General features: G+C 43.6%; 2 protein-coding genes and 1 non-coding gene across 5 annotated transcripts; 2 read left to right on the top strand and 1 right to left on the bottom strand.

Annotated features, from left to right (window-relative positions):
• Window positions 1-8,120: 8,120 nt before the first annotated feature.
• LOC115179036 (U7 small nuclear RNA) lies at window positions 8,121-8,173 on the bottom strand. Its single transcript, XR_003872803.1, has one exon. It is a non-coding gene; the product is annotated as a U7 small nuclear RNA (small nuclear RNA).
• A 13,808-nt stretch (window positions 8,174-21,981) lies between these two features.
• LOC115178168 (sphingosine 1-phosphate receptor 1) lies at window positions 21,982-27,467 on the top strand. Its single transcript, XM_029739221.1, has 3 exons — window positions 21,982-22,065; window positions 23,659-24,294; window positions 24,463-27,467. The coding sequence occupies exons 2-3, from the start codon at window positions 23,988-23,990 to the stop codon at window positions 25,389-25,391; spliced, it is 1,236 nt and encodes a 411-aa protein (XP_029595081.1). The 5' UTR covers window positions 21,982-22,065; window positions 23,659-23,987; the 3' UTR covers window positions 25,392-27,467.
• Window positions 27,468-42,466: 14,999 nt separating this feature from the next.
• Window positions 42,467-64,239, top strand: LOC115178771 (kelch-like ECH-associated protein 1). Of its 3 annotated transcripts, none has more exons than XM_029740077.1 (9): window positions 42,467-42,665; window positions 50,478-51,924; window positions 54,283-54,384; window positions 55,385-55,630; window positions 57,164-57,460; window positions 58,153-58,532; window positions 60,389-60,594; window positions 60,880-61,056; window positions 62,031-64,239. In XM_029740077.1, exons 2-9 carry the CDS (start codon window positions 51,718-51,720, stop codon window positions 62,306-62,308), a joined length of 1,893 nt encoding a protein of 630 aa, XP_029595937.1. In that variant the 5' UTR covers window positions 42,467-42,665; window positions 50,478-51,717; the 3' UTR covers window positions 62,309-64,239. The 3 variants fall into 3 exon arrangements, with proteins under 3 accessions (XP_029595937.1, XP_029595936.1, XP_029595938.1); XM_029740076.1 differs by lacking the exon at window positions 42,467-42,665 and adding an exon at window positions 43,171-43,320; XM_029740078.1 differs by lacking the exon at window positions 42,467-42,665 and adding an exon at window positions 45,146-45,165.
• Window positions 64,240-64,800: the final 561 nt, after the last annotated feature.

Genomic DNA, 64,800 nt, shown 5'->3' with positions numbered 1-64,800 from the left:
TTACCCACACACTACTACTGTTCCCCAGTGATTTTAGCCACACACTGCTACTGTTCCCCAGTGATTTTAGCCACACACTGCTACTGTTCCCCAGTGATTTTACCCACACACGGCTACTGTTCCCCAGTGATTTTAGCCACACACTGCTACTGTTCCCCAGGGATTTTACCCACACCCCACTACTGTTCCCCAGTGATTTTACCCACACACTACTACTGTTCCCGTGATTTTACCCACACACTACTACTGTTCCCGTGATTTTACCCACACCCCACTATTGTTCTCCAGTGATTTTAGCCACACACTACTACCCTTCCCCAGTGATTTTAGCCACACACTACTACTGTTCCCGTGATTTTACCCACGCATTGCTACTGTTCCCCAGTGATTTTACCCACACACTACTACTCTTCCCTAGTGATTTTACCCTCACACTACTACTCTTCCCCAGTAATTTTACCCACACACGGCTACTGTTCCCGTGATTTTACCCACGCATTGCTACTGTTCCCCAGTGATTTTACCCACACCCCACTACTGTTCCCCAGTGATTTTACCCACACACTACTACTGTTCCCGTGATTTTACCCACACACTACTACTGTTCCCGTGATTTTACCCACACCCCACTACTGTTCCCCAGTGATTTTACCCACACCCCACTACTGTTCCCCAGTGATTTTACCCACACACTCCTACTGTTCCCGTGATTTTACCCACACACTACTACTGTTCCCGTGATTTTACCCACACACTGCTATTGTTCTCCAGTGATTTTAGCCACACACTGCTACTGTTCCCCGGTGATTTTACCCACACACTACTACTGTTCCCCAGTTATTTTACCCACACACTACTACGGTTCCCCAGTGATTTTACCCACACACTACTACTGTTCCCGTGATTTTACCCACGCATTGCTACTGTTCCCCAGTGATTTTACCCACACACTACTACTCTTCCCTAGTGATTTTACCCACACACTACTACTCTTCCCCAGTGATTTTACCCACACACTACTACTGTTCCCGTGATTTTACCCACACACTACTACTGTTCCCGTGATTTTACCCACACCCCACTACTGTTCCCGTGATTTTACCCACACACTACTACTGTTCCCGTGATTTTACCCACGCATTGCTACTGTTCCCTAGTGATTTTACCCACACCCCACTACTGTTCCCGTGATTTTACCCACACCCCACTACTGTTCCCGTGATTTTACCCACGCATTGCTACTGTTCCCTAGTGATTTTACCCACACACTACTACTCTTCCCTAGTGATTTTACCCACACACTGCTACTGTTCCCCAGTGATTTTACCCCCGCTACTGTTCCCTAGTGATTTTACCCACGCACTGCAACTGTTCCCCAGTCATTTTACCCACGCATTGCTACTGTTCCCCAGTGATTTAACTTTTTAAATGACAACGGTTGTGAGCAAAAAACATTTGAACCATTTCCCCCAAAAAAACATAGCTGATATGGCTGACTTTTGAAATGTACAGCGACAGAATTCAGAACATGGGCCGTTCTTACAGTATTCTCCCTGTACACCAAGTCAGAACCGTAGGATAAATAAAGGGGGCATATAAGCAGACAATGAAAGCTCTTACAATATTCAATGATGACATTTCTCTTAAACAGGCTATAGGCTACATGTGCACCACCAAGTCAGAACAGTATGCGAAGTTGAGTAGGCTCGAATATTGTAAGAGCTTTTTTTATTTAATCCCAGTCCCTGTCTCCGCAGGAGGCCTTTTGCCTTTTGGTAGGCCGTCATTGTAAATAAGAATTTGTTCTTAACTGACTTGCCTAGTTAAATAAAGGTGGGAGGAGAATCCTGTCTTTCCAAGTAAATTAAATATTATTAGACTATAGTTTACTACATTGTCTGTAAAGAAATAGCCTATTGATAATGGAAAGAAGTGGAGGGCACTCAACCAATGTGAGTCAAGGTGCAATCAAACAAATGTATTATCATTGAAAAGGAAAAGGCACAACGCGTGCATAGGTTACCATGCTGAGTCAGCGTTTTCATTATCCAGCTGGCTACCTTTTGTCTTTTCACTGTCTTTCCACCTGTGTCTCTTTTTTCTTTGCCTGTCTGTCTCTCTCTCTGTCTCTCTTTCTCTCCTCTTCAGTTCACATTTCTATTGGCAGAGCTGTGCATACCTAAACTGGAAGGGGGGGGAAAGGTCCCTAATGACACATCCCAATGGGAACGTAAAGGGGAATGTCAGAGGCTCACTAGAAAGCTTGTGAAATCCGACATCCCGGCATCGCCTCATTTTCCAAGTTCTCCCTCAACTAAAAATGCCTCTGTATCTTTTCATTCCTGCTCTCTAACATGGAAAACCTGTCAGACTAGGAGCCTTGGGTCTCCTGTGTTGTTGAACAGTAACACAGTTACAGTTGTTTCCAACTGCTTACACACAAAATCTTTTCATGTCACACGATTTTTGAAACCTCTCACTCAAAGTGCAAAACTACACACCAAATATCCAAAACCATAAGCTATTTCTCAGCCTTTGACTCAGTTGTCAATTGCATAAAACACTTTTTTCTAAACACTACACACAATTCTCTACCTAAAACACAAAAATCTAACAGGAAGTGACTTGCTTTCCTTTTCCAAACACAACCAATCAAAATGCTACACTTGTTCACCAGGTCACACACACACTCCTCACATGTGCAAACACTAATTGCTTAACTGATCACTAACCAATCACTGCTTTACTGTAGTATAGGCCTATAAATAGGTCAAAGGTCAGATTACCTGTTTTCAACAATGGACAGAGAGCAAAAGGAGTAGGAGGGAGAGGCAGGGGACAACAATGAGGACAAAGATGAAGAGTTGGAAGAGGAGGAGGAGGAGGAGTAGGAGGAAGAGGAAGAAGGAAGGAGAGCAATCTCTGATGAGATTAGGGCAACACTTGTTGATCATGTGATCAACCACGGTTTGACCATGAGAGAGGCTGGACTGAGAGTCCAGCCCAACTTGAGTCGATTTACAGTGGCGTCCATAATTCGAACCTTCAGAAATGAGAACAGGTATGAAACTATCTAATGACTATTTTAGCATTACAGTAATGTACTGTAAAATATGTATGACTGCATAGTAATAAACATTTGTAACTCTAAGCCATCCATTTACTGCACTGCATTGATTGAATGAATGAATGAGGTTGGTTATCATGCTGTATGTCACGGCTGTCTGAAGGATCAGACCAAAATGCAGCGTGTTCGTAGTTCCACATATTTATTAAACGTGAAACTGAAATGCAATACACTTAAATGACTTGAAACCACAAAACAACAAACTGTGACGTAGAGAGGAAAACACACTACTCAAAAAATAATCACCCACAAAACAGGAAGAGAAAAACCCCTACTTAAATATGATCTCTAATCAGAGGCAATGAGGATCAGCTGCCTCCAATTAGAGATCAACCCCAAACAATCCCAACATAGAAATAGAAAACTAGAACTTAAACATAGAAATAAAAAACATAGAACAACCCAAAATACCCCCTGTCACGCCCTGCCCTACTCTACTATAGAAAATGACATCTTACTAGGGTCAGGACGTGACACTGTACTACCTTTTTTTGTACATTGTTTACAGTTCCTATGCTGAACACATACTGTGTTTGAATTCTGTACAGAGTGGAAAGGCAAAGACATCATGGAGGACGAGGACGCTTGTTTACAGATGTACAAGAGACTGCAATTATAAATATGGTTTTGGCCAACAATGCAATTAGGATTCGAGAGATAAGAGAGCATATCTTGAATAATGACACCATATTTAACAACATCAATGCTGTAAGCCTGTCGACCATACAATGCATCCTCCAACGGCACCGAGTGACGATGAAACAACTTTACAAGGTGCCATTTGAGAGGAACTCTGACAGAGTCAAGAATATGCGACATGACTTTGTAGAGGTATGTATGCAACACTACTTCCAGTACTTCAGACATACCATATTTACTCATCTGTATATCCTTTTGTCTGTTACAGGGAGTATTGGAGCTGGATGCCCATGTAATTCGCCATTCAATTATTTATGTGGATGAGGTTGGCTTCAACCTCACCAAAACCAGACGCCGCGGAAGAAATGTAATAGGACAGAGGGCAATTACCAATGTCTCTGGACAGCGTGGGGGTAATATAACTATGTGTGCTGCCATCACTCAAAACGGCGTCCTCCATCACAATGCCACACTGGGTCCGTACAACACCGGCCATATGCTCACTTTTATGGATGCAATTTACACAATGCTTGTCCCTGATCCAGATCAGGAGCCTGCTAGATTTGTGGTTTTATGGGACAATGTTAGTTTTCACCGGGCTGTTCTGGTCCAAAACTGGTTTGCCACCCATCCACAATTTGTAGTTTTATACCTACCCCCATATTCACCTTTTCTAAATCCCATAGAGGAATTCTTCTCAGCCTGGCGCTGGAAAGTGGATGATCGCCAACCCTATGCCCGCATGCCGCTTCTCCAGGCAATGGAGGACGCATGTGGGGACATAGAGGTTGCCTCTGTCCAAGGTTGGATACGCCATGCTAGGAGATACTTCCCTCGATGTTTGGCAAGAGAAAACGTGTCTTGTCATGTGGACGAAGTATTGTGGCCAGACCCAGCCCGGAGAAGAGATGAAGCGTAGCTTAGCACTGGTGACTGCCCCCCCTACCAATTCCTGGACTGCCCTCCCGGGACCCCACACACACAATTGTGTTCTTTACTGTATTCTAAAGAATATACTTTTGGTTTACATATGTTTATGGTTTTGTTGTATGCTACTGTATACAACAGTAATGTTTGGCCTAATAAATATTTTCTGTTTCTACATTGCATTGGTGTTTACAATGTACTTGTTACCCCTCTCAGCAGATTACTTTCACTGTAGAACATTGTATTGAAATGTAGATATAAGCCTATGAAAGACCAAAGAGCTTCAGATTTAGAACAACAGTGTTTACATGGTGTATCCAAAAATGTACTATTATAAAAGCAGTGTTTGCCATTTGATGCAAATGCTTCATTCTGACATGTGTTTATGGCATTTTGAATGCATTGTTACATTTTGAAGGAGATGTGAGGCATTTTGCATTTTGTGTGTGCAGTTTTGGGAATTGTGTGTAGAGTTTTGAAAAAAAGGAGACCGTTTTGAAAACGTGTGTAAGCAGTTGGAAAAAACTGTAACAGCTAGCTCACTAGCTAGTTAGCCCCCCTTTGACTTCCATAGGGTTGTTATTGAGAGGCCATTGGGGACCAATATGGCCGCTCAGTTGCTCGTATAATTGCGCTTCTGTAAACAACAAGGACCATCAGTCACAGGAAAACAAAAATAACCCCTTTCTACTGAAACATCCCAAACAAAATACTACAACAAGTAGTTGGGATGATGGCTGAGACTCCCACTGACCTGCTGATCTCCTCAGTCCCAAAACACTGATTGGGATTGACATAGAAGTATGCAGAACTGTTTTTTTATTTATATATTTCATCTTTATTTAACCAGGTAGGCTAGTTAAGAACAAGTTCTCATTTACAACTGCGACCTGGCCAAGATAAAGCAAAGCAGTGCAGCACAAACAACAACACAGAGTTACACATGGAATAAACAAGCATACAGTCAATAATACAATAGAAAAAGTCAATATACAGTGTGTGCAAATGAGGTAGGATAACGGAGGTAAGGCAATAAATAGGCCGTAATGGCGAAATAATTACAATACAGCAATTAAACACTGGAGTGATAGATGTGCAGAAGATGAGTGTACAAGTAGAGATACTGGGGTGCAAAGGAGCAAAATAAATAAAATAGATAACAGTATGGGGATGAGGTAGTTGGATGGGCTAATTACAGATGGGCTATGTACAGGTGCAGTGATTTATGAGCTGCTCTGACAGCTGGTGCTTAAAGCTAGTGAGGGAGATATAAGTCTCCAGCTTCAGTGATTTTTGCAGTTCGTTCCAGTCATTGGCAGCAGAGAACTGGAAGGAAAGTCGACCGAAGGAGGAATTGGCTTTGGGGGTGACCAGTGAGATATACCTGCTGGAGCGCGTGCTACGGGTGGGTGCTGCTATGGTGACCAATGAACTGAGATAAGGCGTGGCTTTACCTAGCAAAGACTTATAGATGACCTGGAGCCAGTGGGTTTGGCGACGAATATGAAGCGAGGGCCAGCCAACGAGAGCATACAGGTCACAGTGGTGGGTAGTATATGGGGCTTTGGTGACAAAGCAGATGGCACTGTGATAGACTGCATCCAATTTGCAGAGTAGAGTGTTGGAGCTATTTTGTAAATGACACTGCCGAAGTCGAGGATCGGTAGGATAGTCAGTTTTACGAGGGTATGTTTGGCAGCAGGTATTTGTAGTTGTCCACATATTCTAAGTCAGAACCGTCCAGAGTAGTGATGCTGGGCGGGCGGGCAGGTGTGGGCAGCGATCGTTGAAGAGCATGCATTTAGATGTGCAGAACTGCAATGACTACTGAGTGGTTTACTGAAGTGACCTGGATGCCAGTCTGTTTGGATAAGCTAATGTTGTTAGCAGATGGTAAAACAAATAAGCTAAATCATTATCATCATTAATCAATATACACTTTTACAGTTCACATTTGTTGTTATTTAAATTTTAAACTAACAACAATTAGGCCTCAATTGCATTGTTTGATTGCAATGCCTCTCCAAGTAATCTGAACATGAAAGAGAGAAACGGCCTGATTTATACCTGAGGTTAGGGTTACTTATTTTCTTTCCGGGAAAGATTTTAAAAATAGTATAGTATAGTATGGTCTCTGGTTCTATTTGTGATCGTGTAGACAATGGGAGCAGAGAGAGGGACCGTCTGAAAAATGAGGAGTCAAACCAGGGTTGGGGAGAACATACTTGCCCAGTGTGTGTGTGTGAGTGAGTGTACGTGTATGTGTGCTCGGTCACGTGTGGATATACTCAGGAATATGATCATCATATAATGATACTATATACAAAATCATTGTATACGGTATAGGATTTTGGGGTGCACTGCAGAATGTGTGTTTACGGGAGACCATTTAAATGAGTGTGGTGTGTGATTATGGTAAAGTGTTTCAGTCCCTGCGGACAGAAGAGGAATCCGTTGTGGACCATGTTGAGTACTGAGCAGTCAGGCTGTCCAACCACATACGTTCAACTCACCTCCCTGGCTTTCACTTTTCACTGCGGGAATTTTAGTATCCTCGACGACAGCAGCTGTTTTGTATCTGCCGGTATGCTATGCAGCACTATGCTTATGTAGACATGATACCCCATTGAATAAAGTCTGCTTCGAATTGAGTCCAGTCGGCACTCCTCACTAGCGAGAGGAAACAGAAACAGAAACAGGACCCAGATGGTAGTGCTTGTGACCTGAGAGGCTAATTGCTAGCAGTGGAACAGTTGAAAAGGCCGACACACACACATGCACAGATGCACACGGGGCACACACGCATACACAAATACACACACACAGAACCCCCCAACCCCACATGCACCGCTCAGAGATTGAGATGTGGTTTGGGGGCTACATTACATATCCTGACACATAGAGAGAGAGAGATACACGTCCTGACACACAGAGAGAGAGACTTGACGTTGAGGAACCCAAGGAAAACATTACAGTTCATTGTTGGGCTCACGTTTCCCCAGGCTCAGTCCGGCCCAACCCAGCATGGACTAATTGAATGGCTTCCAGAACCTGCTGGATGATGACACATTATATATCTCCTACTGCCACTCTGTGGACTTAATGAACTGTTTTCTTAATATTATTTGTGTCGCCTCCCCACATGAAATAACACTATTGTATACATTGGTATAAATACTATAGTATTCACTGTAGTGTTTGTTGCAGACTTTACTGTAATATTCACTGTTGGTTTTTTTCAGACTTTAGTCCTGTAGTTAGTTTACAGTTAACTATAGTTTAAATAATGTAGTAAAATAAATGTAGTATATACTATAGTCATTCATGTAGTGTTTTTGCAGATTGTAGTATTTACTTCAGTGTTTTTGCGGACATTACTGTATTATTTACTATAGTGTTTTGTTTTTATTATTTTTGAAATAGACGTGGAGGCTTTCTCCTTGAGGAAACCTACTGGATAAATACTCAAAGAGCCCATTTTCCATAACCTCTAGGTAGGACTGGGGTCTGAATGGATACTTCAGAGGAGCTTCTGCACTTTTTGATAACTTGGAACACAACATGGTCTATACTTGGCATATAAGTTTTTCACTTATGGGTGGCATAAATTGGGCTATGGGGGAATGGACAGGGTATATGCAAATTAAATACTGTAGTATTTTCTAATGTTAAATGTTATGTTTTTATGAAGATTACTATAGTATTTACTGCAGTGTTTTTTGGGGGGGGTAATACTCTAGTATTTATTATAGTATTCTACTTTTACATTTCTTATCCATTGTGACTTACGCTAGTGAGTGCATGCATGTTATACTTTTTCATACTAGTCCCCCATGGGAATTGAACCCACAACCCTGGTGTTGCAAGCGCCATGCTATACCTACTGTGCCACATGGGCTACTACAACATTCTATAGTAAGTACTACACATGATCGAGGGATAGTACAGTGTGTAGTACAGTATTCTACAGTATGCTACAGTTTACTATAGAATTCTATCGTAAGTACTGTAGTATTCTATAGTAAACTTAATTGTTTTCATGTGGGGCCATAGAGATTATTATAGATCTCTATGGGTGACAGTCTGAGGAGATATTCAACTCAATCATAACAGTGCATGCTAAGTATAGATTATGTTATGTATTTCCTTCTCATTATCAAATAGGCTATAAATGATGTCTCACATAACTAAAGTTATGCCTGAATTTATTGTGAGCATGAAGCTTGTTTGTGTGAAGACTCTATTTGGGTTGCTTGTTCTTAACTGATCTTCTTAATTGATCTTCTTAACTTCTCTTATCTACACATCTTAACAGTACCTTCTAGCTTGTTTCTATTTTTGTCAACTCATTTAGCTGTTGACACCTGGTTGCTAGGCATTCCCAGGACGATGTGACATATTACAGACGTGCAGAGAGGTTGAAATATTCCCTGCTGCTTTAAAAAAAGATATTCTGGTAAAATGTAACAATCCAGCAGAGTACTGAATGAGAGAGGAGACTAAATGATTTATGGATTAACACACATACGCCATCAGTTGAATGAGTTCCAAGAATGTTGACTCGCTTCAAATCAAGGACACATGTTGTAGTAACTCTTGTCGTAGAACAACCCTCTTTTTTTCATAGTAATTCTTGTGGAAGATCCCTCTTTATTTGTTTCGAAAAGATTTTTATTAATCTTAACCAAGTCTGAAATGTTCTGCTGCATAAACTTTGAATTAGCTCTCGCATTGTTGTTTCCCAACATTTACATTTTACTAGACATGCTCAAAACATCCCAAAAACCTCCCTCACAAGTACAGTACAATAGTGTTTATGGGGTTCTACAGAGAATCCAATTGTTGAAAAAACCACTCATGTTCTGCCATGGGCATTTCTATCGAATACCAGGAGAGTTAATGGTTTTTTGTGGGTTGGTCGGTTTGTTGAGGAATAAACCAAAGTTTGAGTTTCATGGTACATCATCATCATCATTCTTTTTGATATCTGTCATCTTTTTTGAAGAGCCATCCAAACCTCAGCTAATGACCCTGGCGTGCTAGAGAAAAGCTCCAGAGCCCTGCTCGCTGCAGCCTGCCAGAGTCTCACACTCAAGTACAGCTAAAGTACTTGAAATATTGTTAAATACTATTTGAACCCAGGTCTGCCCGTGCTCTCACACTCTCTCTCTATTGGGAACATGACAAGAATATCACGACGACACCAGACCACCAATAGGAAGGAATGGAGTCAACGTTCTAACGCTGTCATCATCGCTTGGTCGCGTTTGAAAAAGGATTGGGGATGCAAGGAGCTAATTTGCCTTCGCTCGAATCCCCCCTTTTTATATGGATATTGGAATTGGAAGGAACATGCTTTTAAGAAAGTACTTGAAAGGGAAAAAAGGAAGTGAGAGCAACTCAGAATTCACTTCAAATCCTTTCCAGTCACGCTAACGTTTTAGCTAGCCTTCATTTGCGTGTCTGGGGTTGTGCTCGGCCATACATATTGCCCATCCATCCGGAACTACAGCATATAAAGCACTTCTACTTCCTAAACAAAAGAGACTGGGGCGAAAGGAGAGTTTCAGGCTGGTGCATGTCTTGGCTTTCTGCTAGTTCAGCCTTCCACCTTATCGGTCTTCTTGGCTGCATGTTCAACAAATTAGCTCGGGATACAGGAGAGGACAAACACTGAGTTTGAGCACAAAATGGCAGCCTATTCCCTTTATAGTGCACTTCTTTTGACCAGGGCGCATGGGGCTCTGGTCAAAAGTAGTGCACTATATATATAGGGAATAGGGTGCCATTTGGGATGCATTCTAGGTCTGAGTCTGGCTTTCATTTACATTCTTGCTGCTTTCTAGTTTCTTTTCAACTAAAAGGGGTAAAGAGAGATGGAATTCCATGGGGCTTTAGAAAGAGAAAATACCAGGAATTACTCTCAAGCAACACAATCCTCAAGAGTTGAGATCCACAGGGGATCAGGCCTGCACAGCTGTGTGGTGTGGTGTTTTATTGTGTCGTCCGTCCTCTCATTTATTTTGATTACCACCATGTGTCATTGAAACGGCGTCCATTGGGGCTCACTGTGTCGGAAGTCTTCGACTGACACCCACACAGGTCCCATAGGGGATGAGTGTGAAATCTGGCAACTGGGAGGAGTGAGCGACTCATCAGGTGTCAATCTTGGGGATTGAGTGAGATTTAATGAGATATGTCCACAGGAGGGGGCCTGAGGTGAACACAGTCGCAGCGTGCCCTGTGGAGGCATGTCTGCCTGTCTCTATGATGTGTTACACAGTCCAGTGGAGCCGAGAGGGGTGTAATGTATCACACACAAAACCCCAACAGGGCCCTGGTCTGCTTCTCATTAAAACTGTGGCCTGCCAGCGCTGGGCTGACTACATCCAAACTAAATCTAGACTTTTCCAAGTTTTCCCATGCCACCCCGCTCATCCGTACACTCCATTGGTTTCCGGTCGAAGGTGGCATCCACTACAAGACTATGGTGCTTGCCTACAGAGCAGCAAGGGAACTTCCCCTCCCTACCTTCAGGCTATGCTCAAACCCTACACCCCAACCCTGAAGCAACACTGAACCATGCGTGAGAACACCAGCTGTTCTGGATGACAGTGTGAACATGCTCTCTGTAGCCAATGTGAGTAAGACCTTTAATCAAGTAGTGAATCTGGTGTTAAATGAGGTGAAAAGGAGAATGGAGTAGGACTTTAAAGGTGTCCCGGCTGTTTCTCTCTCTTTCTGTCCAGGGTGTAATCTCCTTGTTATCTCTGTAATTGAGCCAGTAGGGGCCATTTTCTCTGGATAATTAGGGTTAGGCCTAATTGTGATGACTCATTGCTTGCAGATTCTTTCCTGCTATCGCCACAAAACCACTCTACCAATATCAGTAGTGGAAGACAAGACACTTACCGCACCCACCCACTTTCTCTGAACTAATTTCTTAAAGTAGATGCGAGAAGGAATTATACAACGTGCTGTCATGCTGTTTGTATGTGGCTGTTATGAAAGTGAACCATGTCTGCGTGTGATCAGGGGTGTATTCATTCCGCCAATTCGGTTGGAAAACGTTTCTTAAACGGAAGCAAAAGGAATGAAACAGGGATAAACATACCTGATTTTTCTCCAATAGAAACTATAGTTTGGAACTGTTGGGCTAATGATTACGCGCTAGATGCATGCAAGCGTGTGCAAGGTGATATTGAATGTGTCACTGTCTGTCACTTTGATTACTCAAATGTTTCTCTCGACCTGTGCACCTACGTCGTAAACTTTCATTCATAGGCTAGGTTGTAGCAACCTCATGATGGGTATAGAGAAAATGTAAACTGTAGTAGCCTAAACCTATTGATGTTACATTGAGGTGGGTGAAAATCTCACAATTAAAAGTTAATATTCTGTTAACTCATACCCAAATAATGTTGCTGACTCATCCTTTACTCATATTTGTGGCTAAAGCATAAATTGGAGAAAAAATTAAATAAAAAACACCCCAAACTTGTATCTCAAACAGACCGTTTAAAAAAATGCCTGTAATTCCCTCATAGTGGACGATGTCATCCTCCTGAGGAGAAGGAGCTGGCCAATCAGCAGTGTAATCGCATTCATGTTTTTTATGGCCGATATACGCCTACACCATTATTTTGTTGGGGTACCCCCACACCATTCCAACACAGAAAATATGTTTTTTAACAAACTTAATTAAAGAAAATTGGAAGGGAAACTATTTAACTTATATTATAATTAATTATAGGTCATATTTTATTGAAATCTGGAAACACTAGACAGTTACTTTAACTCATCCTGCAAAAAGCCACTGTGCTTTCTCTGCAGCCACTTCAAATTAAATTGAACCTCATAAACCGAGGCTCATGTGGAACTCCAAACTTCTGCAAGTGGGGTGGAAAATCCAAACAAACAACCTAATGACAGTCTCAGGTCATGTTCATGTAACCTAACTCCAAACTAAACTAGTGAGAGATCCAATACTTAAAGAGTAAACATCACGCACAACGATGTGGGCTTCCATTGGAACCTGGAGGGGGGGGGGGGAGAGAGAGAGAGAGAGAGAGAGAGAGAGAGAGAGAGAGAGAGAGAGAGAATCAGATGGTAACAGTTGAGGAAGGAATGTACTCTTATCTTTAGTGACCTGGTCTGGGGTCTGTTGTTAGGCCTTATCAGTGCGTGGAGGGGCAGGGTGGGAATGGGGGGGGGGGGGGGGGGGGGGGGGGGGCAGGGGTTGACAAGCCGATAGCCTGAAGGAATGATAACCTGGTGAGTGGTGAAGAGGGGGACTGGATTCTGATAGTCCAATTTATAAAGGCTTTTTAATTTCTTTACCAAACATGGGGAGTGCCTTATTTTTTTTGTATAAAGGATACTGGATAGTATTCATTTAGTATTTAGTATTTTATTAGGATCCCCAATTAGCTGCTGCCAAGTCAGCGGCTACTCTTCCTGGGGTCCAAACGGGAAACAAAACACAACATAGGATTGTTGGCCAATCAGAAATTCTCACGTCCTGACCATAGAAAGATGTTATTTTCTATGGTAGAGTAGGTCAGGGCGTGACAGGTTTTTTTTCCTATGTTTTCTATTTCTATGTTGTCAGATTCTAGTTTTCTATTTCTATGTTGGGGTTTTGTTTGGGATGATCTCCAATTAGAGGCAGCTGGTCCTCGTTGTCTCTAATTGGAGATCATACTTAAGTAGGGGTTTTTTCCACCTGGGTTTGTGGGAGATTGTTTTTGAGTAGTGTATGTTTCACCTCTGCGTCACGGTTTGTTGTTTTGTTCTTTAGTTTATGTTTATGTATTGTATAGTTTCACAGTGTAAATAAATGTGGAACGACACACACGCTGCACTTTGGTCCACTTCTCCTTACGACAGCCGTGACAGAATCTCCCACCACCAAAGGACCAAGCAGCGTGCCCAGGAGAAACAGGAATGGACTTGGGAGGAAATTCTGGACGGGAAAGGACCCTGGAGTCAGGCTGGGGAGTATCGCCGTCTGAAAGAGGAGATTGAGGCAGCTAAAGCGGAGCGGCGATATTACGAGGCACTATACCAACCACGAGGCAAGTGTGAGAGGCAGCCCCAAAACATTTTTTGGGGGGGGGCACACGGGGAGATTGGCAGAGTCAGGTTGGAGACCTGAGCCAACTCCCCGTGCTTACCGTGGGGAGCGAGTGACGAAGCAAGCACCGTGTTATGCAGTGATGCGCACTGTGTCGCCAGTGCGTATTCACAGGCCGGTGCGATGTGTGCCCGCTCCCCGCATTTGTCGAGCTAGGTTGAGCATCCAGCCAGGACGGGTTGTGCCAGCTCTACGCTAGAGATCTCCACTGCTCCCCGCACTCGCCCTGAGGTGCGTGTTACTAGTCTGCCGCCACCTGTGCCAGCCCCACGCATCAGGCCTCCAGTACGCATTCCCAGTCCAGAGCTTCCGGCGACAGTTCACAGTCCAGAGCTTCCGGCGACGTTTTACAGTCCGGAACCTCCTGAGACGGGCCACAGTCCGGAACCTCCTGAGACGGGCCACAGTCCGGAACCTCCTGAGACGGGCCACAGTCCGGAACCTCCTGAGACGGGCCACAGTCCGGAACCTCCTGAGACGGGCCACAGTCCGGAACCTCCTGAGACGGGCCACAGTCCGGAACCTCCGGCGACGTTCCCCAGTCCAGACCCTCCGGCGACGGCCTGCAGCCCAGAGAGTCTCCGGCGACGGCCTGCAGCCCAGAGAGTCTCCGGCGGCGGCCTGCAGCCCAGAACCTCCGGCGGCGGTCTGCAGCACAGAGCCTCCGGCGACGATCTACAGTCCGGTTCCTCCGACAACGATCCACGGTCCGGTGGCACAGAAGCAGAGGGATCAGCGGGCGGAGTGGGGTTTACGCCCCGAACTGGAGCCGCCTCCTCTGTTGGAGGATCCGCGGGATGAGAAAGTTATGTGTACTGCACCAGAGCCACCATAGACAGTAGTTGCCCACCCTACCCTCCCTTTTTTTGGGGGGGGGGTTTGTTGTTGTTTTGTTTAGGTGCGGTCGGTGTCCGCACCTTTGGGGGGGGGGGGGTACTGTCACGTCCTGACTATAGAAAGATGTTATTTAATATGGTAGAGTAGGTCAGGGCGTGACAGGGTTTTTTTCCTATGTTTTCTATTTCTATGTTGTCTGGTTCTAGTTTTGTATTTCTATGTTGGGGTTTTGTTTGGGATGATCTCCAATTAGAGGCAGCTGGTCCTCGTTGTCTCTAAATTGGAGATCTTACTTAAGTAGGGTTTTTTTCCACCTGGGTTTGTGGGAGATTGTTTTTGAGTAGTGTATGTTTCACCTCTGTGTCACGGTTTGTTGTTTTGTTCTTTAGTTTATGTTTATGTATTGCATAGTTTCACAGTGTAAATAAAATGTGGAACGACACACACGCTGCACTTTGGTCCGCTTCTCCTTACGACAACCGTGGCAGAAATATTCTGTCTCTCTAAAGACATGGGCACCTGGTGGTTGTAGGCTGTGTAGCTATAGAGCTGGTGTTTGGAGCCAATAAGTCTGTGTAACAATAGAGCTGGTGGTTGGAGCCAATAAGTCTGTGTAGCTATAGAGCTGGTGGTTGGAGCCTATAAGGCTGTGTAGCTATAGAGCTGGTGGTTGGAGCCTATAAGGCTGTGTAGCTATAGAGCTGGTGGCTGTAGCCTATAAGGCTGTGTAGCTATAGAGCTGATGGCTGTAACCCATAAGGCTGTGTAACAATAGAGCTGGTGGTTGGAGCCAGTAAGGCAGAGTAGCTATAGAGCTGATGGCTGTAACCTATAAGGCTGTGTAGCTATAGAGCTGGTGGCTGGAGCCAATAAGGCTGTTTTCTATACATGTAGAGCTGAAGTAGTGAAATAAATGGGCCTGACGTTTTATAGTTTTATAGGCCTGATTAAATGCCATGAGAGTTAAGGATTAAATGCCATGAGAGTTAAGGATTAAATGCCATGAGAGTTAAGGATTAAATGCCATGAGAGTTAAGGATTTTTGAGTGAGCAGTTACCGTGCGTTCTCCTCTTGACAACCATCTCCCTCTACATAGACATTAAATATCAGGGCATAAAAAGTTTAAACACACTTCTACTAGTGAGTGAGTCAAAATGTCTGGCCACTTACCTCTGCCAGTCCAGAGAAATCATAGAAACCTCACTATGACCTCACTTCCTGGATCTCATCATCGTCATGGCGACCTCCGTGTAGGGGAGAGACTGTGGTCAACCTAGAATAATCACCTCCTTCACCACATAACTGCCCACAACCCTAGGGCTACCAAGGCCATGGCTACATCCAAATCCCAGCTCAGAGGGAAGAGAGAAGCATGTTCAGCTGAAAGGGATCGGCATCATCAGTGTGTGTGTGGGCCAAAGGGCTGGATAATTTATTTTACTAGTACATGACTTCACAGTGTTGATGTATAAAAGAAATATGAGAGAAAGAGAAAGTGGGTATGGGAGGGAGAGAGAAAAAGAGAAAGTGGGTATGGGAGGGAGAAAGAGGGATAGAAAGAGAAAGTGGGTATGGGAGGGAGAGAGAAAAAGAAAGTGGGTATGGGAGGGAGAAAGAGGGATAGAAAGAGAAAGTGGGTATGGGAGGGAGAGAGAAAAAGAAAGTGGGTATGGGAGGGAGAAAGAGGGAGAGAGAGAAAGAGAAATTGGGTATGGGAGGGAGAGAGAGAGAGGGAGAGTGAGAGAGAGAAAGTGGGTATGGGAGGGAGAGAGAGGGAGAGAAAGAGAAAGTGGGTATGAGAGGGAGAGAAAGAGGGAGAGGAGGACAACCAAATGAGAGTTAGTGAATAAGATGAGAAGACAATCACAGGGTATTAGTCTGTAATGACCCCCTGATAGAGACACACTCCCACACCACAGCAGCACTGGAGTGATTTGGTGGTGATGACGCAGACACACATGGGGACACACACAAGCATGCACGTAAAACATGGACACACATACACACACGAGCCATTTCACTACACCTTTTTTGTCTGTGTGCATGAGTGTCTGAGCGTGAAAACACACACATACACACAATAGCGTGCAAACACACGCACGCAAGCAACCAGATTTAAAATGTGGCTCAAATACAGAACTCGCCAAACCACAAAATGACACAAATTAGCTTGAGTCACCATGCTTCTGTTGGTGCATGTCTTTTGTGATGGCATCGCAATGGGGGGAAAAAATGATGTCTTCATTTCCCCAAGGTCTCGGAATAAGTTTGAAACGCCTAGTGTAAGTGAGGACTGGGAGACTGTATATTGTTCAGGTTAGGTTCTACTTTCTGTGTTCTCTCCTGTGTGTTTGTTAGAGCACAGATGACAGACAGGGTTCTAGTTGAGGTGGTTTAATAACGCTGAAGATAAACAGGCACGGAACAGCACCGCACAGTGTATGTAGTATAGATGGGATAAGGCACTGAACTGTCTGGCAACTAATAGTGCACAATTCAACAGAATACAATCTCCAACAATATGCATGGCTATAACATAATGCCATACAGTGCAATAAAACGTGACTGTACTAATTTGAGATCAAAGGGGTGCCCCTGCACGTGTACTACAAAGCATAGCACCATCATCTCCAGTACTGGGCTACAACTGCACAATGAACTGGAATACCTCTAAACAGGGAAATACAATGTAATACCCATATAAATCAAATCAAAGTTTATTTGTCACGTGCGCCGAATACAACAGATGTAGACCTTACAGTGAAATGCTAACTTACAGGCCCTAACCAACAGTGCAATTTTTAATAAAAAATTTGGAATTAGGTGAACAATAGATAAGTAAAGAAATAAAACAACAGTAAAAAGACAGGCTATATACAGTAGCGAGGCTATATACAGGCACCAGTTAGTCAGGCTAATTCAGGTAGTATGTACATGTAGATATGGTTAAAGTGACTATGCATATATGATGAACAGAGAGTAGCAGTAACGTAAAAGAGGGGTTGGCGGGTTGTGGGTGGCGGGACACAATGCAGATAGTCGGGTAGCCAATGTGCGGGAGCACTGGTTGGTCGGGCTAATTGAGGTAGTATGTACATGAATGTATAGTTAAAGTGACTGTGCATATATGATAAACAGAGAGTAGCAGCAGCGTAAAAGAGGGGTTGGGGGGGCGGGACAATGCAAATAGTCCGGATAGCCATTTGAATACTTGTTCAGGAGTCTTATGGCTTGGGGGTAAAAACTGTTGAGAAGCCTTTTGGTCCTAGACTTGGCACTCCGGTACCGTTTGCCGTGCGGTAGTAGAGAGAACAGTCTATGACTGGGGTGGCTGAGGTCTTTGACAGTTTTTAGGGCCTTCCTCTGACACCGCCTGGTGTAGAGGTCCTGGATGGCAGGAAGCTTGGCCACAGTGATGTACTGGGCCGCTCGCACTACCGTCTGACCAACTGGCAGGTGTCTTCACTGACATTTTCAACATGCCCCTGATTGAGTCTGTAATACCACATGTTTCAAGCAGACCACCATAGTCTCTGTGCCCAAGAACACTAAGGCAACCTGTCTAAATGACTACAGACCCGTAGCACTCACGTCCGTAACCATGAAGTGCTTGAAAGGCTGGTAATGGCTCACATTAACAGCATTATCCCAGAAATCCTAGACCCACTCCAATTTGCATACCGCCCAAACAGATCCACAGATGATGCAATCTCTATTGCACTTCACAATGCCCTTTCCCAGCTGGACAAAAGGAAAGCCTACGTGAGAATGCTATTCATTTATTATAGATCAGCGTTCAACACCATAGTACCCTCAAAGCTCATCACTAAGCTAAGGATCCTGGGACTAAACACCTCCCTCTGGAACTGGATCCTGGACTTCCTGACGGGACGCCCCCAGGTGGTGAGGGAAGGTAGCAACACATCTGCCACGCTGATCCTCAACACTGGAGCCCCTCAGGGGTGCGTGCTCAGTCCCCTCCTGTGCTCCCTGTTCACCCACGACTGCGTGGCCAGGCACGACTCCAACACCATCATTAAGTTTGCAGACGACACAACAGTGGTAGGCCTGATCACTGACAACGACGAGACAGCCTATAGGGAGGAGGTCAGAGACCTGGCCGTGTGGTGCCAGAATAACAACCTATCCCTCAACATAATCAAGACAAAGGAGATGATTGTGGACTACAGGAAAAGGAGGACCGAGCACGCCCCCATTCTCATCGACAGGGCTGTAGTGGAGCAGGTTGAGAGCTTCAAGTTCCTTGGTGTCCACATCACCAACAAACTAGAATCTTCCAAACACACCAAGAGAGTCGTGAAGAGGGCACGACAAAGCCTATTGCCCCTTAGGAAACTAAAAAGATTTGGCATGGGTCCTCAGATCCTCAAAAGGTTCTACAGCTGCAACATCAAGAGCATCCTGACTGCTTGCATCACTGCCTGGTATGGAAACTGCTCGGCCTCCGTGATGTACCATACACCCATACAATTACAGGGCATATAAACAACGCACTGGGGGACATTATCCTTTACAAATACAGGGTTACATGTCCCAAATGATATGACAACCAAAACAGAGCTAGCCATCTCACAATAGCTAGCTCACAGTAGAAACTACTAAATAGCATAACCATAAATATGACATAAACACCTGAAAGATACGAAATATGTACTTACAAATCAACAAGGATGCACACTGGCCTTGGCTAACACAATGAAAGCTAACTGGTGGGAAAACACAAGCATGGCTGGAACTTTCTCTCTCTTGACTTCTCTGCAGCTGATCTTCTTCTCTGAGCTGGAGATCGCCCAGCATGCTCTGCTCCACTTCACCGGTGGGCGGAGCTACAGCTCTGATATGATGAACTAACATTACTGATATGATTAACTGCAAATACTTCACGGCCTTTTGGACACTTAGTGTGCATCCCTAATGACACCCTATTCCCTATATAGAGAAATATAGGGTGCTGTTTTGGGATGTAGACCTAGTCTTTGCTGCATTTTCTGTTATTCCTTGAAGACAAGCCAACGGGCCTTTTTCATGTTGGCTCAGCCTATGATACATGTTTCCTCTGTTGATTCTCTCATGTGTGTCAGTGTGTCAACGAGCCGTCCTTAACTGACATTATCAGACTAGGAGAAATGCAGGCACTTGACCCGTCTGTCCATACATGAGCGTGTGCACACACACGCTGAGAAGACAATCACATGAGAACACACCCACACACACACACACACACACACACACAAGAACCAGACTTAATCCCCTGGGAGGGTGATCAGGGTAGCTCCCAGCTAACGCTAATCCCATAAACAAACAGTAGGTTGTGAGGAGGGGAAAGGCATTGTCTCTTGGGCTCACCTGGTTATATGTACTAGACCTGGGTTCAATTAGTAGTCGTTTTCTTACAAATACTTAAGTTGTGGTTGATTGAGATTGTCTGGCACTATGGAGCCAACGGAGTACTTGCAAAAGTGCAAACCCTGCCCATCTAGCACTTCAGGCAGGCTCTGACAAACGCTGAAAGTATTTGAAATGATACATATATTATTTGAACCCAGGTGTGTTTATGTATGCTACAGGTAGAATGTTGGATCAGCCAACAGGATTAGAGCAGGATATCCATAATACGACTGTCGACAAACAGTTGGTGGAACCTCTCATTTGAATGATGTGCGGATCAACATTCAGGTGTCTCATTCACCACCCACGTTTGAGTGGGAGACTGTGATTTATATGGACTTTTTTGTGTGTGTGTGTGTGTGTGTGTGTGTGTGTGTGTGTGTGTGTGTGTGTGTGTGTGTGTGTGTGTGTGTGTGTGTGTGTGTGTACAGTGTATTTGTACATGTTTTAGTATACTTGTGATGACCAAAAGTCCTTATAAGAATAGTAAACCAACAAAAATTCAGAGAAGTCCTCACTTAGGTTAGGTTTAGAGTTAAGGTTAGAATTAGGGTTAGTGGATAGGTTTAGGGGTTAAGGTTAGAGTTAGGGTTAGTGGTTAGGTTTAGGGGTTAGGGAAAAAGGTTAGGGATGCTGGTCTTCATAAAGTCCACACAAGTATAGTAAGACATTGCTGATTCAGATGGGTTGGGTCTCTGCTGTTCTGTAAAGAATTTCCCATTAATTTAACTAACTTCTCATTTTCTAATGTTGGAAAACTCCCCCTCCCCCGCTCCTCTGCCCCCATCCTCCTGCTGTTGCACAAGCAGAATCTACTGACACCTAGCGGTAGTATGAGTAGTAGCACACTGGTTACTTTTTAAGTTGTATGTCATCTCACGGTCAGGGAAGGGTTCAATTAGACTGTTTCTCAAGTAGGCCTACAACGCTGATGTTAGCAGCAGAACAAACTCCAATCACAGGTAAAGAGTAGTTCAATAGTTACAACAGCATAGCTAACAGTTAGTTACTACTTAGCTGATTTAGCCTACATCCGCTATGCTCAGCTGATAGCCCATATACTGCCCTCTCTGTGAGCAGTAGCTTAGGCTAGGTAGTTTGCTGGCAGTGGGATGAGTGTCTTTGAGCACCTGCCTCTTCAAAGGTATGTGCACAGCCCTGTATCCAATATATGTAAGCACCCACACACACACGTATGATACATGCTTTAAGCCAGACATCCCAATCATGGGACATTACATTACACTGGTTGGCCGGGCACTCTCAGTGTTAACAGACCTGGTTCAATCTGTAGCCATGTTCTGTTCTGTTCCAACAGACATGGTTCAATCTGTAGCCAATGCCTGGAGCAGTTTGGCAGGTGATAACACATAGCAGGTCTGAGCATGTTACTAGCATTACTGACAATCTCTGAAATTAGGCTAGTCTATAACATTACATAAACATTGAAATTATTTACACTTCCAGATGATAACTACCTACTATAATCAAGCCAGAGAGATACAACTGTGTGTGTTCTGTGTGTTCTGTGTGTTCTGTCTCCATGAAACAAGCACCCTAATAAATAATCAAACGAGTATTAGACTATAGAATCCAGCCATATGTTCTGTCGGTAAATTCTATGAATTATTTTTCTATGGCCCAAAAAATTCAAGGAACCACAATACCACGAATCTTCAACAATATGCTATTATCTTGCCCCCTCACTTTTCCCTGCCTGTACTGCTTGCTCCCTGTATTTTTAAAAGTTGAATTGAGTCCAAAAACATCAATGGATAATGTGTGTAGAGAGAGAGAGGGAGAGAGAGAGAGAGAGAGAGAGGGAGAGAGAGGGAGAGAGAGAGAGAGATTGGGCTAAGACCAACCCCCCTGGATGTTTCAAGTTAGGTTCTGCTGCTCCGGTGTCTTGCTTGTCAGTTCTCTTTTGTGCGGTGGTTAGTGTGGATTCTCTTCAACGCATAGATAAGATCTCTCTAAATAATATTCAAGGTAGGTTTATTCCATATCTGTATTCACAGACGCAATGTCGTAGTGCTGGTCTGTGAGAATAGAAAGCGTTTTACCAATACGCTGTCATTGGATGCGTTGCTTTTACGCGCTCGAATTGCGTCTTACTTTATGTCTGTTGGAAAAGATAAGGGTGTCCGCAGTGTGCTGAATCTCTTCTCAGAACATGTTTGAATTCGGTTTAATCCAATTTCACTTTCTGTTTATTAGATTTCGTTTGACATGTATGTAGCCTATGCCATTTTGTGTGGAATGCACAGGCCGTTAACTTATTTTTGGTCTGTGGACCGTGGGAACTTTACAGACCATTCACATCCCAATGAGACGTTATTGGGGTAATCAGCGTACTGCAATTAGGCAGAATTTAGACAAGCAGTCCAATCTTTTGACCAATTAGATCAGTTCTGAAAAATATCTGATGTGATTGGGGTAATTACCGGTCAATGGGCTAAATTGGCAATGTAGGCATATGAGCACAATACGTTGAAAATACGTCTTTAAACCAATTTTGCTTAGTGGGATGTGATTCCATGGCAATGTGCAGTGAGATACAACAACTGTCACTATCATATTTTTAAGAACAGTTACAGACTTATCTATATGTATCCTATTATATCCAGGCTATATTGTGGAATTTGTGTAGGCTATGCATTTTTTGCTTGTTTGAAACATAGAAATCCTTTTAAAGTGAGTATTCTAATTCCTAGCAATTCTATAGTTTGAACCTTGAAACTTCAAGTTTGTTGCCGCAATTTCATTGGCTACAGATTAGATTTGAGTTAACGTTTCCAGACAAGACCATTTAAAAAAAATCTTAACATATGACTCAAGGCGCGAAAAATTTTTTTTTTCTCAAAACACAAGACTCAAAGTTATGCGACCCGGAAAACACTTCATGGTTTTCTTACATAAACATGATCTGATCAAAGACACTCTCCACTCTGGTTTCGATTTCTTTTGACAAGGCATTACTTATGAAAGTATATGCATTCCAGATTAAATTCCATACATTTGACACTGATTTCCTTCTGGAAACATGAGCAACTCAAATGTACTCCAACCTACTGACATTTCACCCCGACTGTGCTATGACGAAGCTGGCAGGTGAAAGTGTCCGCGTGTGCCAACTTTACGCACGCACTGTTATGAAGCTGAATGTCCAATATCGTTAACATGATTAACTCACTCTTTAAACATAATTAAGGCAGTTAAGGAAAGAGCTTGAAACATTTCACATGGCCTCTTTAGGTACTCGCTAACTCAGTCAAAACTTTTACACCAAGTGTTGTTGTCACTATGTGTTTTAAACTAAGCAAGTGTGTCGCTATCTCAATGTCGACTCTGCTCCACACTTCCCATAAGCCCAATGTTTTAATGAAAAATGAATCACTATAGCAAACGTTTTAGGGCAACGAATTAAAGATTGCCTTCAATAGGCTAATTTAATTAAAATTAAAATGTAGATGTTTTGAGTTATTTTTTATTTGTTTGTTTATTTGTTTTTCATTCTGTATTTGTAATTAGTTATACTGTACTGTTCTCACCCTAATGTCCTCTGTATTATTTAATTCACAGGAGTTGGACAATAAGCGGCTCAGTCAAGACCCCATCAAACAGAGCACATGATCACCCCCTGGTGGCATTGACAAGCATAACACCTGTGATCAGAGACGTGGGGAAATAGAACCACTACCTGGCTCAGCTGCAACTAACATCTCCTTGTCTATTGGATTATAGTTCTGTCATTCTATGGAGCGAAACTCACAGAGAGCCCCCATACCAACTGGTATTGATCGGTAACTGAAGCATGACAAGTTTAACTATGCGTTAATTAATACCTACAAAAAGGTATTAAAAAGTCAACCAGAGTTCACAAAAGAAGACTTAACAAACTGAACAGAAACATGGAGATGGAAGCCTCCCGTGCTGCTTACGCTGGGGCCTTCACCACTGAATCTATAGACTCTCTACCCACCAACAACTCCTCTCCAAGCCTGCTCCAATTCTTCTGGGATTACCAGAACAATGACGTCATTGTGGCCCACTACAACTACACAGGCAAGCTCCAGACAGACCGGTATCGTGAGGGGTTAAAACCTGAAGCCATAGCCTTCCTGGTAGTGTGTCTTCTTATCATCCTGGAGAATGCTGTGGTTCTAATAGCCATCTGGACCAATAAGAAGTTCCACCTGCCCATGTACTATCTCCTAGGTAACTGTTGTTGTTGTTTTTTGTCCTACATCCACCCCCCTTTCTTCAGAGGACAACTTTATTACCATGACTACACTTTATATAACTTAAAAAAAAAATTATGTTACAATATAATTTAAAAAAATCCACCATATGCAATTCCATTAATTTTCAATTTTTTCTTCCTAGGTAACCTGACTCTGTCGGACCTGCTGGCCGGTGTCACCTACATGGCCAATATCATCATGTCTGGTCCTAATACACTGAGACTAACTCCAATACTCTGGTTTCTGAGGGAAGGAGGCGTCTTTATCACATTAGCCGCCTCCGTCATCAGCCTATTGGCCATCGCTATAGAACGCCACGTTACCATGGTGACAATGAAACCGTACCACGGTGAGAAGAAGGGTCGGATGCTGGCTCTGATTGGGGGGAGCTGGGCGTTAGCAGGGCTGCTGGGGGTGCTCCCCGTCCTGGGCTGGAACTGTATGGGTCGTCTGGACCGTTGTTCCACGGTTCTCCCGCTCTACGCCAAGTCTTACATCCTGTGCTGCGTGTCGGTGTTCAGCGGCGTGCTCCTTGCCATCGTCGTTCTCTACACCCGCGTCTTCCGTATCGTGCGCACTAACACCCAGCGCCGACGCCTCGGAGGAGCAAAGGGAAGTCTTCGCAAAGGCCTTGCCAGGAAATCCCAGAAGTACATGGCGCTCCTCAAGACGGTCACTATTGTACTCGGCGTCTTTATCGCTTGTTGGTTGCCGCTCTTCCTCCTCCTCGGCCTAGACTCATTTTGCCCTGCCCGCCGCTGCCGACTGCTCCTCAAGGCGGACTACTTCCTGGGCGTTGCCATGGTGAACTCGCTCCTCAACCCCATAATATACACCCTGACCAGCAAAGACATGCGTCGCGCTATTTTAAAACTGCTCTGCCGTCCGTGCCTCATGACCAAGGACGGGCAGGTGAAGAGGATGGGGGTGCCGTTCCTGGAGTGTAGCTTCAGTAAGACGGAGGTGGCATCGAAGAAGCTGGAAGGCCTGGAGACGACGATCTCCTCTGGGAACATCATCACGGCTCAGTCACCCATAAAGACTCTCTACCCCAAGCTCTTCAAGGTCTAAAGAGCCTAAAGTGGATAGCTCTGTGATGGACAGGGAACTCCCTATAGAAGATGGACAACATAAGTGTTCCATATGGCCTCCTGAAAATACATGCCTGAGGGACCCTATGGGTAGATCTGTGTTTGAGAGAGTAAACCATAGAATTAGGGGCTTTGTCTCTTCAAGTAATTGTATTTCTATGGAGTGAACTTCATATTGAAGTGGTGGACAACAGGAGTGCTCAATATGGCCACCGGAAAACTGCATCACTTCCTGTTTGGCAACTCCACTCCGATGGCCTCCGGCAGACTAGCCTACATCTATAGCTATCTTCTGGCCAATGAACTAAGCCTAAGAGCAAACCCTCAAAAAGACAGGTGAATGATCTATGATTGCGACAGATATAGCTACAGGTGTTTTTGATGAGAGCATCAAGTTCAGATATATCTCTCTCTTCAGCAAGTCTGTAGTGGTGCACTTGCAGCAATATCACCACATCAAAAGACTGATGTTGTAAGAATGATGACTAAACATCAAGCCAGGTGGAAGAAATGAAAATATAAATTGAGCAACTCTTCTTGTATTCACAAAAACCTTCCAGAACTGATTTGCACTAAGTTAACTCTGCATTGAGAGACCATTGAAAGCCATGGATTAAGATCGGACATTCTGTTCTAGAACTAAGACTGTAAACTGGACATTCCAACCATGTTGAGTTGTTGTGGCGAGTGCGCCTCAGAAAACGTTGGGTGAAGTAAACTATGTTTTTTTGTTGTTGTTGTTTGAAATGCCATAAAGAAGGCATAATATGGACATAATAATAATATGCCTGTGGACACCTGGACTTCGCTGGCTCGAAGGTCCATGTTGTGCCTGTCTATGTCCCAAATGGCATCCTATTTCCTATATAGTGCACTACTTTTAACATTTGGGATATAGTCTGAGACGCCGGTTGTGATAACCCCATACGGCTACACAGTGTGCCCAAACAGAAGCCTACACAGGAAGTGGATGCTGTGTTGTTCACCCACCAGTTGCTCTTTAAAACACAAACACACAATGGAAACCTACGCATGCACCTAAACATTGTGGTACCTGGATGTGGAGGGAGACGTCAAACAATATTAAGATCCCAGGATGCTGGTGAGGGGAGGACGGCTCATAATAATGGCTGAAATGGAATACATGGAATGGTGTTAAAAGTCATATAAACCAAGTGTTTTATACCGTTCCATTAATTCTGTACCAGCCATTACTATAAGCCCCTCCTTCCCAATTAAGGTGCCACCAGCCACCTGTGACTAAGATTATAATTTGAGGAGAAAATCTCCACACTGTTTTAGTGGCATTGTAGCTGTAACTGTTGTTCTGAGCTTACTCAGTCAAGTGGAAACTACCTGTTGGTTCCTGATTGGAATTCATATTTTAAATGCCATCACACACACTACAATACAAAAACACTACTATAACAATGTCAATATGAACCCACCTACCTGCAGCTCTAGTCAGTGATGGACTTCTTCACCAAGCAAAGGACTTCATGCAGTCCTTCGTGTTCCTGTTATTGTATCGATAAGAACCATCTTGGGGGTCTCTGCTTTGAAGACTGTGTTATAACCGATAAAACAACAGATCACAAGGTTACAGGTTACAATCCTAACCTGCTAGTCATCATCCAGCTGCATTGGCTGTTTGCTAACGTTAGACAAGAACGTGCTTGTCAGCTATAAATCAAGATCAAAGTGGGAAGATACACAGATGTATACAGTGCAATTATAAGTTACAAACCCATTGACACATCTGTTATTACTGGCTTTAGAGAGCGTTTTCCTATACAGTCTATGGACCTGAATGTATATTTTTCTCCATTTAAACTGGTAATATCATCTAGCAATTCAAAAATAAAATGTGTTCTTTATTTGGATGGATGAATGAGACGGTACACCATACTTTTGTACTGTATGTTGTGTATTGAGCAATTTATTTTTGTATTTCTAAAGGAATTTGTTAGGCCTTGTACTTTGTACTGTAAAGTATATGTTTTTGTACTACAGGAAAAAGGTTCTACCATTATTAAAACAACTGTTTTCTGAAAAATCTGATTATAAAGTTGGTGTTCCCTCTCCAGGATTATGCATGCACAGGTGTACAGTGACTTCAGAAAGTATTCACACTCCTTGACTTTCTCCACATTTTGTTGTTACAGCCTGAATTTAAAATGTATTAAATTGAGATTTTGTGTCCCTGGCCTAGACACAATAACCCATAATGTCAAAGTGGAATTATGTTTTACTAATTAATTCAAAATGTAAAGCTAAAATGTCTTGAGTCAATAAGTATTTTACTCCTTTGTTATGGCAAGCCTAAATAGGTTCAGGAGTAAAATTGTGCTTAACAAGTCACATAATAAGTTGCATGGACTCTCCAATAAAAGTGTTTAACATGATTTTTGAATGATGACCTTATTTCTATACCCCACACATCTGTAAAAGGTCCCTCAGTCCAGCAGTGAATTTCAAACACAGATTCAACCACAAAGACCATGGAGGTTTTACAATACTTCGCAAAGAAGGGCACCTACTGATAGATGGGTAAAAATAAAAAAAGCAGAGGAAAACCTGGTTGTCTGCTTTCCAACAGAAACTGGGTGTCACGACTTCCGCTGAAGTCGGTTCCTCTCCTTGTTCGGGCGGCGTTCGGCGGTCGACGTCACCGGTCTTCTAGCCATCGCCGAACCACCTTTCATTTTCCATTTGTTTTGTCTTGTTTTCCCACACACCTGGTTTACATTTCCCTCATTACTTGTTGTGTATTTAACCCTCTGTTCCCCCCATGTCTGTGTGTGTAATTGTTTATTGTCAGGTTGGCACTCTTCTGGCTGGTTTGCGCCGAGTTATAGTTTACACCCGTGCTTTTTGACAGCCTGTACTTTGTACTTTGTTATTTTGTGCTTAGTGCTGCCTCACTTGTTCTGAGGGCATTTGTTTTGTGACGCGGTTGCGTTCTATTCATATATTGCCTCAGTAAAGTGCCTTGTCCACTCATCTCTGCTCTCCTGCGCCTGACTTCCATGCACCAGCTACACCCACACCTTGACACTGGGAGACAAATTCACCTTTCAGCAGGACAGTAACCTAAAACACGAAGCCAAATCTACACTGGAGTTGCTTACCGAGAAGACAGTGAATGTTCCTGAGTGGCCTAGTTACGGTTTTGAATTAAATCAACTTAAAAATCTATGGCAAGACTTGAAAACGACTGTCTAGCAGTGATCAACAACCAACTTGACAGAGCTTTTAATTGTTTAAAAAAATGTTAACCTTTATTTAACTAGGCAGGTCAGTTAAGAACAAATTCTTATTTACAATGACGGCCTACACCGGCCAAACCCGGACGACGCTGGGCCAATTTTGCGCCGACCTAGGGGACTCCCAATCACAGCCGGTTGTGATACAGCCGGCCGTGAAATATTGTACTATCCAGTTATTCAAAGCTCTTAGAGACTTACCGAGAATGACTCACAGCTGTAATCACTGCCAAATGGGATTCTAACAGGGGTTTGAATGCTTATGGAACTGAGATATTTGTGCATTTAATTTTCAATAAATTTGCTAAAATGTCAGAAAACATGTTTTCAATATGTCCTTATGGGGTATTGTGTGTAAATGGGTGAGAAAAACAACAATTTAATACATTTTGAATTCAGGCTGTAACGCAACAAACTGTGGATAAGTCAAGGGGTATGAATACTTCTGAAGGCACTATGTGTGTGTGTGTGCAAACCTGCGTGTACTTGTGCAAACATGCGTTGGCGTGCATGTCCCATTGTGGAGGAGCTGAGTGAGTGAAATAACATTTCTTAGAGAACTGTGGCAGGAAACAGTCTCAGACCCCCCTCTCCAACATCTGTTAATAACATTGGTCTGGATACTGTATAGCTTCTGACATGATTCAAATATTTCTGTTGTCCAGCTCCTGTCTGACTGACTGCGAACACACAAAGAGCCTATTCTTCAAAGCCAGGCCCCTGACACATGGCCTTCCTGTCTCTCTTAACCTGTTACACCAGGGTCGTATTAATACAGCGTCAAACGGGAGGAAAAAAGACTAACAGGAAGGGATGACTACCTGAGCTTGCCCAATAAGAAAGGCTTGTTTTCGTGATCCTTGGCAAAAAGTGCGGTGCACTAATGAATACATTAGTTACATGTAGACATAATGAGGGGTTGTTTCACCAGGCTGACCCATAATCCCAGCTCGTAACACATCCAAGGTACACTAGTTTTGTCCTCTGGCTGTGCGTCATAGTTGCGGTCCAGAAATGGTCCAGAAATGGTCCAGAAATGGCCCAGAAATGGACATACACATGTATGGTAATAAAAGGGTTATAGCGTTCCTAAGCTGCACTCCAGTCTCCTTTTCAGTTCATTTATTTACTTAACAAAAGGCATTTCTCAATAGGTGGTCCAGGGATCCTCATGACATGGGCAGGCGGGCCTTGCCTCTTCTGTTTTCCATTGCCAATGACATCAGAGGGTAGCATCAGACCAACTCCTTGAATGGCCTACTCCATGACGTTTGCACTTGTGTCTAAAAAACACTATTTTAAGTACAAATTCTGTCTGTTCTATAGATTAGGGTTACAGTTAGGATCATTGAGTTGCCCCCTTTACAGTGAATAATATCTTTCACAAACAATCCCATAAGATCTATTTACTGTACATTTAAGTAAATCCTAATAATCTAACCGGGTTTAACATGTAAAGATTATTAACCCCGTAGAGTGAAGTGTCTTTTGTTAGCATTGTGAGACTTTAAACACCTCTGGATTATCTGTTTCTATAGCGATGGCTTTCAGGTTATTAGACGGTTCACAGTGAATAACACACATACACACCAGACACGTGTGGATGATTTATGAGTCTACTATAGAAGCAGCGTAGTGTACAGAATACAGTAACATAATGCCAGCTGCTCTGAAAAGACAAATCCATTCAATACTAATACCACAAAACAGATTAATCATCCCTCTCTGTCTGTCTCTCTGTCTCTCTCTGTCTTTCTCGCTGTCTCTCCCTCTCTCCAGTTGTTACTATGGCTCTGAAAACATGAGAGAAGTCTTGTGTGGTTGTAACCTGTGAGTTGATCTACGAACATGGATACATAGATCAAACATATAATCTGACATACCGGTTTTCCACGATATGATGACCACATAGAAGACCTACAGCAAACGTTGGTAGCGTATATACTGTAGGCCTATAGGTTTCCCCACTTGTTAGCACCACACTTTGCCTCTACCTCCATGAACATGACCATGTTCTGAAAGATGTCAAAGGTCGGTGAACCCTAACATTGGCTTCCTTCCTGGGGCACTCACCCTGTGCTGCAGGACTGTAAAATCGATTCCCCGCAGCTATTCTAAGGTCTCTTATGCACAACAAAGGAGCAAGTTGTAGCCAGGGTAGATGGCGAGGTAGAGACTCAAATCAAATCAAATTTATTTATATAGCCCTTCGTACATCAGCTGATATCTCAAAGTGCTGTACAGAAACCCAGCCTAAAACCCCAAACAGCAAGCAATGCATGTGAAAGAAGCACGGTGGCTAGGAAAAACTCCCTAGGAAAAACTCCCTAGAAAGGCCAAAACCTAGGAAGAAACCTAGAGAGGAACCAGGCTATGAGGGGTGGCCAGTCCTCTTCTGGCTGTGCCGGGTGGATATTATAACAGAACATGGTCAAGATGTTAAAATGTTCATAAATGACCAGCATGGTCAAATAATAATAATCATAGTAGTTGTCGAGGGTGCAACAAGCACGTCCGGTGAACAGGTCAGGGTTCCATAGCCGCAGGCAGAACAGTTGAAACTGGAGCAGCAGCACGGCCAGGTGGACTGGGGACAGCAAGGAGTCATCATGCCAGGTAGTCCTGAGGCATGGTCCTAGGGCTCAGGTCCTCCGAGAGAAAGAAAGAAAGAGAAAGAGAGAATTAGAGAGAGCATATTTAAATTCACACAGGACACCAGATAAGACAAGAGAAATACTCCAGATGTAACAGACTGACCCTAGCCCCCCGACACATAAACTACTGCAGCATAAATTCTGGAGGCTGAGACAGGAGGGATCAGACAGTGGCTAGGGTCAGTCTGGGATCAGACAGGAGGGATCAGAAGACACTGACTCCCATGTATCTGTCTCAGGAATACCCAAACACTGGTCCTGGGCCACCTTTCGTTCCTGCAGTGGAATGGCAGAATGGGCCATGGATAGACTGAATTCACACAGATGAGTTGCTAGTGTCACACAAATGAAAGCTGATTTAAGAATTGTTTCCCAAGGCTCAATATGATGTTATTGGAATGAAGGTGTATTGTTCATCACTAATGAAGTGTGAACATTCATTTTCCTTCAAGCATAGACATTAACATTTGGAATTTGGACATGAATGAGTTTCAATATGGTCTCAGCTGCAAAGCTGGCTCTGGGCTACTTCTGCAATATTAAGTTTGTTAAAGGTCCAATGCAGCCGTTTTTATCTCAATATCAAATCATTTCTGGGTAACAATACTGTGATTGTTTTCAATTCAAATGGTCTTTAAAGAAACAAAAATACCTTCTTGGCAAAGAGCAATTTCTCGAGCAAGAATTTTGCTAGGACTGTCTGGGAGTGGTCTGAGTGGGGAGGGGAAAACTGAAAACTATCTGTTATTGGCAGAGAGGTTTGGAAGTCTTTCTTATTGGTCTATTAACTAATTTACCGCCTGGTGATGTTACCGGGCAGGAAAAAACTCCATCCCACCAAAACAGACTTTTCAAACAGCTTTTACACTAAAAGGGAATTATCATCATTTTTACAACTTCAGAGTATTATTCCAACCTAATATTGTTTAATTATATATAACACAGGGAAATCATGTTTTTGACTGCACTGGGCCTTTAAATACTTTCTCTGCAAAGAGTGGTTTCAATCGTCTTAGCTCTGTGGTGGTTATTGCCAGTTAAGATGTTCTATCTCTGAATGATCAACAGCATTGATGTGCAATTCATGTCTAAGACATGTTTTTTCCCCTCATAGATCCTGTTCCTAAAGGCCCAGGTAATTGGAGAATGGAGATATGAGATAATTGGATGTTAGGGACAGATCGCAATTTACTGGGGGGAGGGGTGGTCGAAAATAGGGGTGGGTTGTCAAACTTTTGTTTTGCTTTGGGGAGGACTGTGTGTTGTTTTTGGGGGCCGGGGGAGGGTAGTGCGTTTTCTCCCTGGTTTACATTCGCTCTTTTGCTGGTTTTAGTACATCATTTCTTCCATCCTAGCCAAATATCCTAATCTGCTTGTATACACCTCCCCTATATCAAGGTGTTTTGGTACTTCCCTTATGCATCTGCTTTTCCATGTGCTAACTTTTACAATACCACAGCTAAGTATAGTCTACCAGTCTAACGGTCTATCCTGCCCTCTATCCACCATTCATAGTGAGAATAGTGGTTGGTGGATTGTTTGTCCAGATATGCAATAGGTATCAATGCTCATGAAAGAACAGTGAAAACGTAACACACAGCTCAAAAATCTTCCCTATTGATCTTGTTTAGGGACAATACAATTATCCTACCTAAACTCCTAGAAAAAAGGTGCCATCTGGAACCTAAAAGGGTTCTTCGGCTGTCCTCATAGAATAACCATTTGAAGAAACCTTTTTGTTCCATGTAGAACCCTTTCCACAGAGGGTTCAACATGGAACCCAAAAAGGTTCTACCTGGAAGCCTTTTTTCTAAGAGTGTAGACTAGCCTATAACACCACAATGCATTATTGTTTTCAAGTGAGTACAACATTCTAGCCTACTCTAGGCTGCAGTGAAAATGTCATTTGAATAACGATGCAAAAGCCCTGTGATTTGAATGTTTCATTTGATTTGGATCAGTTGTGTGTCTACTCTGGACAGTTTATAAGGACTAGAAAGGCACAGTAGCAGGCCAGTCTGGCTGTATTTTTATTTCTGATTCTGAATACGCTGTCTGCTGCAGATCATCATTCTCCCAAGTCGTCCTATAATAATGTGGCCACATATGCTCCCGACAGGCCCAGTTATTCAGGAAAGTTTAACACATGCTCTGCCTCCTCACCAATCCGAGCGGCTATCCCTTGTGCACCTAGAACCTCATGCTTCAATATATTGTCAAGAATAGCAGGCTAAGGCCTAGTTTTCTTTGACATTTTAGTGACAGAGGGCATGGCTAGGAAGGCCCCACTAACACACACACACACTCATGAAGAAGTTTCACTTGCACCCATGCACGGAGCATAAAGAAGAATGAATATTGAAAGAAAATGGACATGGATTAAAAAGAAGAAGAAGAAGAAGGAGGAAAAAAAATTGGTACAGAGATTTATTAAAATGATTATTGAAGGTTAAATATGTTGAATGTTGAAAAATTATTAAAGGGGATTAAAGTAATGTAGTAAACTGGTTGAGAATGTTATAATGTTGTTTGTTTTGACGTACAGCACATTTGGATTATGTTGAAGAGGCTTGGTGGACAAGGTTTGATAATGAAATGTCATAATGATTAAATGTTATAAACGATATTTAAAATGTTGGGTGTTCAAGATAAAACTGGAGCAATAAATTAGATTGGAGTAGGATTAGAATTGAGTGAAGTTAGAAGGGAATAAGAAAAGTTGATGTTTAAAAAATAATGTTTTAAAAGGTCATGTTAATGAAGTATGTTAAGGGTGGAAATCCCCAGGTCAGAGCAGCCAGGGGAGGCAAGGAGGGGAGTGGGGGGGACATCCTGTGGGCACACCGCTTGCCTAGGCGAGGATAAGGTGGGGGCTAGTGAGTGCTGAAAAAGCACCTTTTGAGAAATGGCCACATTAGGTGTTAACCACTGAACGCGTCATCGGAGCAGATGTTAGCCACGATGAGCTAGCAGAAGATGAGGAGTATGGTATAAAAGAGGCAGGATATTAGGGAGAGGTACGACTCTCTTTGAGCTTGCTAGAAGAACCTGTTGCCTGCTGGAAGAAGATTTTTTCTGTAGCTTTTCAGTTTAAGATAGATTTTGAGGTTAAGGTTACCTAATTGATAGAAGTGTTAAGAGTTTTTTAGACACCAACTGAGGGACTGATCATCCTGGGGGGGAGACAAAAAGCTGTTTATAAGTTATAGAAGGTAAGAACACGTTTTTCTTGTTATTAAACACTGTGCTTCTCATAATAAAAGACAAAAAAAGACAAAAAGACATTGTAAAAGACCAAAAAAAATATGTATTGGCACTCCAATAAGGGTTTAGTTAAGGGCACTGGAGGAATCTATCAATTTAATCCAAGATTAATTTTTGCTTGTCATTGATTGGTGATATTAATTTGGTATTTTTATGCCTGTTTCCGGAATTTTGAATAAACTTGCTTTATTGTTCTGAAACCCTGTGTCATCAGAGTCAGACAAGTGCATGTCGTTTTACTCTAGGGGTCTGAAATAGACTGGATTCATGTAGGATTTTTAACATCTGGTTAATTAGTCTATCGGGAACTCGAGTGGCTGGAATAAAGAAACCTGAGTGCATTGGTAGGTGTCGTAAGAGTTGTGTCTCTGGGCTAAGCCAACCCAGAGGAGGGCGACCCGCTCATAGTGTGCTGAAGTTGAAGCTCTGGCCCGGACGATCCTGAGAAGGCACTGGGTTTATAGGTTCAGGGCGAGGGAGCGTAGGCACTCAACTTTGGGGATAGCTCACTTTACTGTTGAGTTTAAGGAACTGTCCCTAGCCGTACACTAGCTCAGTGGTAAGGAAGAGCTGCATCTATCAGATCCAGGGGCGCGATTTTGATTTTAGAAGTGAGGTGGACAGTATTGTTTTGTTTTTTAATCCAGTCTGATAAACACTCGAAACTGCCTACCTGACCGCTCTGAGGCGTCCGCATGGTCCTAAGCACACTGTTTTGTATCACATTCCATTGATAAAACTGGGGGGGGGACAAAAATGCATCCCCAGTGAAAGTTGCGCCCCTGATCAGATCTGTAGGGATTAATGAGGAATAACTGAACTGCCATTGGGTAGGCAGGGGCAATCCTGCATAGGTGGTATTTTAGCTTCGACAATAGCCTAAATATTTATATTTAAACTTTTTTCATGTATTACCTTTTATATGTGGCATAAACACAACCAGTCACAATGCTTTAATATGATTAGGCTACTTTAAAAGTCTCCTGTAGGCATGCACACATTCATCCAAAATAGAATTCCAGCATCCTCAAAATGGCTTGACATTGATAACCTTTACCTTTACTTTACCCTGCGAGTAAAGTAGCCTACATGTCTGAGAAAATGTTTCACCACATCATGAAATAAGTTATGATGAACTTCACAGGGTGGTGAAAATGCACAGTGATGAAGTTGATGCTCCTTTTAATAAATATCGAGGGTCTTATTCTGGTGACATGATGATCGATGCTTGCCATTTGACAAATAAAAATAATCTCGCACTTTTGTCCATAATAATCTCATCATGTAGTAGGCTATAGCTGCACTGTATCTGCCAGCTGTTGGCTAGACAAAACCATCAGTATACCTGGAGTTGAAAATGCAATGGAAACCCATTTAACTTATATCTGTATTCAGTACAAGGGAATTGAACCTTAAAAGGTATTTTTATGTGAATTATGTATTTACACACAGACTTTCATCTGCAACAAGTCAATTTGATGGAAACACAATTCTGATGGGAAAATGCTCCATTTTTTTTAAGCAGATAAATAAAATTGTAGCAGGCCAAATTGTCCAGCAGAGGCTGTCTATCATAGCCTACACCCCCAAATGTGCGCTTCAGCACCATTCTCTCATGCCTTGCTCTCAGGTGCGCCTGCTGCTGAGGAGAGAGAGCAGCAGAGGAGCCTTGGCCTAGGCTACTGTTGATTGTCAAGATGGAGGCATTTTTCATTGAAGTAAAACAAAAGTTAGAGGAAAAGAGTATACCTATAGTGAAAAGCCTACAAGGGGAATTTAATATAAGTTTTAACATTGTAGTGGACTAAGATGAGAGTAATACAGGCTACTGCACAACTCCCTATTCAGGTAGGATGACATTTTGGAAGTTACATTATTTATAATAATTTATTTGATCATTACTATTATTGTATGTCATTGTTATTATTGTAAGCCTATTCATGAATCAAAACCAGTTATTTAAATATGCAAAACCTGTTTTGTTTAATTCTATTGAGACATTTTCATTGGCTAAATGAAATTCAATCTGTCTTTTTAATTGTGTGCTCCGTATTTAGTTTAGATAGGTTATAAGTAGGTCTGTCGTAAAATAAGTAACATTAGCCTACTTCTGTCATTTTTGGATATAGTAGGCACTTGCCTTTGTTGGTAATTGCTGCAATATAGTCTGTTCAAAACTTTTGTGAAGGTTTAAACCAGTTAAACCTGCAAGTGTTTTGTTTAATTCTGTTGAGCCATTTTCTTTGGCCAAATTAAGTTCCAACTATAATGCTGTGTTTGCCGCAGTATAATAGCCTGCTTGTATTTCCCCTATAAACAATGGCTTGAATCACTTTTGACATTTCCCTAATAAAGTTTAGAAATGTATGTGAAGGTTTGGAGTGGCTATTATTAAGCTTTAGCCACTGCAAGCCAATGATATAAAGGCAGTGTGATATAAAGGCGCTTCAACTGACACCGACTGTCACGTCCTGACCAGTATAAGGGGTTATTTGTTATTGTAGTTTGGTCAGGGCGTGGCAGGGGTGTGTTTGTTTTGTGTTGTCGAGGTTTTTGGGTATTGTTCTTTGTTTTTGTATTTCTATGTTTTTTCTATGTTGTGTATTTCTTTGTGTTAGCCTGGTATGGCTCTCAATCAGGGACAGCTGTATTTCGTTGTTGCTGATTGGGAGCCATACTTAGGTAGCCCTTTTTCCACCTGTCTTTTGTGGGAAGTTGTTTTTGCACTGCCATATTTTAGCTTGCAAAACTGTTTAGCTGTCGTTCGTTTTTTTCGTTTTCTTGTTTTGTGTAGTGTTCCAATAAAAGTAAATATGAGCATTCACATACCCGCTGCATTTTGGTCCAATCACTACGACGGCTGTGACAGAACTTCCCACCAACAACGGACCAAGCAGCGGAGGAAGGAGCAGCACTGGGAGAGGAGCTATCTGGAATCGTGGACATGGGAGGAAATTTTGGACGGGGCTGGACCATGGCACCAGGCTGGGGAATACCGTCGCCCTAAGGAGGAGCTGGAGGCAGCCAAGACGGAGCAGCGCCGTTATGAGGCATTATACGCGCCGATTGGACAGTGTGAGAGGCAGCCTCCCCAAAAAATTGTGGGGGGGGGGCACACGGGGAGTGTGGCTAGGTCAGGCAAGAACCCTAAGCCAACTTCCCGTGCTCTTTATGGGGAGCAGCGGATCAGGAGAGCGCCGGTCTATGTGGAAGTGCGCACGATCTCGCCCATGTGCACGCACAGTCCGGTGCGAGCGATCCCAGCCCCTCGCAAGTGCTGTGCTAGAGTGGGCATCCAGCCAGGTAGCAGCATGCCTGCACAGTACATCTGGCCACAAGTGCGTCTCCTAGGCCCAGGCTACCCTGCGCCTGCTCTACGCACGGCAACCATCAGGCCTCTGCACAGCCCAGTTCGCCCTGTGCCAGCACTCCGCCCGTGCAGGGCTACTGTGACTACCCAGCCAGGACGGGTGGTGCAGGCTGTGCGCTCCAGACCTACAGTGCGTGTTCATGGCCCGGTGTACCCTGTTCCTGCTCCCCGCACTAGCCCTGAGGTGCGTGTCTCTAGTCTGGCGCCTCCAAAGCCAGCACCACGCACCAGGCCTCCAGTGCGTCAGCCCAGTCCAGTACGTCCTGTTCCTGCTCCTCACACTAGCCTTGAGGTGCGTGTCTCCAGTCTGGTACCTCCAGTACCAGCCCCACGCACTAGGCCTCCAGTGCGTCAGCCCAGTCCAGTTCGTCCTGCTCCTGCTCCTCGCACTAGCCTTGTGGTGCGTGAAAATAGTCTGGCGCCTCAAAAGCCAGCCCCACGCATCAGGCCTTCAGTGCACAGTCCCCGTCCAGAGCTTCCGGCGACAGTACCCCATCCAGAGCTTCCGGCGACAGTTCCCCGTCCAGAGCTTCCGGCGACAGTTCCCCGTCCAGAGCTTCCGGCGACAGTTCCCCGTCCAGTGCGTCCGGCGATGTCCTACAGTCCGGAGCCTGCAAAGACGGCCCACAGTCCGGAATCGACAGAGACGGCTCACAGTCAAGAGCCGACAGAGACGGCCCACAGTCTGGAGCCGACAGAGACGCCCACAGTCCGAAGCCGACAGAGACGGCCCACAGTCCGGAGCTTCCAGAGTCGCCCTCCAGTCCGGAACCGGCGCAGCCAGAGTCGCCCTCCAGTCCGGAACCGGCGCAGCCAGAGTCGCCCTCCAGTCCGGAACCGGCGCAGCCAGAGTCGCCCTCCAGTCCGGAACCGGCGCAGCCAGAGTCGCCCTCCAGTCCGGAACCGGCGCAGCCAGAGTCGCCCTCCAGTCCGGAACCGGCGCAGCCAGAGTCGCCCTCCAGTCCGGAGCTTCCAGAGTCGCGCATCAGCTCGAGGTCTCCAGCGGGGGTGGACAGGTTGGGTTGGGGACTAAGGCCGGAGCCTGAGCCACCTCCGTGGTAGGAGGTTTGGGGGGGGGGGGTGTTGCACAAGAACCGTCGGTGACGGTGGCCACCCTCCCTTCCCTCCCCTGTAGTTTTGGGATTTTTTGTTGTGGGTTAATGTTTTGTTAGTTTTTGTTTCAGGTGCATCCGGGGTCTGCACCTTCGGGGGGGGGGGGGGGGGGGGGTACTGTCACGTCCTGACCGGTATAAGGGGTTATTTGTTATTGTAGTTTGGTCAGGGCGTGGCAGGGGTGTGTTTGTTTTGTGTTGTCGGGGTTTTTGGGTATTGTTCAATGTTTTTGTATTTCTATGTTTTTTCTATGTTGTGTATTTCTTTGTGTTGGCCTGGTATGGCTCTCAATCAGGGACAGCTGTATTTCGTTGTTGCTGATTGGGAGCCATACTTAGGTAGCCCTTTTTCCACCTGTCTTTTGTGGGAAGTTGTTTTTGCACTGCTGTATTTTAGCCTGCAAAACTGTTTAGCTGTTGTTCGTTTATTTAGTTTTCTTGTTTTGTGTAGTGTTCCAATAAAAGTAAATATGAGCATTCACATACCCGCTGCATTTTGGTCCAATCACTACGACGGCCGTGACACCGACAGTTGAACTTGAGGTGAGGAAGAATGTTTCAGGCCTACTAGAGTTACTCCTATAATCTAACAATATAATGCTTATCTTTATTCAAAATATTATAATACAAAATGTAAGAATTAGCCTCCTTCTGTATGTCTATATCTGTATAGCAGATGTAATAGCCATCTGACATAAAGAAATGCATTGGTGTCGTAGCATGCCACGGCATATCTCTATCCTTCTGGGGCTAGACCTAAACTTCTCTTCCTTTATATAGGCTACATATACAGTACCAGTCAAAAGTTTGGACACGCCTACTCATTCAAGGATTTCATTATTTTTACTATTTTCTACAGTCGTGGCCAAAAGTTTTGAGAATGACACAAATATTAATTTCCACAAAGTTTGCTGCTTCAGTGTCTTTAGATATTTTTGTCAGATGTTACTATGGAATACTGCAGTATAATTACAAGCATTTTATAAGTGTCAAAGGCTTTTATTGACAATTACATGAAGTTGATGCAAAGAGTCAATATTTGCAGTGTTGACCCTTCTTTTTCAAGACCTCTGCAATCCGCCCTGGCATGCTGTCAATTAACTTCTGGGCCACATCCTGACTGATGGCAGCCCATTCTTGCATAATCAATGCTTGGAGTTTGTCAGAATTTGTGGGTTTTTTTTTGTCCACCCGCCCCTTGAGGATTGACCACAAGTTCTCAATGGGATTAAGGTCTGGGGAGTTCCTGGCCATGGACCCAAAATATCGATGTTTTGTTCCCCGAGCCACTTAGTTATCACTTTTGCCTTATGGCAAGGTGCTCCATCATGCTGGAAAAGGCATTGTTCATCACCAAACTGTTCCTGGATGGTTGGGAGAAGTTGCTCTCGGAGGATGTGTTGGTACCATTCTTTATTGATGGCTGTGTTCTTAGGCAAAATTGTGAGTGAGCCAACTCCCTTGGCTGAGAAGCAACCCCACACATGAATGGTCTCAGGATGCTTTACTGTTGGCATGACACAGGACTGATGGTAGCGCTCACCTTGTCTTCTCCGGACAAGCTTTTTTCCGGATGCCCCAAACAATCGGAAAGGGGATTCATCAGAGAAAATGACTTTACCCCAGTCCTCAGCAGTCCAATCCCTGTACCTTTTGTAGAATATCAGTCTGTCCCTGATGTTTTTCCTGGAGAGAAGTGGCTTCTTTGCTGCCCTTCTTGACACCAGGCCATCCTCCAAAAGCCTTCGCCTCACTGTGTGTGCAGATGCACTCACACCTGCCTGCTGTCATTCCTGAGCAAGCTCTGTACTGGTGGTGCCCCGATCACGCAGCTGAATCAACTTTAGGAGACGGTCCTGGCGCTTGCTGGACTTTTTTGGGCGCCCTGAAGCCTTCTTCACAACAATTGATCCGCTCTCCTTGAAGTTCTTGATGATCCGATAAATGGTTGATTTAGGTGCAATCTTACTGGCAGCAATATCTTTGCCTGTGAAGCCCTTTTTGTGTAAAGCAATGATGACGGCACGTGTTTCCTTGCAGGTAACCATGATTGACAGAGGAAGAACAATGATTCCAAGCACCACCCTCCTTTTGAAGCTTCCAGTCTGTTGGACTCTGGAGCAGTGGAAACGTGTTCTCTGAAGTGACAAATCACATTTCACCATCTGGCAGTCCGACAGATGAATCTGGGTTTCGCGGATGCCAGGAAAACGCTACCTGCCCGATTGCATAGTGCCAGCTGTACGTTTTGGTGGAGGAAGAATAATGGTCTGGGGCTGTTTTTCAAAGTTCGAGCTAGGCCCCTTAGTTCCAGTGAAGGGAAATCTTAACACTACAGCATACAATGACATTCTAGACGATTCTGTGCTTCCAATTTTGTGGCAACAGTTTGAGGAAGGCCCTTTCCTGTTTCAGCCTGACAATGCCCCTGTGCAAAGAGAGGTCCATACAGAAATGGTTTGTCGAGATCAGTGTGGAAGAACTTGACTGGCCTGCACAGAGCCCTGACCTCAATCCCATCGAACACCTTAATGATGAATTAGAACCCCGACTGCAAGCCCGGCCTAATTGCCCAACAGTGCTCGACCTCCCTAATGCTGTTGTAGCTGAATGGAAGCAAGTCCCGCAGAAATGTTCCAACATCTAGTGGAAAGCTTTCCCTGAAGGGTGGAGGCAGTTATAGCAGTAAAGGGGGGACCAACTCCATATTAATGCCAATGATTTTGGAATGAGATGTTTGACAAGCAGGTGTCATGGTGTCCACATACTTTTGGTAATGTAGTGTATTTTATATAATTGTAAATATGGAATCAAAATGTTGAAAATCTGATTTTTCCCTAGCTGATCATTGTCTGCAACTGTAGTATGAGCATGAGCTACGACGCAATTGGACAATGACTACTGCCAATAGCCAATGAGCACTAAGCACATGATGGCGAAGAGGAACGCAACAACAACAACAGGCATGTTGTCGCTAGTTACCACAGCTAGAAAGTCAAAACTGGCTATATCATAAAAATGTATGAAAATAAATAAATAAATTGGTGGTGTTAATTTAAGGTTAGAGTTAGGTATAAGGTTAGCAGTGTAGTTAGGGTTAGGTTTAAAATGACATTTTAAGAAGAGAAATTGAAGAAATAAGCGGGGTTTATTGGTGGAGCTGTGGAGAGGATGCAGCTGTCAATATTACGTTTTCACTTTCAATTCCCTCTTTAGAACACCAGGCAGGATCAACTAGGAAATGATCGTGTAATGCGAGCACCCACGTCCTGGGGTTGAGGATGCGAGGAATAATAATATTTGGGACAAGGAAATGGGGTAACGGTTGTGTGTGCCCAGCATAACAAACTAAGCTTTCAGTGCCACCTTGTGGCTCTGTTCTGGGATTTACAGTCTTCGCTGGAATTACGTATTTTCTCTAGGCAGAACACTGCCAAGGGGAGAACAATATGTATTGGTGTGTCAGCACCTTCCGTACCTGGAACAAGCAGTATATATTACGTGTCCAGTTGTACAATAATCATATCGTGAAATTGAATGGAAAATGTACCCAAAGGTTCAAATCCAATATGAAGTGAGCTATATCAGGTGAGCCATATCATAATATTTTATTATGGGGTTGTTGAATGTAACTAAATGTATATTTTCATATAGGCCTATTCAACTGAACAGCTGTCTATTTCAGAATGACGTCATTCATTCAAAGAAAAATATGCATTGTCAGTGTAAAAGCTAGCGTCATTCATTCAATCTATTGTAGTTTATTGTTACGATTCATTCAGTTTTCCCTGTGCTTTGTTTCTGTGTGAACTTGTAACTCAGCTTTATTAAAAAGTGCATAGCCTGCACTTCATTCAAAGCTTTATTCCTTATTTCTGTAAAGTGCACACGTTTATTTAACAGATTGTACAATTTATTCGAATACAGCTTTATATATATATATATATATATATATGAGAGAATTTGGCTAATTTTGTCAATATTTGATTGTCAGAAGCGCGTTTAGAACGTTGCAGAACTAGTCCCGCTTCCTTTATTCTCAGAACTCCTCTTCCGTAAAAGTCCCCTCCCTCCGCTCGCGGTTCACCGCTCATACTTGTTTATGGAGGCCAGCAGACTCGTATTGAGGCCCACTCTTATTTTGGCAGTGAGAATCAGTTTTGAACAATGCTTAGTCATGGTGAGTTACAGCTTTCCCCCGTTCATATGTGGCGCACAGACAGCGATGGAACTATTCAGCTATGTGAGTCTATTTTATTATTAAGAAAGCCGATCACGATTGCTTTTGAAGATATATAATATTAGTGATTTTTATCGCGAGAATGTTAATGTTCATGAATGATTTTTCCGATTTCAATCGGTAACATTTTTTACACGAATCGAGTCGACACCAATAATGCCAGGCAGTTACTGACAGCGAAGCTAATTTTGATTGTATGACACTGTTTTTCACAGCGTTTGCTTTTAATAGCCGTGGTGTCTTGTTGCTATAGCCTAATAGTACATCGACTGGTTGCCTAATGGTCATATTTGTTGTGAACGAGTAGTGAGGTATTAACGTCAGTGCATGCCAACACTTCAATGTGTTTAGCTATAACTGTTACATGTGACTCACCAAGCAAGCTAAATGTATCACTGTAGCCTATTTGTTGACGAAATCGCTATCCCTTTGTCTGAAATCTGTAGCAAAATCATATGGTGCTATATAATTGCGCGGTAAGCACTTTCTTTACGTCCGTTTACATAAGGACTCTTGACTTCTGGGTCATGTTTTGGTACACGCAGTTCCGTAATTTGCTCCCTCATCACAGTCAGTCCACGATAAGATGAGTCACTGGCGAAGGCGCATTGCCAGTCTATCAATCTTGTTTGAAATAAGCCTTCGTTTTTAATACAGGTGGGCATGGTTTCAAATAGTTTAGGAAAGGTTAGGCTACCGGTAGACGATCAGTTTGTCTTTCGTCTAGTGTCAATATCTATCAAAATGTGCAATGTCTGTCTCAATTAATTATTTAAGAAGCGCGAGAAAGTTATGGGATCGAGTTACTCGTAACTCCGATTAAGCAACAATACAGATTTTCCCAGACAATCCAGCAATTTTGTAGTCTACTTTGTTCCAAGTGCGTATCTCTCATGTCGCACATCAAATTGAAACATATAGTCATTCTCTGCGAAGTAACGTTATCGTATTTGGCGCGGAGAAAGTGTCCACTTTAGGCCGGGGATCGTAGGCCTGTTGAGGGATAGCTCTGGTGTAAATCCCTGTAATATGGATATCTTCCATACAGGGTTCCAGCGTGATCTGCCCAGAAGAGTGTAGCCTATAGACAAGTTGACTACGAGGGCAGTTTCTAATTTACAAAGCTGGTCCCATGAATTGCAACGAGTTATGGGATATTAGAACCCCTTTGTCTTAACGTGTAGGTTGTAATCTTCAATGTTAACTAGCTGGATAGATGTATTTTGTCTTGCATTAGCTTCAATTGCAATTTTTCACCAACCTTATGATCTGCTTCAGACTGCTTGCGTTCTGCCTAAGCAGCGTAACTACTACTATGCTTGAGCTGGTCCCATGGTTGATTCAGAGCGGTAGACCCTCTGCATTATTGTGACTCCATTGTCTTAACCTTACTATCTTAAACCTAAGCATGGGTACACTCAAAATTTGACAGTTAGTGGAGGCTCCTCAGGAGTGAATTTCATAAAAATAGCGAAACATTAAAGGTAACCTTTAGATAACACTATAGTAAATATATTCACCTAAATTGATTAAAACACACTGTTTTGCAATGAAGGCCTGCAGTAGCCTCAACAACACTCTGTAGAGTAGCGCCATGGTGTAACCAGAGGACAGCTAGTTTCCGTCCTCCTCTGGGTACATTGACTTCAATACAAAACCTAGGAGACTAATGGTTCTCACCCCCTTCCATAGACTTACACAGTAATTATGACAACTTCGGGATGAGGTCCTCCAACCTATCAGAGCTCTTGAAGCATGAACTGACATGTCCACCCAAAGGATCAGATAATTAATCTGATACTGGAAGCATAAACTACAGCTAGCTAACACTGCAGTGCATAAAATGTGGTAAGTAGTTGACTCAAAGAGAAAGACAATAGTTGAACAATTTCATTTCCTAAAAAATTAATAAGCAAGCAAGCAAGAGCTAGCTATATTTTGTTGTATTTTCTCCACTTTCACTTACTTAGTTAGTGAATGCAGCTAGATAGTTTAGCCTACTCAAACACTGCTCAAACAGAGGGATGCCATGTTAGCTAGCAGGCTATGGCTATCCAACACTGTAACTTTTTTCCAAGTCAAGGTAAGCTTTTGGTTTGAGTCATTTATTGCCACCGGAGCCGGCAGGTGTAACTGCTTTCTGACTGTACTGCATGATTTGTAGCGATTACTATGCTTTAGTTCTAGTATCTATGTTGTTTATGAGTATGATGTTAGCTAATATGGTGACAAAGATGTAGGCTGTGTGTAGCTGTTATGATGGTTTGGAAGGTTTTTTTCACCTGGTCACAGACAGCTGATGTGTTGTGCACTGAAGTCCACAAACAAAGGGGAAAAATTGAGAGGAGGAGAGCGTGAAGATGTGAGAAGGAATTAACAAGCAAAGTGATCATGCTGATTGTATGTGGCTGCTATGAAAGCGAACTGTGTTTGTGTCTGGTCAGGGGTGTATTCATTCCGACGATTCTGTTGAAAAAGGTTTCTTAAACAAATGAAATGGGGATAAACACCTGAATTTCTCCAATAGAAACTCATTTGCAACTGTTGGAGTAATGATTACACCCTAAATCAGCTAGATGCAGGCAAGAGAGTGCAAGGCGGTATTCAATGTGTCAATGTCTGTAACCTTGATTACTCAAAAAAAATTCTCGACTTGTGCACCTACGTTGTAAACTTTCATTCATAGGCTAGGTTGTAGCAACCTCATCATGGGTATAGGGAAAATGTGAGTATCGTATAGTAACCGAAACCTATCAATGTTACATTGAGCTGGGTGAATGGAATGTGAATGACAGTCATCCAATATACTGTAATAGAAACAAGGCTATGCTCATAAAAAAAAAATCGTCCTCCCTCATATTAAATGGCACCGACAGCCACTGCTGCCAGTCCACCCATTATGACTTGAATGGGGACGCCCGTTCTATTCATTCTATTTCTATGGTAACACCACAAGTCATGGGACCGATATTAGCTTTTTCTGCGCATAATGTTCAAATAATTTATAAGTGACTTTGTTGAGCTTCACAATCAATTTTAGATATTTTCCCATGATGTGAATGGGATTTGTGCCACAAATACTGAAACGTTAGCATGTGGAACCAGTGCCAGGGAAACTAAACCAAAGCATGAATTGCTGTCATAACTTGTCCATAGACTGCTTACAGGGTAAGGAAACCATTGTCATTTTATAATTTGGGTCAACTATCCCTTTAATGATTAAATTGTACCTATTGCTGCGTTCTTGTGCTAGTCGGATCAAAGAAATTGACATTTTCGACTTGTTAACCACTTGAACGCGGCACGTGTATAACCACAACCAATTAGCAAGTTCCGACTAGCACGTGAACGCGGCATATGTTTGTCCTTTGTAACTGCAGGCTTTTCTTTGGGTGCTGAAATCTGTTGTTTTTGATTAAAAACTTCATTTTATGTGACGTCTGTCAAATTGCACCCCGTAATCCAGTTTTTCAATGGAGTAGGAAGTTACGACTTCAAGCATGCACCACCACACGATACTTTCATAAATATCCATTCTTTAACGCTTACTGTGTACCTGTGCTTGTCCTGATTGTAATAGAGTTGTCAGTTGAATTTGGAATGCATATTTTGATAAAATTGCATTCTATACGTCCGCTTCCAAAACTGAGTCTGTCCTGCCATGATGGGCTGCTCCTTCTCAGTTAACAAATGGCTCCCTTGGCAGGGTTCATGTAAAATGCTAATTTTATCAAAAAATACAGATTTTAGTAAACAAAGAAAATCTTGCAGCTACACAGAACAAACATACGTACAAGGAAAGCATTAAAGAATTGACATTTTTACAAGTATCGACTGATGGTGACTCGATGTAGTTGGAGTTAGCCTACAGTCCACCTACACTCGTCTCAACTCAACTCCATCGTGAGATGTACACTGAGTGTACAAAACATTAAGAGCACCTGCTCTTTCCATGACAGATGGACCAGGTGAAAACTATGATCCCGTGTTGATGCTGCTTGTTAAATCCATTTCAGTCAGTGTAGATGAAGGTTAAAGACCAGAAGGATTTTTAAGCCTTGAGACATGGATTGTGTATATGTGACATTCAGAGGGTGAATGGGCAAGGCAAAAGATTTAAGTGCCTTTGAACGGGGTATGGTAGTAGGTTTGTCAAGAATTGCCACACCGCTGGGGTTTTCACGCTCAACAGTTTCCCGTGTGTATTAAGAATGGTCCACCACCCAAAGGACATCCAGCCAACTTGACTCCAATGCTTCTCACAGTTTTGTCAACATGGACCAGCATCCTGTGGAACACTTTTGACACCTTGTAAAGTCCATGCTTCAACAAATTATGGCAGTTCTGAGGGCAAAAGGGCAAGTCAATATTAATTAGGTGTTCTTAATGTTTTGTACACTCAGTGTATATTTCATCGTTGAGTAAACTCCGCTAGTTGAGGGGGTGAGTTCTTCCATGATGAGTACACTATGTGAGTTGTCAGAGTGAGTGTTGAGCAACAGGCTACTATTAAACTGTGAGGGACAGGCCTTCCATGAGATTTCACACAACAAAGACAATATAGGTCTACTTCCCACTAGGCCTACTACTGCTGCTGTGTAGCCTACATCTAGGTATAACTCCTACATATCCTCGTTAAGCTATAACTCCTACATATCCTCGTTAAGCTATAATGGGTAACTATACATTCCTACAATGCAGTGCCTTTTCTTACCCCAGGCAATATCACTTCTTCTTTAGTGTAAAATATAAGGTCAGGTGTCCTCTTACCTTAAACACAAAAATATGGATATTGAAACTGAATTGTAATGCATTTGGAACTGTTTTCTTAGTGGATTTCGGTGTTTTGCCATGTCTCTGGGTGTTATTCATCGACTTCCACAATAAATATTAGCCATCAAATATTTAGAGCCTTTCTTCATTATTTTATAGTCCTAGTTAAATTCTCTCAATGTTTTTTCATGATTATTGTATTTTATTCAAGATTGTCTGTGTATCCCTGATATCCCTTTTCACCCTGTTAGATTGTTGTAATTCTCCATTTAAGAAAACAACCCCTTTCATTTATTTGGTGAGAAAACAACAGTGCAAAGCTAAATAAATATAAACACTCAGTTGGATCTATTTGTCCATGTTTCATGTTAGTCTGTATGTCCAACTCATAAATGTCCACCCTGTTAGGCTAAATTATAGAGAAAATCTACCAAATTTCAAAAGCTTAAAATATGTTTGATAGAGAAGTAAAAGTAATTTAAGCTCAATCTTGCTCACTCGCAGTGCGATGGCTAATTTAGGCTCAACATTTCCACACGGTTAGGTTACACCCTGTTAGGATTATGCTCCTAACCGGTAAAAAAATTATTAAGTGCCTGAGCTTGACCAATATGTTTATCAGAAAGTCAAAAGTCCTTTTTCTGAACTTTTTTCTAAAGTTACGAGGTCCAAAAGACACTGCATTGTAGGAATGACCCAACTTTACTTCTACATAGAGGGAGGGTAGTAGAATGACCAAGATAGTTGTATGGTCTGCCTACCTACAGTTCTAAGTCTGCACCCAAATGGCACCCTATTCCCTACACTTTTAGAAAAAAAGGGTTATTCAGCTGTCCCCATAAGATAACCTGTTTTTGGTTCCAGTTAGAACACTTTTGGTTCCAAGGGTAACTGTTTTGGGTTCCGTATAGAACCCTTTCCACACTGGGCAGTACATGGAACCCAACATGGTTATACATGGAACCAACAAGGGTTCTTCAAAGTGTTCTCTTATGGGGGCAGTCGAAGAACCCTTTTAGGTTCTAGATGGCACCTTCTTTTCTAAGAGTTTACATAGTGCACTACTACTAGAGTCCTATAAGCCCTGGTCAAATGTAGTGCATTACATAGGGAATAGGGTGCCATTTGGGAGGCGTGTAAAACAGGTAGGCCATAACTTGTCCTCCAGCCCTTCAGTTCAGCCAGTCAGTTCTCTTATCTACTTGTACAGGTAATCATTATGTGCAAAACATAACATTGCAGTTATGTTACCCACTCAGGCCAGAGCAGCTGCAATAACGCGATAACAATTGTTGCTGAGTAACTTTGACTCTCTATAGTGGATTTTGTATTGGCCTAGTTGTGAATGAACAGACTTAACACCTGTATAGCCTGTAGCTTACTTATTTGTGTGTGTGTGTGTGAGAGAGGTTATTTTCCTACTCTCCACTGCTGTAGCCAGATTGGTCACAGGACAGGACAGTCCAGGGGGAAAAAAACACTGTCACGATGACTAATTCAATTCTGTCCTAATTTAAGTCACTCACTCTGTCTTCCTCAATAGGAAGTACGTCACTCGGATCAGACTCTCGACTAGTGGTTGGGCTATCTTACCCACTCCTCACCAGACCTGGGTTCAGACTCTTTTACAAATCTTTCAAATTGAGCATTTGCTCTAGTCTGCCTGAAGAGCCAAATGGGTGGGGTTTGCACTTTTGAGACGGCTCTATTGGTTCCATTGCAGCAGGTACGCTCAATCAAGCACAGATGCAGTATTTGAAATTATTTCTAATTGTATTTGAACCCGGGGGTGGGGGGGGGTCTCTGCATTCCCTTGTGTGGAATTTGTGTAGACACCCAAGCTCTCCAAGAGCTGTGATGTTGTCTAAAAGCATGTTGACTCTAGTCACAGTGACTAAGAGAAACTGTGACCCTTCCCAAGAGGATTCATGGGTGTGACTGTAAACTCGGATTACCTTAAAGGTATATCTATGTTGTATATCTCTTTCTGTTCTAGGACAGTCATTTGTTCTGACTGGAGTGATTGAGGTTGGATGGCTTTGGGATGTTATTTAGCTGAGTCATTCGCTTGTTGTATAACATACTAAATCACTCTCGAAAATGAAAGTTCCAGCTCCAGACTGGTATCTGTTTTGATCAGACATGGAAATAAGTGCTAAAATCAAATTAAAGGAAGATGGTGAACAAGCTATGAAGGGAAAGTACTGACATTTTGGTGCAGGTACAGCCAATTAGCGCAAAAATATTATTTAAATATTGTCAGTACGATATATCATCAAAGTATATCCCGATATGTAAATGTATTGATTTCTTTCCCCCATCACTATTAGATAAACCCTATCCACCCTAACACCTAACTGTCCTGTCTTTTCTCTCTTCTCTTCTAGTTGCCAACGGCGCCCAGACCTTCCCAGTAAATACAACAGTGCAATTTGAGATTCCAGAGCGGGGCGACTTCTGGGAAAGCTTCTAGAGTGGAGCAACTGATCAACCAAACTAAACTGAGCTCCCCCTCTCATTCCTGAATCCTCAGGGCTGCTAGCTTACGCTGACGACATTTCTGGCACCTGCTCTTTTTTCTCTCTCTACAGAGTTTAGGAGTTTACACCCCTCTACTACCCTATCCTTGTCCCTCTTCTACCCAGCTCCTAGCAGAAGTGTAGCTAGCTCCATGAGCTAAGTCCTGATTATAATTATGACCACCTTTAAGACGCAGTAGTATATCAGTGTCTGTTTTTTGGGCCTCGGAGTGAAAAATTAATAAGCAAGTTTTGACCTGCGATCGCTTATCTTCACAGGCAGAACATGTTTCAGTTGGAAATTGATTTCTGTAGATGCTTGAAATAACTTAACTTAAAAAAAGACAACTTCTGAACGGAGTAGTTGGACTTGAGAGAACATGTCAGAGTACTAGACACATCTGTCTGTTTTTCCAACTGTTGCTGTCTCTCTCCTTTATTCAGAAAGTTCCCCTTTAGGATAACATATCAACAAGCGGACGTGAATAACAGTAATTTCCCTACTGCGTCTTTTCGGACTTGCTGCATACTTCCTGCCATAAAGACCATACATCTTGCTGTTCCTTTAATTAAAAGACGAGGAGAAGTTTACTCAAGGGCAGGTGGGAGAGAATCTAGAACACTGGTTTGAATGATGCCATAAATCGTGGTGGATTACGATTGGCCTGGTTATAACATACATAACCATGACTGGCAGTTCATCTAGAAGAAGTATTATTTTTAGTTTTACACTAGCACCTGAATGTGCACTATGGCTGGGCTTGTGGAATAAGTAAGACTGTACTCTTATAGACACAATGGCTGGAATTGAGGAGTAAGGAGTAAGGGCTAAGAAACTGTCTTTCGGACCTTTCTAAGAAAGCCGATTTGGTACTCTCTGAACTCTACAGTCACAGACATACATACAACCAAAAAAACAACAAAGACCATAGGAAAGGGTCCTAGCCTTCTACAATCCCTCCCTAGCTCCTCCAGTTTTCAACATTTCCCTAGTGTCTCCTTGCCCCTTAGTGAGCAAGGATGTCCGGCAGTAGTCACTCCCAATACTGTTCTTAGTTGTTGTCAGAGCTTCAACAGAAGCACCAGGAAGGATCCTTCGTCAGTCAGGATGTCTAATGAGTGCCCGACGGAGTGCAAGGCGGTGGTGACGCCGTCGACGCGCAACGGCCACCGCGTCTTCAGCTACACGCTGGAGAGCCACACAGCGGCCGCCTTCGCCATCATGAATGAGCTGCGGCTGGACGGCCAGCTGTGCGACGTGACGCTTCGTGTGTGCTACAACGACCTGGAGGCCGTGGACTTCGTGGCACACAAGGTGTGTAGCATTGTGTCAATAACGGATATGCTATGGACGGAGTCTGGTGTAGCGCTAACGCTCCTGACTTCAGACTACTCGTGCCCCCTTGGGGGGGGGGGGGGGGGTCTGTGCCCGTCTCTTCTAGTCCTCATGCTTTGTCTATCCCCAGATGTGTTTCTAACACGATTCTGTCTGACACCCCCCCAAAAAAATGTCTGAAAGAAATTATGTTCGGCACTCCGATCTCATTTAAAGCTCCAATACAGCTGTTTTTATCCCAAATAATTTCTGGGTAACAATTAAGGACGTTACTGTGATTTTTGACAATTTTAATTGAAAACAATAAACACAGCTTCCTAGCAAAGAGCAATTTCTCAAGCAAGAATTATGATAGGACTGTCTAGGAGTAATCTGAATGGGGAGGGGAAAACTAGCTGTTATTTGCAGAAAGGTTTGGAACTCTCTTTTTTATTGGTCTGTTAACGTAATGTCACCAGGCAGGCCAAAACTCCATCAAGCAGCTCTTACATTAAAAGGGCATTATCATAACTTTCACAATTTCACGGTATTATTCCAACTTCAGTGTGGAAATGTATATAAAACACAGGAAACTTACGTTTTTGACAGCACTTGGCCTTAACATTTAAAAAAAAAACACACATATATATATACATACACACACACACACACACACACACACACACACACAGAGTTGAAGTCAGAAGTTTACATACACTTAGATTGGAGTGATTAAAACTCGTTTTTCAACCACTCCACAAATGTATTGTTAACAAATTATAGTTTTGGCTGTTAGGACATCTACCTTGTGCATGACACAAGTAATTTTTCCAACAATTGTTTGCAGACAGATTATTTCACTTATTATTCACTGTATCACAATTCTAGTGGGTCAGAAGTTTACATAGATTAAGTTGACTGTGCCTTTAAACAGCTTGGAACATTTCAGAAAATGTAATGGCTTTAGAAGCTTCTGATGGGCTAATTGACATAATTTGAGTCAATTGGAGGTGTACCTGTGGATGTATTTCAAGACCTACCTTCAAACTCAGTGCCTCTTTGCTTGACATTGTGGGAAAAGCAAAAGAAATCAGCCAAGACCTCAGAAAAATATTGTAGACCTCCACAAGTCTGGTTTATCATTTGGGAGCAATTTCCAAATGCCTGAAGGTACCACGTTCATCTGTACAAACAATAGTATGCAAGTATAAACACCATGGGGCCACGCAGCTGTCATACCGCTCAGGAAGGAGACGTGTTCTGTCTCCTAGAGATGAACGTACTTTGGTGCGAAAACTGCAGTCAATCCCAGAACAACAGCAAAGGACCTTGTGAAGATGCTGGAGGAAATAGGTACAAAAGTATCTATATCCATAGTAAAACGAGTCCAAAATCGTCATAACCTGAAAGGCCGCTCACCAAGGAAGAAGCCACTGCTCCAAAATCGCCATAAAAAAAGCCAGACTATGGTTTGCAACTGCACATTGGGACAAAGATTGTACTTTTTGGATAAATGTTCTCTGGTCTGATGAAACAGAAATAGAACTGTTTGGCCATAATGACCATCGTTATGTTTGGAGGGAAAATGGGGAGGCTTGCAAGTCAAAGATCACCATCCCAACCGTGGGGGTAGCAGCATCATGTTGTGGGGGTGCTTTGCTGCAGGAGGCACTGGTGCACTTCACAAAATAGATGGCATCATGAGGAAGGAAAATTAAGTGGATATATTGAAGCAACATTTCAAGACATCAGTCAGAAAGTTAAAGCTTGGTCGCAAATGGGTCTTCCAAATGGACAATGACCCCAAACATACTTCCAAAGTTGTGGAAAAATGGCTTAAGGACAACAAAGTCAAGGTATTGGAGTGGCCATCACAAAGCCCTGACCTCAATCCTATAGAACATTTGTGGGTATAACTGAAAAAGGGTATGCGAGCAAGGAGGCCTACAAACCTGACTCAGTTACACCAGCTCTGTCAGGAGGAATGGGCCAAAATTCACCCAACTTATTGTGGGAAGGTTGTGGAAGGTTATCCGAAACGTTTGACCCTAGTTAAACAATTTAAAGGCAATGTTACCAAATACTAATTGAGTGCATGTAAACTTCTGACCCACTGGGAATGTGATGAAAGAAATAAAAGCTGAAAGAAATCATTCTCTCTACTATTATTCTGACATGGTTATGCTAGTGATTTCGGGGGACCTTTAAAAGAGGAGTGAATGGTGATCTCGGGGAATCTCATAACACATTGGAAAAGTTGATTACCAGATATAATGCTTCATTGAATTGTTTGTACACTGTAGGAGCCCTACTTTTTTTATATGTTTGAGATATCAAGCTGACAGTTCATGTCTACAGGTGGTGCTGGCATCGTCCTCTCCTGTCTTCAGAGCCATGTTCACCAACGGCCTGAAGGAGTGTGGGATGGAGGTGGTGCCCATCGAGGGGATACACCCCCGGGTGAGTGTTACAACACATTTTATAAGACCTGCCACAGGCATGTAATAAACCGTTCTAGCTGTTGGCCTAAAGTAAAGTGTTAACCAACTCTATTGAAACCAACTGTATTTTCATGTGAGAATCCGTGAGTAATAGTAGTGAAGACTAGATAGATGAGGGAGACCTGCGTAAGTAGGAGGGTGGGAAGGCAGACTTTCATCCAGGCGTGTCAGTAGAGCTAGAGTTTTAGAAATCCCAGTTGTAATTATCCACGTTGCATTCAAGATAGGAAGGCAGTCACTCCACGTTTTTCTACGAGGGACCAAAGATTGACTCCATAGGAGAAAGAGTTGTATATCAGTGGTAAAAATATGCGTGCGTGCGCACACACACACACACCTGCTTTTATCGCTGGCTTCTTTGTTCCAGCTGGTGTGTACAGCCCCACTGAGTTAGCTCCGGAGAGATCGTAATCATGCCGCTGCCTTTAGACACGCAGACACACCAAGCTCACAGAGAGTGCAGGATTAGCCATGTTGACTAATGAGGGAACTGATAAACCAGCAGCTCTCTGACTGCTCTCTGTCATAGGCTAACTCAGAACTGTGCCACACTGCCACGGCTTTGATAGTATTTATTGTGTTACTATTTTTATTTGCGAATTGTCTTTTTAACTCTGCATTGTTGGGAAAGGGCTCGTAACTAAGCATTTCACGGTAAAGTCTACACCTGTTGTATTCGGCGCATGTGACAAATACAATTGGGTTAGATCGGTTTTATTTGATTGTGTAGTTCCTCAGTACTGAGGCAGATTGTGTCACTCTGGACCCTCATGCAACAATAATGATGTAAATGAATCAACCCCTTTGTCTTCTAACTACTCTCGTCTCATTCTCTCTCTCACCTGCCCTCCTCTCTCTTTTCCATGTCCCATCTCTTCTCTCCATCTCCAATCTTTTCTCTTCCTTTCTCTCTCTGCAAATCCCTCCTCTCTCTCCACATCCCTCCTCCTCTCTCTCAGGTGATGGGCAGGTTGATAGAGTTTGCCTACACGGCCAGCATCTCTGTGGGGGAGAAGTGTGTGATCCACGTCATGAACGGCGCCGTCATGTACCAGATCGACAGTGTGGTCAAGGCCTGCTGCGACTTTCTGGTTACGCAGCTGGACCCTAGCAACGCCATCGGCATAGCCAGCTTCGCCGAGCAGATCAGCTGCACGGAGCTCCATCAGAAAGCTCGGGAATATATCTACATGAACTTCAGCCAGGTATGTGGTGTAGATACTGTTTTCTGGATTTGAGCAAATATCTACTTCCCCAGGGTCGGATGACCTCATGGATACTATTTTTATGTCTCTGTATCTAGTATGAAGGAAGTTAGAGGTAGTTTCGCAAGCCAATGCTAACAAGCATGTTATGACCTCTAATATCCTTCATACTGGACACAGAGACATAATATGGTATCCACGAGTTCATCTGACTCTGGGGAAATAGATAAGCTTCATTGCCAACATCCCGAAGTATCCTTTTAAAACACACACATCCAGTTAGCTTTCCCCCCTCATAACTGATTCAGGATCAGCTTTGCCTAACCTCGTTCTTTTGGGTTTTGCGATTCTCCAAACCATAGAGGTAGAATCCTTTTAAACTCATGAGGGGAGTGAACAAGTACACACTTCGGAGAGAATGATAGTCTCTTTTCTCCTCCCGAGTTGGAAAAGTCCAGTATCCAGAGCATGCTCACTGTTGATGGTACGAAGTGTTTCACCATGACACTTTGCTCCTTGACCTTTCGATATGCCCTATGGGGTTTCCCAGGAAATAACCACGTCGCCTGACTCCAATCAGTTGAAATAATTCAAGCAGATACTGTGCATCTCTCCTTATCTTCATTTGATATGGATGAGTCATTCAGTCAACCTTATCGTTAGTTTCACCGTGACTGTCAGGCCATTCAGCTGCTATACAGATGAATGGCTTTTCTCAGATCTGTAGTCCTTTCCTGTAATTGGTGTCTTTGAAAAGCCAGAGACCGTTTCCTCAACTGACTCGCTGTGTTTAGTTAAGGGAAACGTCAAGGCTTTGCTAGGGTGGAGCACCACCACCTGCACCACAGTGTGTTATCACTGAGCAAATAGTCTCAGCTGTTACTGTACACCATCTTCCTTTCTTTTCTGCTTTGGCCCTTGGTGAACACTCAACATGAATAATCGTACTATTGTGTGGTAGTGGGTTAGGTGAGTGTGTGTTGGGTTAGTTTTATGCGTGAGTTGGGTGAGTCGTGTGGAATCAGCGTTGTGTGGGCGGGCTCATGGGGGTTTACCTGTATGTTCAATGTACAGGCAGTCAGTCTGCATAACTTCACTGGGAGTCAGACTGAAACTGTTACCATGGAAGAGCTGGTTGGCTGGCTGGTTAGCAGGGAGAGATGTCTCATATATATTCTGCAAAGATCACTGATTATCTCTCTCTCACACACACACACACACACACGAGCGAGCACACACACACACACACACACACACACACACACACACACACACACACTCCCACAACCAAAAGAATGATCATGAGTCATAAGATGAATACCAGTGGTGTACTGTGTGATTCAGTGTACTCCATTGAATAAAAATGTTTTCAAAATGCTTTGTTAATCCCCTTTTTAATTCTTAAAGCCTAACAATTGCCCATGCACCATATCCAATAATTCCTTGTTATTTTCCATGACTTCATTTTAGACTGGCAACCAAGTGATGCCTTTCTTTAAACAGTCTCCTTCTTTTCCTCCTTCTCACCTTTAGGTGGCGACCCAGGAGGAGTTCTTCAACCTCTCCCAATGCCAGCTGGTCACTCTCATCAGCCGCGACGAACTCAACGTGCGCTGTGAGTCGGTGGTATTTCAGGCTTGTGTGGCGTGGGTCCGGTACGACCGGGAGAACCGGCGGCCCTACGTCCAGGCCCTGCTCCAGGCCGTGCGTTGCCACTCCCTCACCCCACACTTCCTCCAAGCCCAGCTGCAGTCTCTGGAGTGGGACGACCAGTGTAAAGACTACCTGGCTCAGATCTTCCAGGACCTCACCCTCCACAAGCCCACCAAGGTGAGATGGTTGGTTGGTATTTTGGGTAAAAAATGTTTACAGTTAAAGTTCAAAAGCCTCACTCTCCATTGTTTCTGATGTGCATCAATGACCTTGCTGCTGTATCTAGCACTTAACGTCCAATACTGATGCTAAAAACCTTGATTAAATAAAGTTTAAAAAACTACAAAGCCGGCCTCCCGAGTGGCGCAGCGGTCTAAGGCACTGCTTCGCAGTGCTTGAGGCGTCACTACAGACCCGGGTTCAATCCCAGGCTGTGTCACAACCGTCAGTGACCAGGAGTCCCATAAGGCGGCGCACAATTGGCCCAGCGTCGTCCAGGTTAGGGGAGGTTTTGGCCGGGGGGGGCTTTACTTGGCTCATCGCTCTCTCCTTGTGGCGGGCCGGGCGCCTGCAGGCTGACATCGGTCGTAAGTTGAACAGTGTTTCCTCCGACACATTGGTAAAGCTGACTTCCGGGTTAAGCGGGCGGGTGTTAAGGAGCGTGGTTTGGCGGGTCATCGACCTTCGCCTCTCCAGAGCCCGTTGGGGAGTTGAAGCGATGAGGCAAGATCAGAATTGACATTGGGAGGGAAAAAATGGGCATAAAAAAATGGGCATAAAAAAAATATCAAAAATATTTCCAACGTATTTTTCTCCAAGGTAATCTCCTGATGGATCAATTGATTGATACATTTATGTGGTCCTCCTAGGTGATCTCGTGCCGCACCCCCAAAGTGCCCCAGCTCATCTACACGGCAGGGGGATACTTCCGTCAGTCCCTGTCCTATCTGGAAGCCTACAACCCCTGTACTGGGGCCTGGCTGAGGCTAGCTGACCTTCAGGTCCCCCGGAGTGGCCTGGCTGCCGTGGTCATCTCTGGGCTGTTCTATGCTGTCGGAGGAAGGAACAACGCTCCTGACGGGAATATGGACTCCAACACATTGGATTGTTATAATCCCATGAACAACTGCTGGTTGCCTTGTGCTCCCATGAGTGTACCCAGGAACAGGATAGGAGTGGGGGTGATTGATGGGATGATCTATGCTGTCGGAGGGTCGCATGGATGTATTCATCATAACAGCGTGGAGAGGTTCGTAGAACTAAGATCTGATTGAGAGGTTTGATAAAGGGAGCGGGAGTTGCGTTTTTGTGTCCTTAGGTTGGGGTTATGATTGGTTAGGTATGTAGGATTGGAACAGTGCCCTTTGCGCCATAGGACTTGGTATTTTCTGTGCAGAGGAAGTAAACTCAGCAAAAAAAAGAAACATGCCTTTTTCAGGACCCTGTCTTTCAAAAATCATTTGTAAAAATCGTAATAACTTTACAAATCTTTATCGTAAAGGGTTTAAACACGGTTTCCCATGCTTGTTCAATGAACCATAAACAATTTAATGAACATGCACCTGTGGAATGGTCGTTAAGACTAATAGCTTACAGATGGTAGGCAATTAAGGTCACAGTTATGAAAACGTAGGACACTAAAGAGGCCTTTCTACTGACTGAAAAACACCAAAAGAAAGATGCCCAGGGTTCCTGCTCATCTGCGTGAACGTGCCTTAGGCATGCTGCAAGGAGGCATGAGGACTGCTGATGTGGCCAGGGCAATAAATTGCAATGTCTGTACAGTGAAACACCTAAGACAGCGCTACAGGGAGACAGGACGGACAGCTGATCATCCTCACAGTGGCAGACCATGTGTAACAACACCTGCACAGGATCAGTACATCCGAACATCACACATGCGGGCCAGGTACAGGATGGCAACAACAACTGCCCGAGTTACACCAGGAATGCACAATCCCTCCATCAGTGCTCAGACTGTCCGCAATAGGCTGACAGAGGCTGGACTGAGGGCTTGTAGGCCTGTTTTAAGGCAGGTCCTCACCAGACATCACCGGCAACAACGTCGCCTATGGGCACAAACCCGCCGTCGCTGGACCAGACAGGACTGGCAAAAAGTGTTCTTCACTGACAAGTCGCAGTTTTGTCTCACCAGGGGTGATGGTCAGATTCACGTTTATCGTCGAAGGAATGAGCGTTACACCAAAGCCTGTACTCTGGAGCGGGATCGATTTGGAGGTGGAGGGTCTGTCATGGTCTGGGGCGGTGTGTCACAGCATCATCGGACTGCGCTTGTTGTCATTGCAGGCAGTCTCAACGCTATGCGTTACAGGGAAGACATCCTCCTCCCTCATGTGGTACCCTTCCTGCAGGCTCATCCTGACATGACCCTCCAGCATGACAATGCCACCAGCCATACTGCTCGTTCTGTGCATGATTTCCTGCAAGACAGGAATGTCATTGTTGGCCATGGCCAGCGAAGAGCCCGGATCTTAATCCCATTGAGCACGTCTGGGACATGTTGGATCGGAGGGTGAGGGCTGGGGCCATTCCCGCCCAGAAATGTCCGGGAACTTGAAGGTGCCTTGGTGGAAGAATGGGGTAACATCTCACAGCAAGAACTGGCAAATCTGGTGCAATCCATGTGGAGGAGATGCACTGCAGTACTTAATGCAGTTGTTGGCCAAACCAGATACTAACTGTTACTTTTGATTTTGACCCCCACTTTGTTCAGGAACACATTATTCCATTTTTTTGTTAGTCACATGTCTGTGGAACTTGTTCAGTTTATGTCTCAGTTGTTGAATCTTGTTATGTTCATACAAATATTTACACATGTTAAGTTTGCTGAAAATGAACAAGGTTGACAGGGAGAGGATGTTTCTTTTTTGCTGAGTTTATATACAGTATATATTTTTTTGATCTCAAGGAAAGTATTTGTTGTTTGTGCCTAAAAATAAACCAGGAAGAAATGACTTTGATGTCACGATTTCTCAACCTCACACTAAATATAGTTCAGTTGGTTGATTTGTGTGTGTCTCTATCCTGCTCCGCTGGTTTTGTCAGTGTGTTTGACTGACAGTGTCTCTGTCCCCTCCTCCTCAGGTATGACCCAGACAGGGACCAGTGGAACCTGGTGGCCCCCATGTTGACGCGGCGTATCGGGGTGGGCGTGGCGGTCATCAACCGGCTGCTGTACGCGGTGGGGGGGTTCGACGGCACACACCGTCTCTCCTCCTCAGAGTGTTATAACCCAGAGAGGGATGAGTGGAAGAGCATGGCTGCCATGAACACTGTGCGCTCTGGGGCAGGTGAGGAACAAAGGGAGCACACTGACTTCGGACAGAATTTACGGTCTGATTCTCGACCCTTCTCTCGACGTGTGTACTTACACGCCCCTTCATTTATTTAAAAGGCGTGGACAGGAATATGGTGGAAACTCTCCAGCCATGCTTGCACAAATCCAATGTTTTCAAATCGATTTTAAATGCACTTTTCTGGGTGAAGGGTGGTGATTCAGAGTGAAACCTGCGTGTAGGCCTAAAGTCCCACCTGTGTCAAGAAGGCCCTTCTAATAATGAACTTTGACCCATCAGGTGTGTGTGCGCTGGGGAACCGTATCTACGTGATGGGGGGCTACGACGGCACCAACCAGCTGAACACAGTGGAGCGCTACGACGTTGAGACTGACACCTGGAGCTTTGCAGCCTCCATGAGGCACCGGCGCTCCGCCCTGGGGGTCACCGCGCACCATGCGAAGATCTATGTACTGGGTGGGTATTGTAAAAGCAGGTTCCACTGCAACAATGCTTTAGCATAATTATGAGTCATTTGCTTCGGGGGCAAGAATTCTTTCTTTGAACGCCGTAAACAAAGCCCTGGAGTCCGCCCCAAATACCCATTTTTGTTTTAGCTAATACATTATGACAGAATCAACCCCCAGATGATGTGCAGTATTTAGTACTACAGTGTTTAGGTCACATTTAGTTTTCCAGTGTGGAAGTGACATAGAGAGAGCATATCTTAGTGTTTTTAAGTGTTTTTATTTATTTATTTTGTAGAATTTTGTTGTTGTTTTTGATCATTTGTTGAGACATCCGGTGGTGACTCACGGAATTGCAGGATTGATTATGGCAAGTCAGTTTATATTTGGCAGCTAGCTCCATTTGAATGATGCAGCAGCAACACCTGGTAAACGGCATCGGCTTTTTGGCCTCCTGCTCCGGTTCCTAGAGGGAAGTGGACTGCGGTGTGAGGTGATGCAGAGGCTCGCCTCGTAGGGCGCGTTTCAGGACTACTGCTGAGGTGTGGTGGTCTTGTTTGCGCTTTTACAGTCCCTGAAGCATGACCCAGGTGGGTGCTACCAGCCTGATCTAGAGAGGAGGAGCTGTGAACATCGACAGACAACGAGGTACCCGATGAAGAGCTCCATGGCCTGTCTGTCAGATGTCTCTGCCTCCCTGCCTGGCTGTTCCATCAATGCTCCCTCCGCTCATAATACTACCTTTCTGAACTGCCCATGATGAAAGACCATCTCCTAATAACTACCAGATCCTCCTACATTTTTTGTTGTTAAATTGTTTTGTTTTTGTTTTTAAAAGCAACTTTGCGATTCAACGTGTAATGAAAAGCACTATATAAAATACATGTTATTATTTACATTTGAGATACAATTCTCATTTGTTATAAAAGTGTTATAAATCCCATCCTGTCCTAAAGAGTGCTTCTCTTCTCCTCTGTTCTACAGGAGGATATGACGGGAACACGTTCCTGGACAGCGTGGAGTGTTATGACCCGGAGACAGACACGTGGTCGGAGGTGACCCGCATGATGTCGGGCCGCAGTGGCGTGGGCGTGGCCGTTACCATGGAGCCCTGCCAAAAGGACCTGGCCCAGTGTCTGAAGCATGAGAGGACGGAGGTCACTGGCGGTTGTGAGGGTGGTAGTTTGGGGTGTTCAGGGACAGGAGGGGACTCTGGATCGTACCATAACTCCAGACAGGATGCCTTCGGCAAGGGAACTTGAGTCGTACGCTCTCCACCATCCCTGGCTCAGTCCTCTTCAGTCTTCCATGGAAAAGCAGCCCCGCCTTGAATAGAAGACAGAAACACAGGTCTTCTGAAAAACACAAGATCGCAGAGGCCCTCCCTAGCCATGTTGGTTTCATACAACTTCAGTCATATGCGACAAGTTGTTTAATGATAAATTGTATATAGTTTATGATCTAGCACGTTGATTCACTCACTGTTCCTGTGATAACAATGCAGATGGGCGAAGTCATAGAAATAGGAGTTCTAGATTGTTTAATCTGTTCAAATCTACTTCTATGTGCTCCATCCCATACAACCACAGTAGCACTATAGCTCCCCCTTGGACCAATGACCAATGTTTCCCTGGTCTACACCAAGAGGAGAAAGGGATGTACAATATATTTGAAAGGCTACTAACTAACCTCTGTCTACTAAATTAGTAGTCACTTTTTTCTATTTCAAGACCAGCCTGTGCAGATAAACCAAATATTTTGGGGAGGGGAAGAAATATACAAAATTGCATACCTTCAACAACAAGAAAGTGTAAGACAAAGTACCTATTGCTGAGAATTTTCCTGAACAGCAGTAAATGCGAACTTGTAGTGTATTCAAGGTTTAAAAAGACTTCTAAAGTTAGAATTTTCCACTTAAAAATGTTAGATTTGATTTTCCCTAATGAAAAATGTATCAACCCTACACAAAAATGTCCATTAATTATAATCCACATAATTCACATTTCCTGTTGCTGCAGGATTATTTTCCTACTGTAGCAAACTCTCAAATTTAAGATCCTACATCTGTAGTACTTTTGGCAAAGTCTGTGGACAAATGGGGAATTTTAGGGTTTTCCTAATAGAAGTGCCATTACTATGCCTGCTGGCATGATTACCACCATCAGTATACAGACCACTCTCTGGTGGCAAGAAAGCACGTTGGTGCTCGGGCCAAGGGTTGGAGACTTAGCCTACAGTGGTCGAAGTAGGCCTAGAGAGCCCCAAGACTGAGTCTAGATACTATCGGCTCAATAGCGTCGCAAACCAATCATAAAGAATTTGTGGGACGGGAATGTACTGAAAAGTTTTTAGAGTAGGGAACTCACAAGGACCGCCCATAAGGACAAAGAAGTGTCAATTTTAAAACATTACACACAAATATATCTCTAATCTTCCCCCTGCAATTGCTTTTGGGTTTTAACACCCATACACACCTGGCCAAACCACAGGTCAAGTGACCATTGTTGTGCATTAAGTCACATTGATAATGTCACTAAATGGGAAGAAGAGAAGAAAAGGGCTGAGTCCCAAATGGCACCCTATTCCCTATGTCGTGCACTACGTTTGACCAGAGCTCTATGGGCCCTTATCAAGAGTAGTGCACTAAATATTTCCTGATGACTCACACTGAATTGAATTCCGCTGCTCTATCGATGGAGAAGGAATGTCAGTGGGCCAGAGCCTGCCAAAACTAAATTGGGAATAGAGTGCTATTTAGTATGGGCTACTTAAAGAAATGTATTTGTAACAGCGGTTTAATTAAACTACAAAGGTTTTTTTAAGTGATGTTTTGTACATTGATATTATATTCCAATGGAGTCTTGTACAGAAGAATTTAAGAGCTGAAGTTTTTTATTTATTAATTTTGTCCTTTTTTTTCTTGCTTGCTTTGACTGACTACAATGACTTTGTATTAAAATTGGACTCTGATATTGTTTTCCTGCTAATGAGAAGCATGCATTGTATTTAGGCATGCCTGTTGAATGCCTAAATTTGTAAAGAAAGGTTGCCTCTTTTGAAAGGGACTTTTTTTCCTCTTCTTAGTAGTTAAATAAATATAATAGAATATTTAAAGAAATGCTTTGTACATTTTTCAGCAAACAAACACTGTACAAAACACATTGTATATTAAAATATGTTTATTTTAACAGTGGCATATGTTTCTTTGTCGAAATCCCAGTTCTGGCCTCGTATTCACACAGCGTCTGATTTAGAAGTGCTGATCTAGGATACGTTTTTGCCTTTTCGATCAAAATGAATAGAGGGTGATCTGAGCCTAGTTTAGCAATACTCCAATTAGCTTTGAGAGAGAGGCACCTGGATCCGGTTCGTTAGAACCATCGATGAACTTGGCCTTAAAATACTTTTGGGAAACCGGGCCCTGATCGGGGAGTGTCTGCACAAAGACAGTACAGTACGACGATGGGCAGAAACTGCTTCTCCAATAGAAATCCCCGATCACGCTCGTAGGCGATGTCATGGCGAGTTTGGCTGCTAAATTCATACGCAGAAGCATGTAATCGGTTCTAACGGTCGTCTCGCGCCGAACTGCGCATGTGCATGCCATCAGGCATGCCTTCGATATATCGTTTTTGGCGAAAATGAAAACTTGTCAGTTTGTCACTTTCAGGAGGTTAGTCATAGCATGCTCAGCTACTTAAGACATTGTCTCGAATCTCGGTTGTGCCTTTTAGATTTCGAAAACGTTTACAAT

This window comes from Salmo trutta, chromosome 38, assembly GCF_901001165.1.
Source record: "Salmo trutta chromosome 38, fSalTru1.1, whole genome shotgun sequence".
Taxonomy (NCBI): domain Eukaryota; kingdom Metazoa; phylum Chordata; class Actinopteri; order Salmoniformes; family Salmonidae; genus Salmo; species Salmo trutta.
Note: the sequence above shows the minus strand (reverse complement) of the source record. Positions and strands in the feature narration are given on the sequence as shown.

Coding starts and splice junctions, on each gene's coding strand:
- LOC115178168 (XM_029739221.1), top strand. CDS start 23,988: ATGGAGATGGAAGCCTCCCGTGCTGCTTACGCTGGGGCCTTCACCACT. Junction 24,295..24,462: donor GCCCATGTACTATCTCCTAG/GTAACTGTTGTT, acceptor TTTTCTTCCTAG/GTAACCTGACTCTGTCGGAC.
- LOC115178771 (XM_029740077.1), top strand. CDS start 51,718: ATGTCTAATGAGTGCCCGACGGAGTGCAAGGCGGTGGTGACGCCGTCG. Junction 58,533..60,388: donor CATCATAACAGCGTGGAGAG/GTTCGTAGAACT, acceptor CCTCCTCCTCAG/GTATGACCCAGACAGGGACC. Junction 61,057..62,030: donor TGCGAAGATCTATGTACTGG/GTGGGTATTGTA, acceptor TCTGTTCTACAG/GAGGATATGACGGGAACACG.